This window comes from Stylophora pistillata, chromosome 3 (assembly GCF_964205215.1).
Source record: "Stylophora pistillata chromosome 3, jaStyPist1.2, whole genome shotgun sequence".
Taxonomy (NCBI): domain Eukaryota; kingdom Metazoa; phylum Cnidaria; class Anthozoa; order Scleractinia; family Pocilloporidae; genus Stylophora; species Stylophora pistillata.
The window spans coordinates 26,359,875-26,430,052 of record NC_142521.1 but is presented as its reverse complement, the minus strand read 5'-3'; the positions used below and the strand labels follow the sequence as shown (position 1 = coordinate 26,430,052).

Sequence of the window (70,178 nt, the reverse complement as noted above, 5' to 3'; positions counted from 1 at the left end):
TACTTAATAAAAAAAATTACGTCGTCTAGTTCTTTCCAAATAACCGAGCACTTTGTCTTGGTATCAGTGGATAAATTCTTTACAAAAAGAATAACTTTACCACGTAGGTGTCAATTTAATCACATCGATTGAGTCGCGGATAACAAATTCAACTTATCTCGATGACACTTTTGGACATGGTCTTACTATTGTCAGAACGTAACAATTTTTGTAAAAATTGAATTAAGTTAACACGATCGGCCATGGATCGATCAAAGGACTTTGCTCGACCTTTACCTATGATTATCGCTCCATTCTCAGCCACAAGTTCCATAGCTCCTCCACCAGAAACGCTTCCTGGATTTTCCACGCATGAACCTGAATAAAAAAAAAAAAGAAATTAATCCACTGTCAGATAAAAACAATGCAGCGCTTTTTGGCCGGGATGTATCAGGCAGTCAAGCATCTTCGGCTTCTTAACAGGACTGAAACTTTTCTTTGGTTTGATTCAGTTCAGTGATCGAGATACTCGCTTCTGTTTCCGAGCTTGCCGCATGGAAATCTATGTGACAAGGAGAGTAAATATCTCGACTATTATGTAATAGATATAACAAATAGTGATATCTGCGACAATTTATAGGCTACATGGATGTGCTGTAGTTATTTAAGTATTTTTCTCTATTTGAACAGTTGCCTTCAGATGAAAACAATAATTATCTCACCTGCACTTCCTCCTAACAGAGAGGCTGTGTCGTTTTTGTCATACGGTTTAGGCAAAAACAAACTAAATAAGCTGTTGCTAATCATTGTTCTTCCTCCGTTTCCTCCATGACTTGCGCCTGGTGTACAAAGTCCAGACAGGTCGATTTCCGTGAAAGTTATTTTTAATCCCCCAGGTCCAAGTCCTAGCAATTAGTAAACCACCAATTAAAACTTCATTTGAAAAGAAGTAAATCATCATCACTCGCAAAATGTGAATATAAATAACTCCTAATGTGGGAGCGTGGGCAAAAGGTCACGCCTATTCTTAGACCCTCCTATGGTTATCACGAAATTTCCCAGTTTGAAAAAGCAAGCAGGGAAACTTGTAGACACATAAAAAGATAAAGGGAAATATATCCGTTCATACGTGAATGAATAAAATAGTAATGATAATAGTAATGATCATAAACTTTATACGCCCATGAAAAAAACACACAACTATATACCAGGTGATAAACCAGTGGCCCTCGAAAATAATGAATTGTTCAAACCTTAAAACTACCAATGTTAAAAATATAACATAAATAACATAAACGAACAGCTAAAATATGTAAGAGTGCAACTATTAACAAAAGTAAATTTAAAGCTATAAATATATTGACAAAGAATTGAATTAAAAGATAAAATGGTCTGAGGGCCTACAACCGTTTATTGAAACATTGACTTCTTAGTGTTGGGGGGTTTTTACCATTCGCTTGGCGAATTAACAAGAGCTACCAAGACTCTGTGATTTTCTTCTTTATTCTTTACTCTTCTATTGTTGCTACTACCTTCTACTACCGCAGCTATTTTTTCCCTTTTTTTTAGTAAGGAGTGCCCGCGTATTTAATGCAAAAATCACAGACATGTTTGGGTTAGCTGACCGTGGGAGTTTCCATAGTGCATTCGTTGTTTTGCAAGGGGGGAAATCGGGTGGCTCGCTCGGAAACACTTGGCGAGCACCAAAGAACCAATTAAACGCCAATGATTGAGCTGCGCACGAGAATCACGCGCACAAACAGGATCTTCAGTTTGGGTAAAACTCAAGGTCAGTTTTACCAACCCAAACATGACCACCTATGAAACTAATTATTCTCAACCATAACAAGCGATTAAAATGTCTAGCACGACAAGAAGGAAATCCGCGAACTGAGCCGAGTTCAAGCACACACTAAGAATAAGTGATCAAAACTATAAAGTTATCAAAATAACACGAAGGTGTAAAAAAGGCGAGACTCAATAAAAGAGAGGGTAAACTCCTAAAAATACTCGAAATAGCAATCATTTAAAATACTCTACAACATTAGAGCTAGCTGTTGGGAAAACATCTTTCAGCTCGTGAGGATTTTTTCATTCTCCTTTGTACTCTTCGCCATTTTCCTTCCTCTGATTGCCGAAAAAAGGAAAGTTTTGTTTGCTTTTGTAAAATATAACTTTCGAATTGCTTATATATGGTTCGTCTTTTTGCTCGCTGTTAAAAGATGTTGGTCCAGTAGTCAGTACTTCTTTCCAGCTTTTATATCCGCTGCTACGTATAAGTTTTCCAGTGAATTCGGGAGAGAGGGAAGGAAAACCTTCCCCTTCCTCTTCCCCGTTGCCCATTTTTCCACTTAACACCTACTCCCTCGGCAAATATTTCCTCGCCCCAATCTTCCACAGTTACCAAATCTAAGATGGCGGCCTAATACGAAAATGTGCACTTGTGTGCCCAAAATACGCCGGCACTGCAGGCTATAAGCAAACGGTCGAGTTAATTAAGTGCAAATGTGCCCAAGAATCGAACATTTTCAAAATATGGTGCCAACAGCCAAAAAAATCGATTCGACTTATATTCTCGAGTTACTTTGGCCTAAGATTGAAACAAACCACTGCATACTTCGTTTGGCTGAATATAGATTTATTTTCGAGAAAATCGATAACAACTGAATTCCGCCAAAATGTGGCTTTTGAGGCTCAAAACTTCAGACGCTTCTCGGAGCGTCGCGCTAAAAAATGAAAAAACCTGGATTGATAAAAACCAAATCTTGAAAAATAACATCAAAACATATGTTCATTGCAATTTGAGCAATCCTTAACCATTTATTTACACAATCTAATTGAATTTATCCGACCTACTTCCAACTAGATTAAAAATAGGTCAAGAGTAGCCCGTGATTTAACTATGTGCCATACAAATAATTATCCGAGGGCTGCTAGGGATTAATTCCATGCCTATTGTTAGACCTTCCTATGGTTATCACGAAATTTCCCGGTTCATAAAACTCCCCGCGTTCATCCATAACTCGATAGACGCACGCTAAGCATGAAACAATTCTTAAATGTTTCATGGTACTTGGATGGATGAAGCCTATTTTAGGACAAAAAAGAGCGAAAGATCTGCAAAGGGAATAGCCCATCATGCATCACTGCAGATGTCCAACAGAGATAAGTGTAGTGTTTAAATATTTGTTTACTTAAAAGAAGTTTTATAAGGGTCAAACCTGGAAAACCATGACTGTCACCGAAATGTTTGTACTAGCCAACGTTCAGCAGATTTATATCCGTACTGTTTCTTCCCCAGAGGCTACTGTGCCTTGTTAAGTTACTCGTGCCGGTAGTAAGACTTCGACCCATGTAGCGCACGTTCACATTATTCACACTCATCTTAACCAGGCAGTGGTCAAAAAAAAACAAAAAAACTCACGCCTGGAAATGAAACCATTTCTGCGTATCTCAGAACTCAAGAAACGCTTCGAGTAATCATTGCACCAGCTGATACAGCAGGCTCGAGTGCGAGTCGGTATACCTACATCAGTCAAATACGGTACTTGCATTTTGGAAACAGCGGCTTTGAAAAATTCACTCATCTAGTTAGTTACTTAGTATTCTTTCCCAAGAAGGTAGCCAAGTAAGCAGTGATCTATCGCCCTCAAATATGGTCGGGTCCAAAGCCATCAATGCATTATATGGCGAAATATCATAGAGCGTAGCTGATGCGTAATGACAAATTTAACATAAGCCTGTTGTCTGGTCAGACCAGAATGTTCACGCCCGTTAGAAAAAAGACTGAAATCTAGATTTAACAAGTAAACAAACCCATGTTTTGCCTATCTCCTTAATATTTCCATCTAAGATGATAAATTTAAGACGTGAATGACTACTTCTTATTGAAGTCCAAAGCCAATCAGTGCTTTATATGGCGATATATTATTGAGTATGTTTTGATATATCAAAAGGAACTCGGCACCTCGAACTTAGAGCCTCTCGTCTACCCCAAACCAAGCTTTGCACTAGGCGAGGGACAAATTGTCATGGTATGTATGTTAACAGGAGGAGAGAATATGGTTGCTTGGCTAAGAATTAGGTCAACGTCGTCTTTTGGCCCGGAAAATCGAGACAAGTGGAATGGCTCTCAATCCACCTTAAATAAGCAAGAAGAGGTATAACTACAGTTTCCCGTTTTCTGGATCGTTTGTCGAAGTCACAGTGCACTCTTACTGTAGTTTTGAACGAGCAGCAGATATCCTTCTAAGAAGAAAGACACGCACTGCTTTTGCAGAGTTCACATCTTTTCTCTGCATGCAATTCGTTTTATGCCAGTTTCAAGGTAATTTCTGTAATTAATCAAACAATCTATAGCGATTAAAATAGTAAGGAAGAGAAAACAAATACGATTCAATCTTTCAGCGTCTTAAAAAATACTTATAAGTCATGTTAAATCCTGACCTCTACTCAAGGCAATTGTCATCTCGACCGGATCCTTCTCAGACAAAGCCTCAAGTGTTTATAGATACTCAGTGTGGTATCAGCGATTGACGATCAAAACACCCCTCTGAATTTCATTAAATAGGTTTGACTATAACTCATTTTTAAAACAACATACCGTCCACCGAAGAAAATTAAGTAAGAGTGCAGGGAAGTTGAAATCTTATCAACAGTAAAATACAGTAATATTGTAGCACGCAGTGGTTTTAATCACCGAACTAGGTTTACCTTTCGTTCTTTTTGTCCTTAAAAAATGAACTTTATCAAACGAAACAATAATTCACTAAATAAGAATTTAACTTAATAAGGATCGGAGTTAAATAATTGTTTGCTCCTGTTTCCTATATGTAACACTCGACCATAGTTCCTGTAGCCACGTACTTCACAGTCCAATATTTTTGCGGAGTTGTCGATTTCAGTGGACCTCATTTTGAATTAATTAGCGTTATTCCGCACACGAGTAACACGTTTCTGAACGAGCAACATTAATTCCGCGAACGTTTGGTTCGCGGTTTGGTTGAAGACTATATTTAAACAAAGATCTCTTACGTGAAGTAATTACAGCCTCCTTTTCAACGAAATGGAAATGGAGAAACCCCCTAATACGCTTTGTAAACTCATTATCATTGGGTGTTGACTATCCTGCCAAGTTATATATATATATCGCTATTATGGGAGCGATGCAACAATTTCAGGACTGCAATAACCTTTTGTGATACAGCAATATGAACGGTAAGATGATATGTTAAATAAGCTGTAGACTGGATGTAAAAGCGAAACAATTGAGTTTGCGTGGGAATGTGTACATTTTCGAATAACTGACTGCACCGTCAAATCAGCTCATTTCCTCCAACTTTAAAATTTGATTAAATCGCACAGAGTCATTACCCCAAAAAAATCCTTTGGAGATCGAAAAAAACCACACTTCGCCTTCCAAAAGCCAGATTTTCAGTCGATTATTTTATTTACCACATAGTTAAATAACAAGTTGCTTTTGACCTATTTTTAATCTTGTTAGAGGAGGGTCGGATAAATTTAATTAGATTGTGTAAATAAATGATCAAGAATTGCTCAAATTGCCGTAACACATGTATTGATGTTGCTTTTCAAGATTTGGTACTTTTTATCGGTCCAAGTGTTGTCAATTCGTGGCGCGACGCTCCGAGATTCGTCTGAAATTTTGAGCTTCAAAAGCGGCAATTTGGCGAAATTCAGTTGTTATCGATTTTCTCCAAAATAAATCGATATTCAGCCAAACGAAGTATGCAGTGTTTTGTTTCACCATGAGGCCTACCTAACTTGAGAATATGAGCCGAATCGATTTTTTGGCTGTTGCCACAATATTTTGAAAATGTTCGATTTTTGGCCACATTTGCTCTTAAGCGCTTTTATATCCGCTGCCACGTATAAGTTTCCCAATGAATTATTCGTTGCCTTCAACTTGATCAAGCAGCCGTTATCACAAAAACCTTTCCAGCAAAAATCTCCTGCTGTAAAAAGTCTCCTAGTGCTTTTCGTTGCAGGGGAACTATCAATTATTGATTATCAAGGTTGCCCACACGATTAAGAGAGGATGTACTTTGTCTCAGCCAATCAGAATTCTGCAATTTTTCCTAGTATGTGGTAATTGTTCCAATCATACCCGAAAAATACCCGAGATACAAATGTATGGAAGGCACTATGTGCATATATCCACAGATTTTCCAAAGTTCGCTTATAAAGATGCAGAGTTTTTTAGTTTGAAATTTATACCGCCCTTTGTCATCTATCAACTTTTAAATAATGACGTTGTCAATGTTGCTTGAATAACAAAAGCTTTTTGGTTTCGTCCCTTGATTGGATGTGTGTCCTTTTTCCACTTTGGATCCACTACTTGATGTTTTACTCAGTTTAAGAGCTAGGGATCAAATTGAAATTTTCTCTGCTTGGCGGAGGAAGAGCATCTAGCGCAAATACTTGAGCTAAAGTCAATTTGAAAGTGTGCGGAGTGATTTAATGAACATATCCGTAGTGAAGTTTCTCAGGTGACGTTTGAAATTATAAGAGATATCTACTTTCGAAAACTATACTTAATGTGCTCTTCTTTTCATTCTTTCCGTGCTGTTTCATGCATTACTTTTCCTCGGAAAACACATCTTGGAATTGTTAAGTGAGAAAGATGGAAAAACATTGGAAAGAAAGGGGAGGAATTTTTTCAATCAGATAGAAAAATTTGGAGAAGTGAAACAGTTTTGTGCCTACGAACAAATTGTCCCGACAGGTTTTGTCCCTTAACAGTGCTCGTTTTGTTGAGTGAAAGTTTAGGTATATAACAAAGCGCGTTGTCCAATTAGTCCAATTGGCGAATAGATGACGGATAAACTGTCCCATTAGTGCTCAAATCGAGTTGTTGACAGCCTTCAAAATTGATGATTTTCAAATTTAGATTTGTCATTAGATAAAGTTCTTTGGGCATCTGTATCAAAAGGTTTAAATGCAAAGGTCGACTTAATAATTTCGACGGAGAATTAGACTTTTCCGGCTTTGTCTATTCTCAGAGCAAAAACTTGAGGCATTCAAAGCGCGTCTCACCTGGGTATAATTTTGACCCTCTGACGGACGTCTCTCCAGTAGAATTATGTAATAATTGCCTACTCTCAGAGAAAAACAACAAGGCATCCAAAATGTTTCTCACCTTGATATAATTTTGTTGTTTTTTGACCAGTTCTGACTTCCTCTTCTGTTGAATTCTGTGTAAACCCACCAAGACATGTTGTATCAAATATTTTCTCTCCACAAGTCATGTTCACATCAGTGTGTATCGAGATGTTTCCATTCTGACTCTTTAAACTCAGAGCATGCTTCCCGAACACTTGAACTGTTGACCCGCTCCAGAACTCAATGTTACCACTGAACTCTATGCGAGCAACAAGATGGCTGCCATGTGGAGAGCTTCTTTCCTGAAGTGTTGAGTTGTAATTAGCACCCGAACTGCTGTTAATGGACGGAGCAGTTGTGTTAATTTCAAGAAATTCGCCGCTGTTTATTATAAAGGAACCAGCTGAAAAAGAAAAGTGGTATTTTGCTATGAATAAAAACTATTCAACTGATTTCCCTTGATACGGATGTCCAATTTAAGCTATAAGTAGAGCGGTTGTACACTTGTTCAGTTAAACAGCAATATGGTCTATTTGTCAAGACAAATTCTTGTAGTTTTCTCTTAAAGAAGACTGGTAACAAATCATCAAACCAAGTCATAAGACTTACATTCATTTCCTCAAATCACACATGCGTGGAAGAGTTTCTCTTTCCCTTCTCTAACAACATTTGTCTGAACATGACCATTAATTACCTTTTGCAGTTAGTACATGACTTAAAACCTATTTCGATGGAGCACCTTTGACCCGAAATAGCGCTAAAAATATATAAAATTCAGCGTAGAAACTGTGAGATCTTGCTAAGCTCTGCAAAACGCAAATGCTACCAGTTCGCATTCAGTCAACCGTAAACAGTTGTTATTAGATCATAACTGTAATTAGTGTTAATCTGTAACCGTCACCTGTCACGTTGTGTAGTTGTTATCCACCAGAGCTTTTCGAAAGTGGCTAATTCCTGCCTAGCCAATCGTTTTAGTAGATTGCGTGATTCTTTAGATAATTCACAGCATTACCTAATCCTTTGTACATTAGGCTTAAATAGAGCTGTTTTGAAAAGCTTTCTTTGTTCGAGCCAGTTCTGGCCAGGAGAAACCCAGCCATGTAGCCAGTTCTGGTAAAGCCAGGTCAGGCCAAATTAGGACCACGTCAGTTCAGTAGAGTTTGCAGAATAAATCTACGTTGGAACCAACTTTACTGTTGTTAGTCATTGTCTCAAGGATAGTCAAGAGCCGTAATAGATCCCGGCCCCAGGGAAACCTTTTCCCAGAGGAAGTTTATTGAAATTTCCCCGTACATCCGTTTATTTGTTAAGGCAAAATTCTGTTTTCACATAGTAACGCACATTCTGCTTTTTTTCTTAAACAATATCTACTATTCATACAACTTCGACATTCGGCTTTCTCAGTCGAAGTTGGAGTCAAGCTACCTTCGAATGGTATCCTGCTGGAACAAGCTCAATCTTTTACTATGGCCAAGTCATGATTTCGGAGAATTGCTGAATAAATTTACGAAAGACCGTGCTTCCAATGTTTTGCGGCTCCGGTTCTGGAAAAAAACACTTTTCACTACCGCTGGATAAGTCGTCCACTAAAACTATGTTTGTTGAATAGTTACAAAGTAAAAAAGCCGGTCACAAACAACGATTTCCTTCTTCTATTCCGCTCGCGTGTACAGCGAAAAAGGAATAACCTACTGGAGGACACTTTAAAATCAAACTTGAATTTTAAATATGGCATCAAAAGATTTAAACATAATCGGTGTTCTCAAATTAGAAACTGATCTATTTGTGGTCGACATCTATGAAACAACCTCTAGTCTCTTATCGTTGTGGCCTGTCCAAGATGTTCTAGGCATGATTGCTAGAGAACTTTAATAATAATAATAATAATAATAATAATAATAATAATAATTTACATTTATATAGCGCAGACCTCTATATGAATATATTCAGTCGCGCTTCACAATATCGTAAGATAAAATTATGGCAAAAGTAACTAAGATATAAGAACTTATTGGAACCTACGAGTCTCTGCACTCAAAGAGAACAATAGCCTAGCCAAGTGAATAAGAAACATGAGTAAAAATAAAAATCTATTTGAAAGCTAGTATTAAAAAAATGAGTTTTGATAGCAGTCTTGAAATTGTCCAATGTCTTTATGTTACGAATTGTCGAAGGTAATGCATTCCAAAGACGGATGAGGTACAGCTGATTGGAAGGCACGATCACCAAGGGTTGGACGGGTCCTGGTGCTTGATAATTCGAGTAATAAAGACTCGTTTGACCTAAGAGAATACCTGGATCGCTTTTTGATGCTAATTAAATCAGTCAAATAGTTAGGGGTTAGACCATATAAACAGTTAAATTTCAAAAGAAGAATCTTAAACTTTATACGGTAACTAATCGGGAGCCAATGAAGGTGGAAAAGTAATGGCGTAACATGAAAGTATTTTGGTGATCCAGTGATCAACCGAGCTGCGGCATTCTGTATCCCATGGAGTTTCATGATATGTGAATTCGGGAGGCCATATAGTAGACTGTTACAATAATCTATTCTACTGGTCATAAAAGCATGAACTACTGTTTCGGTAACTGAACGACTTAGATATTTCCTAATTCTACGTATGTTGTAAAGATGATAGAATGCGGATGAGCAAGTTCTTTTAATATGACTAAGCATACTCATCTTCGAATCAAACCAGATTCCTAAGTTTCGAACTTCAAATGATGGAGCAATTTTGGAGTCGCCAACAGATAAGATGCTGATGTTACTGACTTTCTGAAGTTGTTGTCGCGTTCCAATCAGAAGACATTCTGTCTTATCCGCATTCAGTTTTAACTTGTCCGTTTGCATCCACTGACTAATGTCAGCGATACATGATTCCATGGCAGTTAAAGTAATCATTGCATGGGGGGGAGGGGGGGCGGGGTGGGGGTAAATTCGAATTAGCCCAATTTTACTTTGAGAAAGCCGGAACTTTGGCTCTATTTCTGGAGATAACACCACAAATTATGCCAGAGATGCTAACTTGCTAACTTGTCGAGCCCTAAAAAATGAGTCCGTTATGAGATGAGATGAGATGAGATGTCGCAAGTGGCAATTACTGATGACTTGTTTTTAGTAAAATAAAAAGTGTCCTTGTACGTGAATTTATCAGCTCCAAGGGAAGAGTTTGATTAAGATGTGTCCACAAATTTAGATGAGAAAACCATATCTCTTGTGAACAGACAGAGCACTGGTCATCTTTTGCCGCAAATTAAAAAATCCGCTTTCCTCCGGCCTCTTTTTTATCACGTAGTACAAAAAAAAAAAACAGTTTCTGGTGGACAGGATTACAAAATTTTGCCGCGTTCCTGTTTAACCTATAGAGTCTGCGTTGATATTACGAAACAAGTGATTAAGACAATTAAAGACTACCCTTATTTAAAGAAGAATTAAGTTCACGATCGTTACTGACTTCGTCAAACGGTTCTGTAATCTACCCTTCTTCGTTCTCTATTTTCCGCTTAAATGAAATCTATTTTCCGCGAAGGGATGATAACTGAACGAAAAGTCAAAAAACGGAACTGGAGGAAATTTTTCAAAACTCGTTTTTCACTTTTTAGGCCTGTTTTTAGCTCTTATAGAACGTTTTAGAATGATCTCTCTTTTCCGATTAATAACAGCATGATGAATCATACGAGTTCTTTTTATTATTGTATTATATAGATACGACAACGTCCATGCATCGATTAAAATTGGCGAGGAAATTATTCCTCAAACAGGTTTCATATCTTAGAAATGCTTTTGGTTATAAGCTCAATATGATAATGCACATGCATAAAAATTTTCACAAATTAAAAACGAAACAAATGAGTATTTACGATTTACGAGACTTTCAGCAACAACGATGAATTCCTGTTATAAATGAATTGAGACTTAATAATGCCTCGACTAACCTCTTAGAATGTTTAAAGATCATTCACTGACCATCATCCATATATGCATGTTTGCGTTAACAACTCTACTTTGTTGGAGACGTTTCCTTAAAGAGCTCGCGAAGAACATACGTTAAGTGCGATGAAGAGTAACAGAAACTTTGTCACCGTTTTCTTCAAGGTGCCACTTCAGATGAACTCAAAGTTTTGTACATATTTAAACGATTACACTTCTGTCGTCTTTTTTCATTACGCAGACAAAAAGTGGTCCCGTGAGGGCTGCTACTTCAGCGACTAATTTCAGTTTGATATCGTTTTGCATATGTCAATCATTCAAAATCTCAGCTGGCAGATCAGAGATCAAGTAAAATACTGTTGACAGTTGGGAAGATACATTGGAAAATTTATTGCAAAGCTGCTTTAATGTTAAATACAAATTACTCAACCAAATTTTTCTTAGGTATTGGATCTCTCTCACAAACCTGGATGGATCAGTAATACGTAAAATAAAAAAAAAACCATCCATGACCCGAGGCAAAAAGCATTCAAAATTGTCAAGCTGTTACAAGGCTGTGGAACCTATTGTTTGAATTTAAAGAACATTTAGAAAACAACTTTGTCAGTGAAAAAATAACGGTTGGAGTTTGGACAAAGTTTTAAATCAACCGCGGTTTAAAAGTTTTTTCGGAGAACGTTTTGTTGGGAAGCATTCCAGAAGCAATGCTGAATAGAATGTTTAATGTTGACGGTTAAAATGAGCCCTACTGACGTTTGACGGCTAAATTTTAGGTCAATTGACGGTTAATTTTTTGGAATGTCGTCTATTATACGAATTAAACGCGCGAATTTGGCTGTAATTTTTCATAATGACGCATTTGTGAAGGACCGTTCATTTTTAACACCTTTTATAAATAAATGACTTACGTTTTGCGACACCGAAAGTGTTTCTACACCGGAGGTCAGTTCTGTCGCTAAGCAGTTTTACTCGCGAATAGAAATTAAGGACATAAATGTATTTTTGTGATATATCAAAACTTTTATTAATACACAACAGAACTTGACCCCAATTAAGGCAATCGTTTAGTTCTTAATTAAAGATATCTAAGACATTTGACAGCTAACATTTTGCTTGCTTGTTTTGACAGTTGACGGTAAAAATATTGCGTTTATGACGCTTAATGGTTAATATTTTGGCCATTTGACGGTTGACGCTAAACCCCATTGAGACCCTCAATCAAATGACGGAGAGAATTTTCACAAAAATTCCGTTTATTTACATTACTTTCAATTTATTGTGTATTTGCGGGCAAAAATGTATTTTTAGCCGCTTGCACGCTCACCTGTTTAGGCTGTTTTGTTATTTGATTTAGTTCCTATCTCCCAAAAGTCACGAAAAGTGATTATGATAGCAATAATACCGTTTTATGTTGTTAGGTATGATTATGTTTTGTGCCCTCCTCAGAGCGGACATTACATTAGGTATGGTTGATGTGGTTTCAGACAATTTCTTAATTCCCCCATCTATATATGCCTCAGTCGATTAGGTGGATAGATATTAAAGTCAGTTGATTTTTAGATAATTCCCCATCTTATTGAAATTTTTTTTCAAAAAGACAGACGACTGGTCGAGGCTTTCAGCGAAATTGGATCTGCAAGATAATGGTTAGATTCTTGTCCAGTTATTGCCTTCATCAGTGGTCAACCTCACAACTACACAGTACACTATCAATGAAACAATTTATCGTAAATTGATTTAGCAGAATTTCGAACGAATTTAGCTGATTCTAGATAGTTGTGAGTGATGTAGACAACCGAGTAAATCATTTTTATGATATAACGCGAATGAAGGGAGCCTTAAATAGTTCCCCGTGGAACAACAAAGTTAAGAAACCTCTCGGCTGATTTACTGGAGCCGAATTTACAGGTTAGCCTACTGTTACTCAAACAAGAAGAATAACCAGGTATTATGGTCCACAGTATAAAATGCCATTCTCAGATCAAAGGAGACATCGAGCGGATATGCCGATGATTATCGAAACTTCAAGAAAAGTTTTCCTTTTGTTTCTAAGGATATCAAGTAAGTGCTTTGTAAACCGGAGGCGGTTTTCTATTCAAATTTCATAAGGAAGAATAGGGTAATATTCTAAATTAAATACAATGGTAACCTATCAAGCCTGAAGAATTTTGGTTTCCACGTGACCGTACGACCGACCATTTGTACAAGGTGCTACTTATAGCATGCACGAACTGTTCAATTGCGGGCACTAATCTTGGCATAATTATTCAGAGGGGAACCCCAGGTAAAAAAAAAGGGTAAGGTTATATGTGCGACTAATAAATCGGGTGCGCTTGCACTTGCACAGCAGCCTGATGAAGTGCGCAAACTCGTGTGCGGTCTTTAGGTGCGGTCTCCAGGCGCAAAAAGTTTGGCATAACACAAGGGCTTCATGTGGGCTGCCTGACGTGAAGCCCGCGTGGGCGCTTTTTTCAGAGGGAAATCATGCTGATTGAGTCGATTTAAACCATTATTTTCCGGTAATTTGCGTTTTTATATCACCTTACAAAGTAACGGTATCGGTAGAAAGAGCTATGTCAACTGGGGAATTTATTCCAAATCAAAGTTGTGGAAACAGGGTTTAAGTGAACCGAGACGGGAAATAGAGGAAAGAAGCCAAAGCGCAGAGCGAGTCGTGAGCGACGCTAACGAGGGTGAGAAAGGACTCGACCAAGTAGACAGAAACACGGGGAAGAAGAAAGCGAAAGAAAAAAAAAAGAAATAGAGTACGGAGAGTACTGGGAGAGGAAAAGATAACGACCCTAAGGAAATAGACTGAAAAAAATTAACAACACGGAGAAAGTGAACTCCGAAAAAGCCGAGGAAGGACGTGAAAAGGTGGAGAGGTAAGTTGAGTCTTATCTGAGTTTTTTTCCAAGCTGATGCCCCTAAAAATTCGATTTTTTTTCATTTCATACGATTTTCTGTTTATAACTCATAGTTTTGATGCAGACAAAAAATTAAATGACGTTGCAGAAAAATTATCTGGCATTCGTCCTTTCCGTAAAAACCTTCGCGCCGGTTCATCGCTCAAACAACACTTAGAGTGTTTGTATTCGCCAAATTTTGTTTTTTTACTTTCGTTTCTATTTGTGCGAAAGTATTTCTATAATATTCTTATGATCTTCGCACCTTCTTATGTTAGTTCTTCGCGCCTAAAACGCTTTATATGTTGCAATTTGCATGATCGTTCATATTTTCCTTGATAATGAAGTCACGACTACTCCGAAATTAAACGTTGGATTTTATCGTTCGTTTTTACAGTTTTATGTCTTAGGAAATCTCTTTTGATACTTTCGTTTCGTTATTTAATTCAGTCGTGGGTAAAAGGAAGAGAAGCATTTTGCCTAGAAATTTTTTAGATAATAACCAGCGGCGAAATTACAAGCAAGCTTCCATCATTCACTCTTAGGTTGTTCGTTTGAGAGATTCGCTCCTATGTCGAAGATGCGTGTATGGTTTTACCATAGGATTTGAATTCGTGGCCTTTCCGAAGATTAAGATGAAATAGAAGTTTTGCACAACAGCCATGTTGGATGGCAGGAACAATGAAAATATTTTGCATAAGAAAGAATTTTTTTTCCCATGAGTAAAATAATCTATTGTTCCTGCCATCCAACATGGCTGCTGTCGAAAACCTCTATTGAGGTTGAGTCAGCGAGGTTCATGTTTACTAGTGAGTTTGTCGCGGTAATTTGATTTTGACAATATTGTCATGTAAGAACCCGTCAAAGATGTGGTACAAACAAACTCGCTGGTTTCATGGACTTATTTCCGCTGCGAACAGCATTGTTTGGTCGTCATCCTATATCTTGAAGCTTTCTACTCAATTCGAACTGCAGGAAATGGTATGCCTTACAAAACATGGTGCAATTTTCTCCTCGCCCAAAATCTCTAGTAAAACGTAACCGTCGATGCTCGAGTTAGCTTCGAGTTTTCATGAACATGCTTATGACACGTTCATTCTTCTACTAACACTGGAACGTGGAGAATCAGTCTGTAATTGATAATTTGGTTTTATCAACTGAGTTGATAATGTGAATTGGCCACCGTAAAGGGTTTCAAAGCTGACGCTTCGGCCGTTAGCCTTCGCCAAACGCTCCGCTGACGAAGGGCTAACGCTCGAAACGTCAGCTTCGAAATCCTTTGCGCAGGTCAATTCACAGTATCAACCCAGTTAATAAAACCAAATTACCTTGCTACCCCTACCCACGCGCCACAGTTTCTTTAGAAACTTACCCCCTTTATTCATCTGTATTTCACAGTCATTGTAATTTATAAGAAACGCCCGAGCTATGTTCGTGTATATATTGAAACGGAGTCACAAGTTGGTAACCACGAGGTTGGACTATAATAGTTGTTGTTTACAGTTTGCGAATGGGACAAATGTTTTGCCTTTATCTGTATGTTAACCGGCGTGGATATATTCTGTTGAGTTCATTGAGTTACCATCTCCTCGAAGGAACAAATTAAAATGCGAATCACCAACCGAGTCCTCTCTGCGACAGTCTCGCGTGGCAGAGATCAGTCCTACATGAAGAGAGTCCTGCACGCAAAGTCTTACAGAGTCCCTTCTATTTTAGCTACAAACATTCGCAATTTATCGAACAAGGTAGACGAATTGCATCAAGTCGCCATTCGCAACAAAACATATGGCATTTGCATAACTGAGACGTGGCTTTCGCAGCTGATACCGGATTCGGCTGTCTCGCTACCTAGATTCTTTTTATCATTGAGAAATGACGAGAAATACTAATCCGGTGGCTGCTGCGTATACAGCAAGGAGGAAATTCCGAGTAAGCGATCAGTAGAAATGGAACAAGAGAAATTGGAATCTATCTGGGTACAATTAAGATCGCAATCACTCCCGCAAAAAATTTGCATACTTATTCTGGCAGTTGTTTATCATTCAACCGCTAACGGTGAAGAGGAAAATGTTACTCTTCGGGATTATATGCAAAATACAATGGATACGTCGAAACATAAAGAGGAAAACCGGCTTCAACCGGCTTGCGCTCTGACTCTATTTCTAAGTAGCTAGTTCAATTCAACACAAGAGACTCTGGGATACTTGAATGATTTTTCACTGATAGACCCCACACCTTCGATCCTCAGAGGATACCAAAGCTTGGCTCATCGGAACACTACACCGTCCTAGTGTGCTCAACCGTTAAACTTCCACCTTGACATGATTCTGTACAAAAAGTTCACAGAAGGCAGTACCGCGCAAGCAAATGGAGAGAGTTTGTATCCTGGATTACAATTAAGGATTGGACCCAAGTTTACAATGCTACCTCATGTGTTTCTAAGTTTGAGGTATTCTCTCAGGAACTTCGTTCAGCTATTGAAACTTTTTTCCATGGAAAACAGTAAAAACCTAGGTATATGATAAACCTTGGATGAAAATTGAAATCTTGGATTAACAATTGACAAGAAGCATTTATTACATATGGGAAAGATTCGCCAGTCTATAGGCTGTGACGGAATAGAGTCCCTGGCGCTATTAAAACAGCGAAGCGCTCTTATTATAACCCCAAAGTGGACGGTCTGGCTGAAACTAACCCCAAGAAATGGTGGCAAGGCATCAAATCTCTGACTGGACAGGAAACCTCTAGTAAGCAGGAATGGTACCAACAGTTCTTAAGTGACATTATCACTAGTCTTTATCTATTTCTCAAGACAAACACTCACAGTTTTCTCTCAAACAAGACTGGTGACAAAAAAAGAAAACAAATCATCAAACAAAGACACAGGAGTTACATGTATTTCCCTAAATTACACATGCCTGGAAGAGTTTCTCTTTTTTTTTTCTTCATCAATGCTTGTTTGAAGATGAACATTAGTATTTCATTTGCAGTCAGTACATAACTCCAAAGGGATAACAGCGAAAAGTAATAAACACGGAACTGGGGGAAATTTCTCAAGACTCTATTTTTTAGGCCCTTTTTTTAGCACCGATGATACAACGTTTTAGGGAAAACTTTGTTTTGAGTTTCATAACAGCATGATTAATCTTACAAGTTGCTTCACTAATGTGTTACACGGATACGACAACGTCCGTGCCCAGATTAAAATTGGCGAAGTAGCACCACTTCTAACAGGTTTCCTATCCCATTGTATCAGTAGTGCTCAATAAGATAACGCACGCGCAAAAAATAATCACAAAGGAAAACGGAAACATATAAGTACTTACGATTTTCGAAGCTTTCAGTAACAAAGACGAATTCCTGTTAAAAGTGAATTAAGAGCGACTTAAAAATGTCTCGGTTAACCTGTTAGAGAGTTTAAAAGATTATCTTGTGGCCATCATCCATATTTGCTGTAAAAATTCTACATTGTTTAAGACATTTCTGTGAAGCACTAGCGAGGAACATACCTGGAGTGCAATGAAAAGTAACAGAAACTTTGCCATCGTTGTCTTCAAGCTGCCACGATGGATGAACTCAAAGTTTTGTACATATTTACATAATTACACCGCTGTAAACGTTCTCGTTATGCAAGCAGGACATCCGCCCATTGGCTACTACTCGAGATATTAATTTCATTTTGACACCGTTACGTAAACAGTGTGTATGGTCCGACAAATTTTGCATTTATCATTTATCAACAAGTTCATTCGTCAGACTATGAAGTAACGTAGTTTTGGTAGTTTCGTCATGAAAAGACATGGTGGAAAACTGTATTATAACGCCGCTTTGAGAATAAAAGTCAATTATCCACAGATAACTTTCAGATCTTGGATTTCGTTCGCAAACCTAGTTTTATTAATGATCCGATTCAAAAATTTCCAATTTGTCAAGCTGTTTTCAAAGCTGTCGTGCGTATCTACTGAATATGTTGTAAATAGAAGAAGGCACCGGTCAGTACTGGGATAGAGTGGAAGTTTTAAATATCGGCGTTTTAAAACGTATTTTCAGAAAACTTCATGTTAATAGGGGAATCCTTGTTTACAATATTTGCCTCATTAGCATAAGCAATTCGGTTTCTGATGGAGCTAAAAATAAATCGGCTCTGAATATCGAAAGGTTCAAGTACGATTAACTCGGCCAATGAATACGAGCCGGATGCATTGAACACTTTTTGTGCAACATGGGTTTAAAAACTCAAAATTTTACATAGAATGTATGAGCTCATTAGCGCTTTTGCCACCCAGAAATTTTGCAGTTTTTGATGGACTATTTCTCCTTGAATATTACACCCAAAGTGCTAAAAATTTCACTATGTACTAAGGTTTTCTAGCTCTTTAGCTGCCTGAAGTCAATTTGTACCTAACATGCATCCTTCTTTACTCAAAGCCGTATGCAAATGAGCAAAAATGTAAACAATGACGTCAGCATGAATCCGCCTATAGGGAACTTAAGATACGATGACAAAATGAGACGATGACGACGACCGGAGGTTGGATTTGCACAAATGCACGTGCTACGCTTGTCTCTGTTTGTGATTTCGTCGTCCACGGTTCGTCGACGACGAAATTTGTAGAAGAAAGCGGTTCTGGGGAAAACGTAAGTAAAACTTGTGTCCTTGTAGCTCTTTTTAGGGGATTTCAACTGATTTTTCGAAGCTGTGTGCCTCTAAGAGTCTTATATGTCGAATAGATCGTTTTTATGTCGACTAGATCGTTTCAGATTGAATTTCGAAGTTTTTGCTCATTTTACAGGGGCACATTTGGCGAGCAGTGTTTACGTGGCTACCTAGTGCCTGGCAGAAGAATCCGAGAAAACGTAGGCTACTGACAGCCGTGTACTTCGAAAAACTTTTCTGAGAAACTTTTGCACCAAATTAGCACCTATTTCTTTTATTATTTGTTTGCTTCTTTGACATTCAGCTTCGTCGAGGTCAAACGGTGCGTAAACATCGTAAGGAAAATCAAGGTCTTTCGAAGAATGAAAGTCGTAAAGAAGAACAAATTCTTCGTCCGTCATCAATGAAACCATCGTCGTAGCATATTATAAGCGAATTACGTAAGTCTTTAAACGCCATAGCCAAACAAAATTCATAATGACTTACGATGCCGTCGTCTTCCCGCAAGACCGTCCGCTTAACCCTCAAATTTTCCCTCCGAAAACAAAATCCTCGGTCCAGTCTTTCTCGGATGTAAAGCGTCGTCGTCGTCCTTCGTCGTCGTTTCTTAAGTTCCCTAATAGGGACCTTAAGAAACCACGACGGCGACGGCAACGAGGACGTGGAAAAACAAGAGATCTAATTGGCAGAACAATAGCTCAGCACGTGCGTTTTGAAACTTTGTACATTTCTTAGCCGTTCTATGCAAAACAACAACGTGAAATCGTCAAAATTTGCGTCGTCTGCGAACCGAAACCGCGACGGCAAATTATTTTAATTTCCATTTGGAACTCAACGGATACTTTATACGTCATGCTGAAGTTGAGCTGTGGCGCTGTATGACTGACAGTAAGCTCCTGCAGCCATTTTTGAAATTCTAACTAAGAGTAGAAATTCATTTTTTAATCGAAGTCTTCCTTGGCGTCGCTGTCGTGGTTTCTTAAAGTCCCTAATAAGCCAAACGCCACCGAAGATCGACCATCTTGCTAAATTTCAGCTCTTGACTTGTCAGTCATGTAGATAGTTGTCAGCATATCGATAAGCGTTTTAATTGGTTGAAATTAGGCTATGTGACGGAAATATGAAGCACGCTATCCAAACCGTGGATTTGACGAGGAAACAAGCGTTCAAAATTGAGTTCGGTTTCCCATTGCAGAATAATTTTTATTTCGTTGGCAATTAACCCAAATGATTTAACAGAAACAAGTGTCCCTCACTCCAGGAGAGTTTTGGGCTGTCTTCGTACGCTGATTCAAAGGTAGCTAGTCTGAATACAAAATCTTCTTGAGTTGAAAGAAACATTAACAAACAGCAAAATGCCACTCGTGTTTTGTTAAGTCACCCCGGAAAAAAAAATGTGTATGCACTGAAATATATTATCCATGTAGTTAAAGAAGGGAAAGTAATTGTTTTTCTTGTTGTTATCAACAGGTTTATCACCTCGAGAGTCGCAGTGGACCAGCCTAAACAGCATACCGATGACGCCATCCGGATAGCAATCCTCTATAAAAATCAGGATTCTGCAGTGTCTATCAACCGACAGCTGAGTTCATGTTCAAGTTCAAGTTCATTTATTTGTTTAAGCAGGTTGATTAATTGGCAGCTGTAATAGCTGATGTGGACCTGCTGTCCTAACCCACCCATCCCACCCCAGGGGAGGACATCCATCACACAGTAATCTCGTGTGTGGGAAATTAACGTCTCCTGCCCCAACCCTGCAGGAGAAGGGACCTCCATTTATTCGTCCCTATCCGAGAAGACTAGAATATCTAACCATTTCTAGATGTTATAGAAAGGTAGCAAATTCTTCTCAATTATTTTAAGACCTTGAGTGTTGGTCCGGCCGGGGCTCGAACCCTCGACCTCCCGCACTACAGTCCAGCGCTCTATCCACTGAGCTAACCGGGAGGCGGATAGCTCAGTGGATCTCTGAGAGATCTCTGAGAGATCTTAGCAGCAAGGTGCAAAAGACCATTCAACCCATGTTTATTAGCCGCAAGCTTAAACAAGATCTAAGCCTGCGTGAGCCCAAGCCTAACATCGTAACCCAGCAACGCGTTGCTTATCTATTCGAGTGTGACCTGTGCGATCCAGGTTATGTCGGGTACACAAAGGGCCACCTTCACACGCGCGTTGAGGGACACCGTGAAAAGGCGTCTTCTATTTACAGGCATTATTCCAAAGAATATAACACTGCTGTTCCGAACAATTTCTTAGCACGCTTCAATGTAATCATGAAATGCACGAACAAATTTGACTGCCGTGTTAATGAAATGCAGTGTATTCAAGACCTTAAACCAGCATTGAATGTACCTACAGTCGGATTCTCTTCGTGCTTAAATATTCATATTATTAGCTTGGCACTCTTTTATGCAAATTCGCTTCAACTTAGCCTCTTCACAAACCGCATTTTATCATCGACTGCGTAACCTTGATAGTGGCGCAAGATGCACCGAAACGTCGGTTTCTATCCCTTATATTTCTTGTCCCATTTATCAATGTTGCATGCCAAATCCTTTTCACAGGTTTGACGTTTAGGCTCCTATGAGGACTGCAATATCGTCAAGAGCAGGATATTAAGAAGAGGGATTACTTTAACATTCATTATTCATTGTTTGCAAGAATCGACTTTTATTTAATTTTTTTTCGGGACAAAATTGAAAATAAAAATGCTTTTTTGTTACTGCTATGGCATTTTACGATCTTCAACCTTATGAATCCATGTCAATTTCAAAATTCTAAGTAACAATTAGAAATCAAATTTTGAGTGTCTCCAGTTTAATAATCAATGATGTAATTGATCTACACTTTCTTATTCTTTAAACTAAATGACTTGACCATGTAGACAGAATAATTTTTCCATGTTACGTAACATAAAACCAAGGTACCAAATAATAACTTTCCGTCTCTGTAAGTTGCTGAGTTAAGGTTTTCTAGTTTTTTGTATTTTTGTAATATTTTACTTTCAAAAAGTGATTCAAAGTTTTCGTCAACTGATTTCCGAGATAGTTTAACGACTAGCTAACTGGCCGATGCCTTCAACAATCACTTTTCTTCTATTGGACCCAAGCTTGCTAGCCAGATTTATTCTAATAATGGTCCATCACACCTACATTACCTTGAGGGAACTGACAAACGTTTTGAGTTAAAATGTATTAATCCTTCTAAAGTGTTCTCACTTTTGTCTAAGCTTTGTAAATCGAAAGCCACAGGCTTAGATATGATATCTTCGCGACTTCTTAGGGAGTGCGCCGATCTGATAGCTGATCCATTGTGTTCTATTTTTAATCAGTCCATCAGATCAGGTGTTTTCCCTCAGGAATGGAAATGCGCAAAGGTTATCCCACTTTTCAAAGAGGGAGACTTAAACAATTATCGCCCAATTTCTATCGTCCCTATAGTAGCTAAGGTGTTTGAGCGTATCATTTACGACCAGGTTTACGGTTATCTCACTGAAAACAATTTGATTTCCAGCCAGCAATCTGGTTTTCGTTCGCTCCATTCAACTGTTACTGCCTTGTTGGAGGCCACAAACAATTGGGCCTTCAACATTGATAAAGGCAGTATAAATGCAGTTGTTTTTCTCGACCTAAAAAAGGCTTTTGATACTGTTGACCATACAATTCTTATGTCTAAATTATTGGAATATGGTATCCGCGGTATCGCTTATGAATGGTTTAGCTCATACCTAGATAATCGCCATCAACAATGTTTTGTACATGGTTCGCTCTCAATTAGTCAAGTTCTCACTTGTGGAATTCCGCAAGGAACAATTCTAGGACCTTTGCTTTTTGTTCTATACATAAATGATCTTCCTAATTGCCTGTCTAATTCAGTTGCACGTATGTATGCCGACGATACTCACCTGACCTTTGCCAGTAACAACATAGAAATGATCAATGATGTTATGAATCACGACCTATCCAATGTTAACACATGGCTCACTGCAAACAAATTGACTCTTAATTCATCTAAAACTGAATTCATGTTAATTGGATCGAGGCAAAGGATAGGTACCTACGATACTTCCCCTAAACTAATCATAGGTGGTGACATAATTAAACAAGTTAGCTCAGTCAAATCTCTGGGTGTACATATAGACGAAAACCTTTCATGGAATATGCACATTGAAAAAATAGCCAAGAAAATCGCATCGGGCATTGGAGCAATTAAACGTTGTAGGCCTTTTGTTAATCGAACCACGCTTGAGTCCGTTTTCAATGTCTTAGTTCAACCGTACTTTAATTACTGCAGCGAGGTCTGGGCGCATTGTAACAAGGGTCTTTCGAATAAGCTCCAAAAGTTGCAAAACCGGGCTGCCCGTATTCTGACCTTCTCCAGTTATGACACAAGCGCTAATCCTCTTTTTGTGCAACTTAACTGGAGACGGTTAGATACTCAGCGACAAATACAAGTGGCCACCATGGTCTATAAATCTATACATGGTCTTGCGCCCGACAATCTTGGTTCTCTTTTCACTAAATATGATCCTCCATATAATCTAAGGAACTCTGAAAACAAACTAGCTGTTCCATTGCCTCGCACCAATTTCCTGAAAAATAGCTTTCGCTATAACGGTGCGGTTATCTGGAATAGCTTGTCCCCTGAATTGCGGCAAGCAAAATCACTTCAATCCTTCCGGAATGGTTGTCGCAATTTCTTCCTCTGAATCGACAAAACACACGGCATCTATGTAAAGCAGAATTTCTTTATTTTTTTTCTATTTCACTTTTAAATTTTAGATCATGTTTATATAGATTAAAATAGATTGTAACTGTAATAATAGATTGTAATAATATTATTATTTTATCTGATAGATTTACCGTGTCTAAATAAAAATAAAGTTCAAGTTCAAGTTCTAGGCGAAATCTGAAAAAATGTGAAATTAGTTTTGGGGAGATTTTATGTGCCGAGACAACCCATGGCGTTTTTATCAATTATTCAGGTCAATTTAGGCATAGGCCCGTTAAACTAGATTTGCATAGTAGTTTCAATCATGTCCTAACAAACTTTTTCCTGAAACTGAAAACTACACGTTTTACGTATGATGCACGATCCTCGCAGTAGAGAGCGCTATTTATTCAATAGCGAAATCAGACCTGAAAAAAATCAGGCCTGTACGGGATTCGAACCACTGACCTCTGCGATACTAATGCAGCGCTCTACCTTTAGCGCCCTAAACTACACCTTTTGCTGTTCGTAAAGGAGTTATAAAGGAAACTGATCTGAATGGAGTGCAATTTGATCTAAAATCGTACGCTTCATTTCAAAATTAATAGAGTGTACAGCTTAACTTTGATTTCAAATCACAGGTATGATTTCACAACAAAATTGCATGAGTTAAATTACCACTTTTTTGCATCCATTTTGAAAGCACAAAATTTAATCACTCAAATACAGGATTATTAACTCGGTACAAATAATTTATTGATCTAATAATGAGCTGGTTGGTAAGCAGTTGCAAGAGTTGTCTTTCATTTCCTGCCATTTGACTGGTTACTTTAAACAAACCTTTAAATTTGATTGGTTATTGCGTTTAAGTAAAGATATGGTATTGGCTAGGAGAGAGACGCGATTCATAGCAAAAAATGGTGAGATTTGTCGACAAATCCCACCAATAAGAGCCGATGAGATTGCAAGGAACACGTGTGCTTTCAAAGTGAAGCTATAAAGAGATATATATTTAAATGTAGAGAACAGTTCCCTGTTGTTGATCAGCATTTTAAACAGATTTTACTACTCCAATGATCATCGACTTTAACAACTGGAATTTAAGACTATTAGAGTTGAGCTTTTATCTCTTACAATCGGCGTAGCATTTTTGGTATGCACTGAGTATGTTAAGCATATCCTACCGGTTTAAATAACCCATACTTTCCATGCTTTCTTTATCTAACCCCGAACATAGCTAAACATGATAACGATTCAACTGACTTCCGTTTCGCCACCATTAAACTACATATCACTGGTCTTATTTACGCAGGCTCGAAGGTAGATTATCAATTTCACCTAAATCCCTAAAGATGACTTGTCGATACTTCTTGATCCCCCATTAAAGTTAATAAAATCAATAGCAAAACGAGAAACTTCATTTAAGCTTCATTCCTAGATACTTATGAAAGCAATACAAAGTTACAAAGCGATACTACTTGTCACTTTCGTTTTTGATTATTCTAGCTCTTAGTGGAGGGTCTCATTAGGGTGATGCCTTTTACGACTAACGGTTAATTTCTTCCTTTAACTGTTAACAGAAATGTTACAAAATAGTTTAAATCATTATGAAAACTTAATGACTATTTTTCGGTGTTTTAAAACACAGTTATCCGCTTGCTTTTGTTGAGAAGGTTTTTACCACTCGCATGGCGAATTAACAAGAGGTACCACGACTCTATACTTTTCTTCTTTTATTCTCTTTTCTTCTATTGTTGCTACTACCTTCTACTACCACAGCTAATTCTCTTCTAACTTCAGCAAGGAGTGCCCTCGCATTTAATGTAAAAATCACAGAAATGTTTGGGTTGGCTGACCGTGGGAATTTCCAAAACAGGATATTCAGTGTGGGTAAAACTCAAGGTCAGTTTAACCAACCTAAACATGACCACCCAGCAGACTAATTATCCTCAACCATAACAAGTGATCAAAATGTCAAGCACGGTAAGAACTGAGCCAAGCTCAAGCACACACTAAAAAGAAATGATTAAAACTATAGATCTACCAAAATAACAACGTAGACGCAAAAAGGAGACTCGTCAAAACAAAAGATAAACCTAAAAATACTCGAAATAGCAATCCTTTAAAATACTCTACAACACTTTTACCACAAGACTCAGGCAACCAGGACGATTTGAGATCGTGCTGCTCTTCGGCTGATATTAAGTAATTTCTGTCGGCCACAAGACAAGACTTGTAACGATCTAAGATTTTGACACTTTCTAAACGACGCATCGTAGATAGGAAAACATTTTACAATCAACTTTTTTTTGACTATTGGTTACAATATGCCAGTTTTTACGCCTAAGAGCTAAACTTTTTGGCAGTTTTACGGCTAACGGTTAACCCCATTGAGACCCTCCTGGTGAATCATAAGCAAAGCAACACAGCTTCATCCGCGGCATGACGGCACGGATGGGTGTTAGTATTCAAGTTGTTATGCAGTTTACACCCTTCACTCTCAAGGTTGATCAATAAGTGATTGTACTTGTTAAATTGCCTCTTCTTTCACCCGCTCATCTAGGACGACCTCTGTTGACGAATTAAAAATGGTCATTATCATGTAGGATCTCTGTAAAGGGTGTGTACAATCCGCTTGTATGAAATTCACAAAATAGATGTTCTTCTTTTAAAAGATGTTGTTGTTGAGTATTTATTCGGTCGGTGTAGGCGGGCATTTAATCGTTTATTGAACTGAACAATACAGAGTCAGATAATTGAAAGAAAGCGAAAGGCCCAAGTTAATAAGCCTAGTGACTTATTTTACTTCCGTCAACGCATTTAGGCTAATTTTACAAAAATCGAAATTTTGTTACCGCAGTCCTTCTTTTCGTCGCCCTGCGACTTCCTGCCCGTTCTCATTCTGCCATCAGAAGTCATAGCTATCGATGTTTCCGTTTGCGAACCCAGTGACTGTTTCTTACAAAGCTTGCGAATGGCTTCTCGGACCTTGTGAAAAACAGTTGTAACATGCAATTAGCTCCACACACAGTAAGATACCAGTGACTGAGAACATGAAAGGATCTGACGAGTCTCTAGATTTGACTTTTTATGACTGAGTTAGGAATGATGAATTAAAACTGAAAGAAGCTGCTCCATGAAGAGAAAGGTTGTGCTGCAGCTACAAGACCCCCTGGGCCTCACTTCAGCAAGAATAGGGCTATATTGCATTTCAAGTATTGTTTGCAATGAGAACTTGAAACTGTAACCTGACGATTAATCTTATGGTTCATTTTTTTAAACAATTTGTGATCTTAAACAATCATATTTGCTACATCTGCAACAACAACAACAATAATAATAATAATAATAATAATAATAATAATAAACAGTTTAACGTGGAGAAACACTTAGCTAGTAGCTAGTTTACAGGTTTTCCACGAAACAACTTAAACAAATGATTCAAATTGAAAATAACGTTGTTAAGAATCCCAACTGGCCGAAGGCAAACCAGTTGGCTATATTAGAAGCATGGCCGAGGATTTGTAACTCGGGGCTACCGTGAAACAAATCAAAGTAGTGACCAGGGCGGGACTTGAACCCGGGAGCGGCGGATTGCAAGTCCGACACGCTGACCACTCGACCATGCTGCCTCCTGCAAGACCCTTTTCCCCTTTCTCCTCTTTCCTCTCCTTTTCCTCCTTCCCTATTACAATGCAAAATTGCACTTGCTGTTTTCTGTTTCATGACATAAATGTATTCTCCTAAAAGGTGCGTGGTGTCTTCACTTAATTAAACGTCAGCCTCTACAGCAGAGGTCTCTAAGCCCCTCTTGAAATGCATTAAAACATTAGCGATATACTTAACTATCATTATTCATCTACTTTACTGGAGCAGACATACCCCCTTCAAAGCTTTGAATGATAATTTTCTCCGAGGTGAAATAAAAAAATGTGGTCACGTACAGTTTAGCGATGTGAGGGGGGGGGGGGGGGGGGACGATCAAAGAGTATTATGGAAGAAAATGTGGAAATTCCAAAAAACATCATCATGCATCATTTAACACTAAATCAAATGATCTATGGACTAGGACTGCCTTTTGTGCATTCAAGCCTCTATGAAGCAATTTTTTGTCAATAGTCTCAATGTACCTGATCATCAAGTATGCAGTGAAAGACACAAAACACGACTCCCTAAGGAAAGATTCAAAGGAATATCGATTAGAAAGCAATTTATCTCTGTACATTTTCCCCACTTAGTATCAAACATGATTTAATTCTTAATAAATCAAGCACAATTTTTCATGATAGGATTAATAAGTTAAGAAACTGACATCCATTCATAATCAGGATCTCCTTAGCTTACCTGAGTTGAGTTGAGCACAATGAAGAGATAACGCAAAGCTTCATTGAACTGTATGAATCCAAACAAATACGTAACACCAAGTAAAGGAAGTAAAGAAAGAATACTCTTTAGGCCTTTCCTGAGATAAGTAGATCAACATGCATTAGTTAGTAAATAAAGAAAACGGAAAAAGCGAAAGAACATTTTAAAAGCGATATCGACGAAACAGTGCGCGTATTTAAAGCGAATCTTTATTGTTCTATTATCTGGTGTATATCACAAAGCTTTGTAGAGAGGTGAGGTACGATGCGCAAAAATCATCATTTTCTGTTAACAAAAAATGTCTCTCCCTTTGAAGCTTCCAAGCTGTTTTTACTATATTTGGAGGCCAGCTTCCCAAAGACAACTCGCAGAAGAATTGCAAAAATGACAACATTTGCCTGGGGAAAAAAGAAAACTAGGAACATAAAAGAGGCAAAACAAAAAGCATTTCATTTGATTAAAGTCTCTAAAAATAAAAAGAGGACTCAAGTGACACTTCCAAGAATGCCTAAGATGTTCTAACGACATTTAGAGGTTACTTCAGAAAGACTAAAATCGGACTTTAAAAGAGGGACCTTGCTCAACAACGAAGCATTATATCCCTGTTTCCAATCTATTTTCCGATTATGTAGTATTAACTTATCAAGTAGTAAGAACAAATAACACGAATTTACCAGTCATTTGTGTGACATTTGCGTAAAGGGTTAAATTGGCCTCGATATCGTTGGCATGGGACTAAAATATTTTCCCAAGGCTTTTAAGCTCACAGCAAGTGTCAAGGATATAGATTTGATTCCATACATCTGGTAGTTAATGACAATTAATTACGAAGAAAACGTCAAAACCACTCTCTCACTACTTATTACAAAAAAGTCTGGGACGTTGCGTGTAGGTGTATCAATGCGCAAAACTAATTCTACTATAGCATGCTCACAAACTGAAAAAAAAAGTTGCAAATGTGAAAAAAGATTTTCAACTTGCAAATACATCGGCGAATAGATCGCAGATCTCTAACAACAAGAGAAGGGAAAGGAATACTCGCTCTGGGAAAGGAACGAATGCAAAATCGGTGTTATTTGAGGGATTAATGGTATTTCCCGAGAATAAACACACAAAAAAACCTAAAAAATACCAGACGAATGGCCAAAACTGGTCTTTTGAAAATCCACTGGTTTCCGTTGAGCCAGCATCTAATCAAGTGTTTTATGATGAGAGAGAGTTAGCAAATAGACATACAATTTGTCTCATTTTTGAGACATGAAAGGTGCACTCATTCTTCCTTCTATTTTAACTATTCCTGCCTGACGTAACCCATACTGGTCCAAAACCCGCTTCTTTCAGGCCGACGAGACCTGACTAAAATTCAATGTCGCCTAAGATAAATCGCAACTACGATCACTGTCACACAAAAACACCCTGCGCATGTGCCCTAAACAACTTCTATGACAACTGGACACTGGAGCAACGTCATGCTAAATGGTCTGAAATTCCCAATGTTCAAAATTGTCGTTCGATTAATTATCGTCAATCAGAACGCAAATTTCAAAAGATTTTTTTCTGTAATTGATGATCAGTAAATTTTATCGAGGGAATGGTGATGCACACAGAATAACCAGCTGTCTCAATTAAGAAGTATCAAGACAATGTGACTTTAAACATTTCAAATTGTGATGTCCAGTGTTGAGTGCTGGCGAAATAATGACAAACCTGTCCCGCTTTATTCCCATTCGTATAACCAAGGAGCCACAAGTGATGTCGGTAAATGTGACTTTCCCCATATCATAGCTTGACGGTTCAATGGCTGCCACCAAACTCACAATCACCAGAAGGATTCCTGCAAGATATACATATATTCACCAAGTCAAAACAGAGATGGTGCATTGTGAGGGCGGATCAAGAGGGTCTGTCACAAAAGATAGCTTTAGCCTCTCCAAGCAAAAATGTTTCTATTTTCTTATGTTAATCTTAAGACCACAGGGTTAGCTGATTGTATGAAAATTGAGTGCTCTTATAAAGTGGCCGTGGAATTTTCCAGCCCTTCTAATTGAGATGCTGAAGTGGTTGTGGTATGGACCCTTTCAAGGAGCATACACGTTTTTATCTACACTCGTCATATATTAGTTTTCCAGGAGGGTCTGTCCTTGAAAAGCTCGTGAAAGTTAATGGGGAACTTGCACCATGGTTTCGCAGAGATAGATGCAGCATTTTGCTATTGGCAGTGAAGGCGTTGAAGATAAACCACGTCCAGAGGTCCTGAAAATAAGTTTTCATTCAAGAAAGAGGATGTTCACTAATTTCTTCAATTCGCAGGGGGTCCTTACAAAGCTACAATCACAGCTACATGTGACATTACTTCACTTTTGCCAAAAGTTGTTCTGCATATGCAGTCAATAGCACGGATTCGAAGTCGGTCTCGATACTAGTTGCATCATGACAGTGCAGTACTCCAAAAAGCTCGCCTCACACAGATGTACCTTGATGACAATGGTACTCGTTTAACCATTTCCACCGGCTGAAAACGGACTCAGATTTCCGAAAATGTTTCAAACAGTTGGGAAATAGTGGTGCGACATCCAAAATTTTCTTATTAACTGTTCTTACAAGCCGGTTGATAGGAACATGTGCGCAAATAGTGTCTCCGCAACTTACAGGATATTTCTCTCTAGTTTTGAAGAATGTCACACCTAGAACACCTACAAGGTTACCGAGGCCCATGGTCAGCAGAAGATTTTTATGCACAAACAACTTTTCACTCTTTATCCTAAGATATAAAATGTAAATTAGTGTGGTAAAATTGAAGCGAACGAAAGATTTTACGCTTTAAAACAACAACTCGCATGTGCATGTACCAATATTATCGCATGAATATCAATGAATTTAAGTATATCTGCGATCTCTTTTGTCAGATATCACAGTTTAACTGGGCCATAACAATGATACCGCTCCCACTTGTAGAGACTTTACCTTATGATTGTAAGGAGTACAAGTGACACGAACACTGCTGCTACTGAAATACACATGAGAACCAACTCCAATGTGTCCTGGATTTCTCTTTGCTTGATTGACTCGGGCGTGAGCTCAGGGTTGAGGATCACTTGATCTCCGCTTTACTACCACACAAAGAAAGCAATACTATAATGACGTATTTCCTTTTCACTGACCTCAAGCTTTTGACGGCAACAGAGAAATCGTCTGCTTCTATTTTTTAAGGGTAACGATTTTGACGAAAGCTCGTTTCTATAAAAGGATTACCAGTGATGCTGGATAAAAAACACACATGGAAGGTGGGAATTTGGTTTAATAATATGTGCCGACAAAAGCTTAAACGGAAGAACTCATGATAAACTTAAGGACTTCCGTTGAGGGTGTAGCTGATATTTATTAGAATGCACACTGGTTTAGTGGGGAACTGGAAAAAGTAACGGTGTAAATGTATGAGTACACATAAGTACTCCAGCTGATTCACAGGCTTGTTTTTCAAATGCAACTTTTAATCACCAGTCGTTTATCCTAAAGTCCGTCAAACAGAGTCTAATAGTCATTAAAACCACCTGAAGTATTCATTGTACTGATCAGATTTTCAATACAACGTCGTCATTACTCAAGCCGAACGCGAAACCGGCGACAAGGATCTTAGAACCGTCCAATTTACTGAAGAACGAGACATTACTATTGCTGCATTATTATTGATTAACAAGATTATGATAAAGTTCACCCCATCAATTGTACAGCCATTTACTTCCATTGTTTATTTTTCTTTGTGGCTGGACGGGACCTTAGCCTAAACAACAACAGAACGTCATTCTAATTATTGACTTTGCTCTTTCAATAATGTTCAGTTTTAGACAGTTCAGAATAAGACAATTCAGTTAGGGAAGATTCTTAAGATTTGGCTTTGTTTTTTAAGGGGTTGAAAAAACTTGACTTCCCAACTCGATTTCTGCGGGATTGATTGTAAAACTTATAACTTGATTGCATTATCAGTAGTTTACATTAAAGTAATGGTTCACTCTATCAAAACAAGTCAAAGCGAAGCTACTCCCTCAAGACTCTCATTCTTGGTGTTCTCTCTCGCTCCACACTTGTCCTTCACGGCATAGTTTATTCTCGTTCCTTAGTTTGCATTCAGAAAAATCAAATAAATGATAAATTTAAGATTTATAAACGAAACCGAGCGTTTTCTATTGCTTCTCAGTAATGATTCTACAGCCCAAATCTTTTGCCACCAGTTTGCCTTCAGATACGCTAATGTAACATTTACTTGGTAGTGCAAGACGTACCTTGTCTAAAATATTAGAACTATTTTTGGTGTTTACGACAGATGTTAGGTTGAGAAGAACTTCTTTCGATGAAAGAGCTGGTAGCCATCGAAGTGATTTGACGTTTAAACTGATATCTAACTGGCGTTTTGTGTCTTGCCGTTGCGGATGCTGCATGAATCGGTTGAATCCTCCGGTCGTAAACATCATTTTTCTGGGGGGAGGTTGCGAAAATAACCCAGAGAACACAGAAACCCCAGCCACTCTAAGATAATGAAAAGAAAAAGGAAATAAATGAAAAAGAAAACAGTTATTAGAGGTGATGGGAGCTTCACTCAGCGGAACCTCAATGCTGTTCACAAGAGTTGTCTTCTGGCACAGCGCGAGATTAAGAAAGTATATCCTCTTTCCGAGACATGTATCTGCCATTCTAAATCTTAAAAATTAGAAGGAGAGCTTTATTCCAGTCCTGATACCACTTCTAAAGCGATAGATATCGGTATTTTATTTTTGTAGAATCAGTTCTCGTTTTCCTTTGGCCTTTGTTGGGATCATTATTTCTTGGTACTTCTGTCCGATGTGGTACTCCTGCTGAGTCAGCCCCTGTTTGATACATATTATTTTGCATGGAGTTCAGCAAATGGTGCACTATTACTTGCAATAGGAGGGGTACAAACGACAAAGACTTGTTTGAGGAGTTTTTCACTTACATAGATCCGAACAAAATATTTCGACCCCACAACTACCTTAAGTGCTTAAGTGTTTACTCAACCTTTCAATGGCTCTCCATCACACTTCCATCCTATTTACCAACTTACTTGAGAGGTTCATGACATGTGTTGTTAGAGCCTGCGAGTGACGCAGCTTCCCTAAAGAGATGGCACACTGCAGTTATCAAATCTATTCGCTCTTCCTGTGTAAGAAAAATGTATGAAATCAGTAATTGGCCTTGATTGAAATGAAAAATTAGTACAGTGATATCATCTTCACGCAGTTGGCTCACCAAATTAAAGGAGCTTTTAGTCTTACAGAAGTCTGAGGTGGATGTGGGAGGCGCGTGCTCGTCAGCCACGAGAATATCCTGCATTGAAAGAAAGGAAATTAAAATGACTGAAGGGGAAAACACCCCCCCCCAAAAAAAAACTGACGGTGTGTTTAGGGTAAATATAAGTGAGAAGGGCATGTAAAAGTTAACATTTCGGCCAAAGAATATTATCATATAGGTAAGTTTGACTAAATGTCACAACATAAATCGGAAAGAACCCTTATTTTCCGTTTTCTGATGAATGACTCGCCTTATCAGGAGCGTGGGACACACAGAGTCCGAAACGTTATGGAGAGTGTCACATGGGGACCTAGTTAAGGCTTAATTCATTAGAGAGTGTTATTCCATTGCCAAGCTCAAAATCTACCTCCAATGCCATTTAATTGGAGTTGACTTTTTAAGATTCAACCGTTGTGTAAAAGAGAGGTTTCTGTACCTGACAGAAGATAATCGTGATATTAGCGTTCTTCGAAGTGATGGGTGTTAATAACGTTTTTACGGCTTGGACGAGATTGTTGTAGATCTAAAAAAAAACTCTGTTGTTTTGAAAACGCCCTATTGGAGCAGAAAGCTCTCGTGAAATGCCGAGAAAGTTTGTGATGCTAACCTCCTTAATCTGAAAACCAAACAGCATAGTGACAACTTTTAATAAAACAAAGAAAAGATCTTAAGATATAGTCTATTCCTACCATCTTCTTCCTACTTTGTAAAGTTAAATCGCGTGAAAGATCATATTAACTGCAGAAATACAGTCGTTCTGCTCGTTTGTTTGTTTCTAATTACTTGTTAGTTACGCAGTGCGAGTGGACCATAAATTCCAAAAACACCAGTTAGAGATTCTGCGAGAAGCTTAACTGTCAGTCAAAAAAAGATAACAGCAGCAACTTGATTGTAAATAAGAAGGGGTGTGGTCGTCCTATATTAACAAAAAGTAAAAAGACCAGTGAGCCAATGATATGAAATAAATTACAATACTGGTAAGATACGCAACGCCCACAAAGAAATAGTTCGCAAAAAATCACAAACCAGATTACCAGGAAAGAGGAAAGAGAAAAGAAATGAAATTTTTTAAGCGTTTTTACCAACTTTGCAAGAGGGCATAAAAAGGCAGGTTACCTTTTGATTGAAGTAATCAAGAAGACCTTTATTTTCACATTTACATGTCTCGTATAAGAGTCTCCACATGGTTGTATATGTGCCATAAACACACTCAAACTGAAGCGTTCCTGAAAAGACAGTTACATGTGCAATATCAGGAACGACCTAATTTTCTTCTTTGAATGAAACAGCCACCTTTCACAAATTCTGCAAGAAAAGGTTAGATCCGAAATAGCAATCTTTCATGGACCCTCCGAAAAACTGTCCAGTGTCCCATTTAAAGCCACAAAACATGTTCAGTGAAACCAGGTTTAACTGAATGAAAATCAGTAACAGAAAACGACAAACATCAGTTCCAGAAACTCCTACGAAAAAGAAATTTAAACAATGTTTAATAAAACAGGTTTGAAACGTGTTTTCTCTTAGGTGTAAAGGTGATAGAAAAGTTAAGTGTAGCCTTTGTTTACAAAATATCACTTTCGTAAAACGCTACCGAAAAGTCTTAAGGATTAATCCGTGTATGTGTACAGGTCAGAAACATTTCATATAGCTCTCTTTGAGACGTTTAATAGAAAATATAATAACATTTTCTACAATAGCACTATCCGACATATTTCATTGAACTTCTTTCATACTTTTAGAAAGGCATATAAACTGCAATATATTTTTTGTACAGCAAAGAAATTATTAAATTGGTCAATTTTTCAGTGCAATCGTAGTCTTTGCTATTCTTTTCTTTTACCAATAAAAGATAGGCTGATAGAAGGGAAATCCCCTTTGCTCTTTTTCTGGTAACGAAATGGGGAAGTTATAATCAAAGAATGAAACATGGGAGAGAAAAAAGTGCCTTCCAAAGGATATTTGGAATGATCGGGGTGCGGAAGAAATACACCTAAGATTGAAGTGATTAGACTTGGTTACCGCAGAAATAATGAAAATCACTGATACTCCACATGGATCCATTGCAGAACACCGTCGTATTTCCTTTGCAGAATAAGCTGATCTTGGTAACTTAAGAGACATCATATTTTTCGAGGCACAGTAACCTAAAAACAGAGTTACAGCGTTAAGAAAAACTCAATAAAATATTAAATCAGCTCTCCGACAAGCCTCCTGAAAACATTATTTTTACGTCTTTTTACAGCACTAACTAAGGTTGCCACAGCTCTTCCTTTCCTTAGGATCTCATCACGATCTTCCACACAAATTATGCGGTTACACGACAAAACTTTCCGGATTCAAAAGTTATCGGATTCAAAGTTCCCTCTTTAAATTCCGGATTCAAAATCTCCGGAGACACGACCAAACCGGGGAGTTTTTGTTTCGGATTCGTCCACTTTCGTGTAAACGACAACATCAATCCAGTACTAAAACGTTTCGGATTCATTATGAATCCGGAACAATTTCCTCTAGTGTAAACCTAGTCTAAATGGGAAACAACATAACTACCCAGTACTACTTGGAGTTTCTCTTTAGGGTACAGAAAGTGGAGAGAGGTTTAATAAAGAGTAGGGAGGAAGCTTACTGGATATTTGTGGTTCTACATGGCGCGCTCACTGGAGGAGTTGACTTACGGAGACGGGGCTACACTTGTATAAACAGTTGCAGTAAGACAAAAACAACAGAACGAATCAGGCAACTTTTCGGCCTCTGAGACGGCGAAGTCTTTTATTTCTTTCGTCCACCACGTTCTTTGAGTTGTAGTTGCACTACACTGGCTGGAGTGACATCGTAATATGCCAACGAGTTGGAATCTTTGATGAAAATTCCCTAAAAGAGGCAGGAAGACATATTTGAGGATTTACAGAAAATGAGAGATGAATTGCCACATTGAAGTTCGTCCTGTGCCAAAACTTTGGATAGATGTGGTCGAAAATAGAAGGAAATTATTGAAAGGTTGACAAAAACCTCGCTGCTTTAAACTGTCTGATCTGCTTTCATCCTTAGTTCTATTCTACTCTGCCACTAGGAAAATTGAAAGATAGACTAACAAACACTTCTTTTTCCCGTCAAAATTGCTAAATTATAACGCTGATACGACCTGTCAGATGTATGCAACACAAAAAAATCGTGTTTAAATTTCTCCCGTGCTTCACAAAAACGAATGTACAAAGAATGAAACAAAAAAAAAACAAAAAAGCCTCAGTAAGCACTTGACCTCAGAAAAAGAAAGAAAAGAAAACGAGCGAAAACAGTGGATCTTTCCGGCCGCATTCTCAGCAAAAGTAAACAATTAACTCTTCGGCGACTTGTTTCTGACACGAGTTTCAGAATAAGGAATTGAATGAGAAATTGAACGAGTAAAACAGTTTAAGGGAAGTGAAAGCAGCCATCTTAAACCAATTCGCTTTTAGTCCCGGCCATGAACTGTTACGCAAGTGTTTGCTCTTTTCTCTTAAGTCAATATTTGTACTTGAGCAGACGTTAATAAATGTATGTCTAGTCGTAGGCAGATTGTCAACGCGGTGAATAAGCTTCATCACCGGATCAGTTTAAAGAGATAAACCTGCTAATCTATCGCCTACTAAAACTATTTGGGAGGTCGCACGAGACTTCGTGACTTTCACGTTACAGTTGTCAGTTGTAAGGGCGTGCATGGCGTATATGGTCAGAACGTGGAGTTTAATAATTCTACTGTAATTTATCCATGAAGATTTTTAAGAGAGGTCAACAGTTCGCACAAAAAAACAAGATGGAAATTTTTCTTGACTTTTGCTTGAATCTACTTTAAAGCTGTGACCCACGAGAGCACCGTGCACATTAGCTAAGTAATCTACTAAAAAAACACTCTAGGAAAACCTGATGCAGCATAATTTCACTAAAAACCCTGTCATATCCTTGGTAACGGTTACCTTATTGAGTTATCTACTCTAGCAAATTTCCTTGTTATCACTTCTTATTCTTGAAAGGTCTCCTCGTCGAAAACCTGGTATTAGACGAGCCAACTTACCCAAGAGAAACTTGATTTTCCATCTATGCAGTCAAGAAAAAACTTGCTCGTGTATAAAGGAAGATCATTCAACTAATAACTGTTTTCCCACTGTATCTAGCTATACAGGGAGATTGAAAAAACTCTCACCCCAAGCTGTAGTTTCTGCTTTCCAGCTGGCATACCAGTAATCTCGTGCAGTTTAGCCTTGATGACAGAAATCTAGCGAGAAATAAACAAAACAAAATAGCACTGAAAAATTGTAAAGAAAAATAGCAAGGTGTAAGAAATTAAAGCGGTCAGGAAAAAAAAGATGAAGCTAGCACTGGGAGAGCTGAGGTTTAAATTTACAGGGTCTGCTTCCCGAAATAGTCCTTTTGATGAAAGCTAAGTTTTCGAATTATTCTGAGTTAATTTGCCAGCTTTCTCGCGCGGACATGCACTTCTCTCGGTACCAGACCCACACTTAACGGCAAAGTAAGACGAACTGTGCTGCCGTCCAATTTCCACTCGGACTTATCGGGCATGTTAGGGATCTGGACACCAAAGGTGACCGGGTTAGGGTTGGAGGAAAGGAATTGATCCTCAGGAACAAGATTCGCTTCAGCCGGCTCAGTTCTGGACTTCTTACCAGCTGCGTCATCTCCGTCCATATCTCGCTTATTGAGCGGGGGAGGTGCAACAGGCTGACTGGGATTAACAAACGGCGGGGGCGGCATGCGCGGGAGACCGCCCGGGGGTGGCGGGGGCGGTATACCTAAAGATAAAAAATGAAAGTAAGAAGTTGTTGGAAGGTCTTTAAGAGTAGACGGAAAACAAAGGCTGGAAAAAAGAAGAAATCAATGCACACTGTACAAGACAGACACCTAGAGGTGCTTCCATATAGCAGTCTCACAAAGGTAGGGAAAAGGAAAGAATAGTGAGCAAGCTTTCATTAGCGTTCCTGTGAGAACATCTCGTGAAGCCTGGAAGAGTCAGGTTGGCCCGTCTTGCTTGATAGCAGGAGGTTTAAACCTTCCATGGGTTTCGCGAGTGCGATATTCTAGTGTAGCAGCGCTAATGCGAGTCCGCGAGCACGCTATCACAAAGAGGTATCACTGAAAATGTGTCAATTACTGACTGGTGGTTTTAATAAATGCGTAATGGAATCGAGTAATGGCTTTCTTTCACCAGATCGATCAAATAAAGCTCAGTCGCTAAAAATATTTAAAAAAGGATCAAAAATAGTTGTAGATACCGAACATTTTCACGCGTCATGAACAACAAACCAGAAAAACGTAGATTGCAATTCCTAAACATCTCATTTCTGGAAAATCGCCCCTGGACAGACGACTTGGTTCCTTTTTTTGGATGCTCTGCTCATTAAAATTTACTTCAGTAATCAATGGTGCTTACCCATAAACTGTGGGGATGCACCAGGGGGAAGCATGGGTGGAGGTGGCGGTAGATTCATCATCGCGGACATAGGGGGCGGAGGTGGCGCTCGTGATGCGGTCATCGTACCCAGGGAGGGAGGGGGTGGGATAGCTGTGGTCGGTAGTAGCGGGGCATCGGGAGGTTTATCTTGCTCTGGTACCTTTGGTCCGATTCGTTCTCGTTCTTCTGAGGGCCTGAGGGGCAACATAAGAACTAGGAATAAGTACTTACATGTATGGCCACTGTCGCTTCGAAGAACACGATATCAGCAAGGATCCATGTGACCATGGCTGAACCGTTTAGTTAAAGCTGTGACCCAGACTTGAAAATGTTCCTTAGGGTTTTTTTCCTTGACGGTCCTCTTGGCCGACCAAATTAACAATAGCTCGGATATTAAATAAAAGTTGTTATTATTATTATTATTATTATTATTATTATTATTATTATTATTATTATTATTTGTCCGCGGACATTATCTTTTACGAGATGAGGATAGTTTTCTGAGAGCGAAGTTAGAAGAAAACTGTGAGCTTAGAGGAACAGATAATGTCCAAGGACAAAGATATGACCATATGTTCGCGCCAACTGGAGGCTACTGTGTTTAACATCCTTTCAAATATTTTTCGATGCGCGGGAAAAATGTCTACCAAAACTCCACATTTTGCTGAGTGGGATGTTTATTTTTCAGTGTTACCTGGTACGCCTTTCATAAACAAACAAACATGTCCAATCTCCTGTAACGATGGCTAAACACTGTCTCTTCCTGAATTAAAAGTTTGCTAACGAACGCTTTTATCGTGTTAGAGGTAAGGTGTGAAAATTGGGAATATCACTTGACGTATATCCTCACCTTTTCACCAGATTTAACTTAGGAATATTCGGTCTCGCAAAGACCAATCGCACGCGAGCAAAAATATTCGATGGATTATTATATGTAATCATTAGATGAGGTTGAGCAAGATTTCATGAATTATCAAAACTGAGGTCTGAGGTATCTGCCGAAGCCAAAGGCTTCGGCAGATAACACAGAAACGAGGTTTGATTCGCACTCGCAAACTGTTGCTTCTTGAAACAACTTATATGTCCGCTGACGGAAATCTTGCGCAACACGGAGCATAGAGCTAAGTTCATACTCACGTGAGTCCCTTCGATTTGTGATTGGCCTCGATCTGTTGTTCAATTGTCACGCCTTGTTGAGCCAAGCGTGAGGTGGCCGCCATGGAAGCAGTGTGACCATCCCATGTGACCTTCTCTGGTTTTCGGATGTCTTCTTCCCCGATCTTCTTACCGATGACAGTTTCTTCGTCACCAGCTACAAAGATGTCGGTGCGGCGCTCGGCCAGCTGCTTCAGACTGCTTCCAATTGACATACCTGGCAGACAAATGGAAGTATGCTTTAGGCATCCAAAGAAATTCAAAATGGCCAGAATTTAGGCAAGACTTTGTCTAGGCTTTGTCATGGTCAATAAAACACACAGAGAAAGAGAGAAGACGGAGAGGTTGAAAAAGGAAACAAACAAAAAAAGACTAGCTAACAACTTGGACGGATCAAGCTTGATAAACTTCCAGACGCCAAAGATCAAACGAACGTCGACTCTACTGAAATTGTTTTGGGCTTTGGAATTTCACCGAGACGTCTGCTCCGCGAGATCTCGCGAGATCTTGAGATTACCTACTTTCCAAACTCGTTTTCGACTCTATGCTCTTCGTAATCATATTGTTTTCAGGCACAATAATTAATCTGAGATGGCCTCACAGTGCCTTCACACAGGCGTCTCAGAAAACAGACTTCCAGTCAATAGTCTTTTCCAAAAATAGCTTTAGTAAAACGACCCTCCCCCCTCCCCTTCTATTTTTCTTGTTTTAACCTCATAGCGTATTCACACCGGGCAGACTGAATGACCAATAGCAATTCTTTTACCTTCGGCAAACACTTGTTCCTGCTCTTTCTTCTCCTGCATCACCCTATCTCTCTGCTCCCTCCAGCGTGGATCCAACAGACTAATCTTCATTTGCTCAGCCATGTTCTCTGCAGGGACCCGCTCGCCTGTGATTGGTGAGATCAGGAACTTGTCCGTCTGTGCCAGGGGTGCAAATTCATAATTCATAATTTCTCCGGATTTGGATGTTCGATCCAGGGGCCGTGGGAGGTAGGGGCAGTTTGGGGCCGGGCTCCAAGGGGATCGGTGGAAGAGGTACCTCATTGATGTCTGTGCTTTTCAAGAAGATTAAAATAACATGGCCGTCACGGTCTTTGCAAAAGAGTCATAAACACTAAAACAAACACACTAAACGCTTTTGCGTACAACCTCGTATGTAAACAACTCTTCTCCCATTCTCCTTCACAAAGTCTTGTTTCAATCCCCGTCCAAAATTTGATATTTGAACTTTCTCATAAGTGGATGCCGACGAGGGTGTAGGTACTATGTAGGTTGATGAAAAGGTACAAGCACTGTAGGTAGTAACTTAAGATAGGATTGTCTTACCCCAGTTGGCTCCTTCATTGGAGGGGGACGTGGAGGAACTTGTAACAATGGCGGCTCTGGTTCATTGACTTCCATCTCCACATCCATGTTGACTTCCATATCATCTGGCTAGGACCATCATCCTACAAACAGTAATGATAAACTCTTCAGTTTCGGCCTCGAAAAGAACATGAAACATTAAAGCAACTATCAAATTTAAATTTATCACAACCTACACACCTGAACTTGTTCATAGCGCTCCTGCGCCAATATCCTGGCTCCAAGCTGTTCTCTACTTACTGGTGGAGGCAGGTTGGCTAAAGTAACACAACACAAGGATCTTAATAAATAGAAACAAATGTTTTGACAGAGTAATGCTTAATTGCAGGTGTAAATGGTGCTTTTCTGTGAAGGTTTTCGACAGCTTTCCCCTTCAGCAGCTGTGAAACTAGGACAACTGCAAATTGTAGCTGTCTCTACTGATAACCTAAAATCAGCATTTTTTCAAAAACATCACTCACTTCCTGTGTTTCTTACATCAAACCATGAACACTATAGCTCTCAAAATCTGAATGTTAAATCTCCCTTCCACATGTTTCCCTGTAAATTAGTAAAACAATTTGGTAGTACACCTGTACATGTAGATCAAGATAACAAATTCGAACAGATGAGTTGGGGTAATGGCTCCCAACCTGTTTACTGGATAATGTATGAATACCAAAGGGAGAAGTTCTATGTTTGACACTTCTGAGAGTTAAAGGGTTCAACCCTCATAGAATTGTAAAGTGAGTATATTGGCTCATATACCATAATGGCTAACCCAACAAAAAGTATTGAATTGCATTATCCAATGATCAAGTTTTTAATAATGTATGAATACCACAGGGAGAAGTGGTGGATGTTAGACACCTCTGGGGGTTAAAGGGTTCAACCCTGGTAGAATTGTAAAGTGAGCAACCAACCTGTTTCGTTGTCTCTGAAGTCCACTGTTTCCACCACAACAAAGTCATGCCTGTCCACTGATGCAAATGCAACTAAATTTGAAGGAAAATAATCAGTTTAGGAATAGTTCATTCCCATACAATTGAGCACTGCATATCAACTTTAAGCCCGCGGAGATATTTTAAGGAACACACACACATAGTAATTAGCCTGGCCTGCAGTTCACCAAGAGTAAGAAAAGATTTCATAAACAAGAGAGGCTTTAAGAGGCCGTGACTGTAAATATCGAGAATTGCTGGCCAGGCTAAAAAAATCGAAAATTCTGACAATTTGCCTGGAAAACTCCTTTAGCGAGATGTATTCAAAAAAAATATTTCAAAGTTTGAAAAACAAAATGTGTCCGAGGAAATGGAAAAAAACGAAAATTCGGGTTTTTATCTTATTAGTTATGCAAAAAATGCAGTAAAATTGAGCAACTTTAGCGTGCTAGTACTGAGGATGCTTCGTAAGAAATCGGGAGTGTTTTTACTTCAAATTATAATTAATGTGACTTTTATATGTGGCATTTTAAGGAGCTCTGGTTTAATTTTAAAATTTACATGATCTTTCAACTAAGTGCTGTCAAATGCTTGTTGCAAAAAGCGAAAAATCGACCAGCTTCAAACCTTCAAAACGTGTCTCGGTATGTGTGGCATCATGTCAAACTACATGCTGGCACAAAGTTTGGTCCTTATACTAAAATAATTTGTAATAAAAAATTTGGGTAATTCAGAAACATGCCGGCAAAACATAAAGCTTTGCGACACACTGTGGCCAGAGGTCACGAATTTGCATGATGCAAATCATTTGTAGAAATCGTACCGCCTAACGGTTCTGGTGTAGGAAGGGCTCTTTTGACGGCTTCAACATAAAATGTACAAGAATAATGACCAGTATTTAATAGCGTTTGATTCTTTTCAAGCCAATGAGGTTTTTGTTTTTTGTCTCGATACTGTCTTGAGGAAAAGCAAAATGTTTCAATTGCGTGACAATTGTCACGTTGGATCAAAGGTGAAGTTGCCGAGTAAAGCGGACACGATCCTTTATTTCGTCAAAACTCCATTCTAAAGCATCCACTCCTATATATCTCGTTTTAAATCATTTGTATAAACTCTTTAATGAGTCTTTATCGAACAACATCTCGCCGGCCTTATCCTGTTTGACTTCAGGCTGACTGCCAAGTGCGGTTCGAAGGGGACCTTTTCATTTCCGGTTTGCGCCTTTAACGCGGGGACCGCGGAGCTATGGGGTTGAGTGGGCTGGAGCCCCACCAAGAACAATTTATTATTATCATTATTATTTATTTTAATCTTTGTAATTAAAAAAATTGACATATTTTTCCTAGGACTGAACCACTTTTCCGGTGATTTCAGAAGCTCTAGATTTCAAAAATTGCGGGGGTAGCATATCCCAGGACACCTTATCTAGCAGTCTTTCTGAACCAAGAAAGGCGTACTAAGAAACAGACAAAAGGAGGCTCTCCTGGGAGGGGAGGCCCCAGGACCCTCATTGATAAGTTGGTGTCAATGAGCTCACACTACGCGTGAACTAAAATAGCTCCTCCGATCTAAAATATGCTCCATGGCCCCCATTTTATATCAACGTTCATATAAAACTCGATTTTTTTGATGCAGCCTTCTGCCATTTGCCTGTTAAACTGCACTGCATGAGCAGCATTTAACAAGGTCTTCGAGCAGAGCGATGTAAGATGTCTTTTTTCTCTGATCAACCCCAGGTTACATTTTAATGTAACTGCTCAAAAATAGACTCCTTAGCATTTGACAAATTAAACTCTTCTTTCATAGCAACCAGATCTTCCCCAGTTACAGCTTGTGCGCAGATGGCTGTCTGCTGTTTCACTTTTGGTGCCATTCTGGAAAAAATTAAACTACTTTTTGAGTCGCCAAAAACTCGGAGAGACTGAACAAGCGCTTCACTTTCGAACCCTTTGCTCTTCTCATTTCTGTTGCAACCATTTCCGCCTCGAACTTTTTGCCACTTTCTTGTTTGATGGTAAATCTAGCAGTCAGATGTTCTCGTTGCTTTTCGTTAAACCGGTAAGCTTTCTTAACTTGTTTGAAAGCGAAGCCTTCAGTCCTACGAGGACAGGTTTCAGGAGGTTGAGGAATAGTTGGCACGGAACTTGAACCTTCCCCTGGCGAGCCTTGCGGCATATTTAACTTTCGCTTTATCAAGAAATGTCTCCCTTTCAACCGTCTTTGTGCATGTTCCGAACGCGAGATGCTTTTCCAGAGAAGAATGCCTTTGGAAACTACGCGTGTCGCCCTCTTTTGGACATGGAAACACTTGAACATCGCCTTTCGCTTCACGGCCAGTAGGCTTCATTTAGTAGGCTCTTTAAGTTTTCTCCTTGGGGCGATCTCTTTAAATTCGCCGAGGGAATATTTTGGTAATGGTGTTCTGTTGAAAATAATAACATGAAAGATGATTAAGGACAAAATCAAACACACCTAGAAATTGTCCAGAGCGAGATTTGGTACGTTTCCCACTGCGAAAATAGCATTAGGTGCAGCTTGTGCACTGCTACCTAAATGAAGTAAAAGTTTCTTTTTTCCAGTATAGCGTTCGAAATAAAAAAACTTGACATAAATTTTTATAACAAAAACTGGCGCCAGGTTTGATGTTTTCAAGTGATCTTGATTTCAAGCTTTCCCTCGCTGAATTTTTCAGTCTCAAAACTAAAGAGAGATCATGCTACATTATAGCTAGAAACTGGAAAGAGAATATAACGTAAACTTTACCATTTGTTCCTTCCAAAGAGATGCATTTGCTGGGGTCTTTATCAAATGTCTGTCACACCCTCATTCCACCAGGATAAAATCTGAAGTTGTTCAGTAAACTGATGTCATTAATTTTCTTTTGCGTGAGGGAACAGTTTCGCGTTCCCCGAGACTGTCTAACACTAGTCACTACACGAATCCCAGAAATTGCACCACAAGCCCTCCCCCCCCCCCCAAGAAGAGAAGCAAAGCTACAGAATGACATCGTTTTCTTTTTAAGCTCTGTGAAAAACCTCGCACGAGTTTACCTTAAAGAAAAAGACCGTGATTACATCATAGAGAATTATCGTCCAGACTGCAACACGGTATAACTGTTACCGTGACATAACTCCTTTTTATCAATTTTTGTGACAGAAGTGTGGCCCTTTTTCCGAAAAAGATAAGAGTAAATAGCATAGAAAAATAGTTGGGCTGTTATCTTAGGTGAAAAACTACACAGCAGAAGCTTGCGGTGTTGCGTGACTTTGTTTACTCGCACAACATTTTTCAAGATATGCAAGATATTTCAAAAGAAATATTATCGCAGTTGCAGAAAACGTAGCTATTCAACTAAGAATAATGATGATAATAAACACCTAGTCAACAAAAATAGTGAAATATACAGCGGCCCTTATCTATAGTTAGGTGTAGGTCAGTAGTGCTGTTGAAATAGCGAGTCAACAATAACAGTCTTCTTATATGAGAACGATCCTTCGCAGTAAAGCACTATTTGAGCAATAGTGAAAATCAGACCTGAAAAAAATTTCAGGCCTGTACGGGATTCGAACCACTGACCTCTGCGATACTAGTGCAGCGCTCTACCAATTGAGCTAACAAGCCAACTGGGAGCAGGCCATCAAATTAATTCGATATAAACCCGTGGATGATAAATCAAACAACAACAAACATATGAAAACATATGTGTGAACTGCGGTTATGAGACGTATATGAGAACGATCCTTCGCAGTAAAGCACTATTTGAGCAATAGTGAAAATCAGACCTACATTGGCTACATTGCGTCGTAAACTCTTGCATTTTGCCCGCAATTTTTTGAATTACCCAAATTTTTTATTTCATATTATGTTAGTATAAGGACCAAACTTTGTGCCAGCATGCATTTTGACATGATTTCTCGCATACCAAGACGCGTTCTGAAGGCTTGAAGTTGCTCGAATTTTCGCTTTTTGCAACAAGTGTTTGAGAGTACATTGTTAAAAAATCTTGTAATTTTTAAAATTAAACCAAAGCTCCTAAAAGTGCCATAAATAAAAATCAAATGAATTATGTTTTCAAGTAAAAACATCCCCTTCAGTACTAGCACACTAAAGTTTCTCAATTTTAATGTATTTTTTGCATAATTAATTACAGGTAAAAACCCGAATTTTCGTTTTTCCCCATTTTCTCGGAAACATTTGATTTTTCAGACTTCAAAATATTTTTTTCTAATAGATCTCCCTAAAAGGATTTTCCAGGAAAATTATCAGAATTTTCGATTTTTCAGCTTGGCCAGCGATTCTCGATATTTACAGTCATGGGCTCTTAATAACTACCACACTCAGAACAAATTACAAGTACTTCGCATAAAAATGCAACAAAAATGTAAAATTCTTTGAAAAAAGAACTTCATTACCACAGTTGGATCTAGAACAGAAACCAAATGCTCAAAGAGAACCACACCCTCTTGGCTGTCTGTCCTTCAAACGACATGCACATGCACATGTACACAAATATATCTTTCAAAGAGTCACATAATATGAGTGACTTGCACTGACCTGCAACTTTCAAGGTGCATCAGAATTGTGATCAATCTTGCAAAACGTATGATGCATGATCCTCGCAGTAGAGAGCGCTATTTATGCAATAGCGAAAATCAGACCTGAAAAAAAATCAGGCCTGTACAGGATTCGAACCACTGACCTCTGCAATACTAGTGCAGAGCTCTAAAATAGGGCGCTGCACTAGTATCGCAGAGGTCAGTGGTTCGAATCCCGTACAGGCCTGATTTTTTTCAGGTCTGATTTTTGCTATTGCATAAATAGCGCTCTCTACTGCGAGGATCATGCTTTATACGTATCTATAACGGCAGTTCAAAATATATGAACTTCATATATTCATTGTATCATTCTTGCAAAAGTTTACAAAAATGTTTCCGTATAACAAGCTATTCCTGTCATTTCCAAATTTTCAAAGATTTTGAGTTTCATGGTGCTTTCTAAAATATACTGCTATTGTATATCACAAAGATGCCAACCTCTTTCTTTTTCTTTTTCATCCTCCAATTTCTTTTTTTCTCTCTCTTGCTGCTTAATCCACTCCACACGATACATGGCACGATCCAGAATCTAAGAAGATGCAAAGTATGTCAGCTACTCTGACTGATAACTGAAATACAAAAAAACCTTGTCCACAGACAGACTGACAGTTTTCTATTAATTACACCAAGACAGCCCACTGATGTATTGAATATGCTAGTGAATATAACTGATTTTATATGAGGGGAGCCTGTCTCCTTTCCGGTTTTTATGTGGTACATAGAAATGTAGTGTATCGTAAAAATATACCCACCCCCCTCCCCCCCCCAAAAAGTACAATATGGAAGAAAGTTAACTTTCAGACATTTGAACTACATATTTCTGGGTGGAAGATTAATATGCTGACTACTAATTTTCCCAAATGAAAGAGGATTACAATTCACTTAGCAACAAATCATTGTTAAAAAATTGATACTAACTCTATTTAAGTGTAGAAGACTTTTGTGATACATCTTTGGGTTTGTAGGCATCCTTTTGCAACTTCTCTTTGATATCACTTGGGGGAATTAAGACCTGATGAGATGAAAGATTTATTGAACCTGGTTACAACACCTACTGCAGTACATGAGTGTGTTTGTGCGAAAATAGTTTGAAACAAAACATCTCTAAACAAGTCTCACCTTCGTATACTGTTCCACAAGCTTGGTGAAGTAGTTGAACAAACTGTGCTGTGGCCGTAAGAAGTCAAACTGATAGTTTCTCTGTAATAAAAATGATGATTGTGATTGCAAGTCACAATGGCTGTTTCAAAAAGCAATCTGCATGTACAACTGTTAGATATATCATTATTTTTCATTCTAGTAAGAGAGGTGATTCTCTTATTATCATTCACAGTGTATTTATACTGATCACTGGTTTACACCAGCCTTTTCCCTATGGATCTGCTGATTGGTCTCGATTGATCAACTATAATTCACTTACACTCTACTAAATAAAAAATATAACAATTTTAGCTAGTGCATATACATCTGAATTGTCTCATGATAGTAAAGTGTCTTATGGCAAACATACTTGCTCTCGGTTCATGAGATTGGTTAGGAAATGACACCCAATCCTTGCCACAAACTGAGCAGTTAGTTTTACAATATTCCTGTGTGTTTAAAAGGGATAAAAAATGATGACTTGAAATTACCATGAAAGACCTACATCATTCTATATCAATTCTCTACACTGTCTTCCTGTGTTTTTCCTCATTTTTGCTTTTAGAATATGGCGTTGAATCAAAAAGTATTCCCAGGTTGATATTATCATAGAATTCAATAATTTCCAATACTGTAACAGTACCTTAAGGAGAACATTTCAGAAGGCTAGGCTACAAGCATATGTATCTTGCATCAATACAAACTGAACAGAAATATTTAACATGCCATCAGGTTTTCAGTATAAACAGATTATAGTTTAATTCAACTTTACCAATACATGTAAATAACAATTTATGGTAAAATATACCCAAGGTTACTGATTTTACCCCAGAGAATTCTGAAAATAAAAGAAAAGCATATATGAAGGTATTTTATTACTCACAGATCTAATGCAGATATGGAAGGTGGATCAGCCATAAATTCAAACTCAGGGGGAGGTTCTTTGGATACAGGTGGCTCTGAAATTGCCACTGGTATCTGCATCAATGGTTTTGGCTGAAACCAAACACAAACAGAGTTCAAATGAGGTCAATGTGAACAGTGATGTATTCCTTGAGCATGCTTCAAAATTGACAATGGATATAACCATCTAACGTTTTACCAGGCTGCAACCATTTTGGTCATCTAGCCTGCGAAGCAAGCCCTGGGGAAGAGGAGGGGGGATTGGGAAGCAAGCCCTGGAGGAGAGGAGGGGAATTGGGGCGAGGGGAGAGGGAGGGCTTGCCGCAGACCCCCACTAACCAACGAAATGCCCACTATTTTCATTTTCATATCGTCTTGCATCTGTTAATCAGCGCCTATTAAAATTAACCAATAAGAACGCCCCGTTAACGAGAGTTCAGTGAACCATGCAAACTGTCAAAACAACAACCAAAACTTGCTCCACGCGAGTGAGAAATGTCGGACGACAAGGAGAATCTGGTATCAAAATCAAAGAGAGGGAGAAAGCTAAAAGTTAATCCAGAAGACGTAGTTTGCCGGATTTGTGGAGTAAATTTAAGATTAAAATTTGGAAGTGGCTTCAAGAGTTTTGTAAATATATTTCATGAGAGTCAAAGGGAAGAATTCCAGTGTGTCTTCGCCGATCGCCTTCGAACGGTCGGTTTTCACTTCGAAAATAAGTCGCACATGTCTCAAATTATATGCCTCCCTTGTGCAAGAAAAGCTAACAGTTTTTGTCAGTTTTATGAACTGTTGAATAAGGCCGCTTCTCAATGTCCGGATTCGTCGAAACGAAAGTTCTCAACACCGACAGGAAAAAGTCCGTGTAGAAAAAGCTTGCGTCTCCGCTCCCCGGCGCATGCAAAACCTACATCCAGCAGGAAAGCGTTGTTTGACTCGCCGACGAAAGGACAACCCTCAACTTCAACGATGGATACAAATTTAAACATTGAAGATTTGGATCCAACATCCATCGGCTTTGCTATTAAACTGTGTATTGCCTACAAAAGTGGTAATGTTGTGGTTAATGGCAAGTTCGAGAATGAAGACGCTATGCTTATCAAGGCCCTGAGCTTGAACAAGTGGATGGCTGCCACAAATATTCTTCTTCGACATCGATTCTTGAGGGCAGAACTTCTCGATGCAATAGAGAAAGAAATCACGAAGGAAGTGAGAGAGTACTCTAAAACAGACAACTGCTTAAAGAGTTCAGACCCAGAACATTTAACTGTTTTTTCAAACTCGACACTATGCCAAGAGCTTTCGGAATATTGTCCTATACTTCATATGATTTTCAGTGCTGTATGTGGTTTGTCTGATGGGGAAAAGAACACAAGAAAATCCAATGCATTGGCATTAGCTGCCTCTACCCTCCTTAGATGTAGTAATCCTACCATGTCTGCACTTGCATACAGGGTGTCTCTCATTTTGTATAACAGTGGTGTGAGTTATGAGAATTTTACAAGATTAAACAATCTTGGTATATGTATGTCATCAGCAAGCACTATAGCATTGCATAAGAAAATCAATGAGAACTTTGACTATAAAGTTCAACTCTGGAAAAGGCAGATCGAAGAGAACAGATCAATTGTAGCATTGTTGGAGGAGGTAAACAAAAAGCAAATGGCTTCATTTGGTGAGGATGATATGGTTCTTGAGCTTCCACTGAATGTAAACGAAGATAATCTGGTCTCCTACCATTATTACACTCCATCTATCTATAAAGCAATGGTACATGTTTTGGAAACTGTGGTTGGGAAAAAGGTTGATTTGTCTGTCACAGAAGATGATATAACACTTGCTATTGAAAAAATGAAAGCTGAAAGATTGCCATTTTACAAGTAAGTTTAAATTTGATAGATTACTGGTATCAGGGTATCATTGTGTACAAGGACTTATCTTCCAATTGGAAAAGCTTGTCTTTGATTGCTAAGTTTTAAAATTTATCTATTTTTGCAGGATTGTTGCAGACAATATAGACCACAACATCCAGGCTCGTGTGCAAACTAAGTCATGCCACAATCGTTCAGTGCATTGGACGCACCAGTTTGCCTTGAAAGAACAGGCTATTGAATTGGGGTTGGAAAGCGAGTTACCACAGAAATCAGTTGATGACCTAAACCTCATTGAGTTATTACCTAACCAATGTGTTCAAGACCACTTGGTACAACAGTGGGCAGTTCTTGTCAGTAGAGTGATTACCAAGTACATTCCTGCCTTTAATCAGTACAAATCATCTGTGATTTACCATATACCTCACAAATACTCGAAAGAAATGTCAATGAAATCAGAATTGGTAAGTGGGCAGTCTTTTAACTGATGGCAACAAGTACAAAAATCAACACCTGCTACTATTAAATACTAATTATTTGTTGTTCATTTTAGTGTTCACTCTCAATGGAGTTCCACAACCCAAATGTTGCAGGAGACATGGCACAGATTTTAAAGAATTACCAAGACAAATATGTCCCAACAAGTGTAGTTGATAAGAAGGATGTTTTGACAAAGGTGCCAATTCATGGTGATCAACTATTTGAGGAACGCTCTCGTAATGTAAAATGGACATACCAAGTTGCTGATTCAAAATATGATAAATTCTCCAATCTTCTTCCAGAACATGCAGACTGGCACGCTAAAGTAACTCTATATAAGGTATAAAATTATAATCAATTTTTGTATGTTTCTTTCAAATGTCAAACAATTAATATTAATGATTACTTCTAGATTCTATGTGACTTGTTCGTGGATGATAATTCTGTTGCTGAGATTGGAACTTCCAAGGCCAGCATGGTCAGAACAGGTAAAACTAATGCTGCCAAAGGAGTCCACAATCATTATAATGAATACAAAGAATTCCACTCAAGGGAACTTGAAGCACACATCTGTGCCTCTTTCATGACATTTTGTGAAATGTCCAGCATTGATGGTAAGCATGTCAACATTTTTGTTACAGAATTTTAATTATCACACCTAGGTGTTTATTTGTTGTACTTGCAGATAAACCAACTTTAAACTTTCCTGAGCCACATTGTTCAAGACAAACTAAGATGGAATGGCTACTTCAAGTATGTAAAGATTATGTCATGAAGTTTGTATTGGCAGCTGGTGTCAATGTACTTGTGAACAAGACGACTGAACTTGAAAGAAGTACGAATGAGGGGTTTGCATGTCGATTTCAAGGCTGCATGGCAACATTCACATACCATTCAAGAAGAGTTAGGTAAATCATGAAAGAGTAGTAAATAGACAAAATCTAAATAAACAAAATTTATTTTTTTTCTAATTTTATTAATATTCACAGGCATGAGCTTGAAAAACACAACCTTCATCTATTGCCCCCATTTGAAGGTGATGAAAGAGATGAATTTGGCTACTATATTTGCCGAAGTAACTGTGGCTTGTGCTTTAAAACCAAATCAACTAGAAATAGGTCAGTATGATTGAAACAATGAGTGTTTTTCAAAAACTTGTGCAATACTTTGTAGCATTTAACATATCACAGGTTTGTTTAATATTCAATGGGTTTGCCTACTTTATTGCTTTGCAGGATATATATTTCACCACTTTATGCTAAGTGCTATATTGAGTAACCAAATTATTAAAGTTCGTTTGGTATTTTCCTGCCATGCTTAACTGAGTGCTAACACTGATATGGGTTCTTCAAATGTTAAGAAAGTTTGATTAAAAAATTGTAATTTTCATTCCACATTTTATACCATAATTGGTTAATAGTATTCCTTAGAAAAGCATTCAAAACCAGTGATTATTATTTATAGGCATGAGAAACAGTTTCATCCTGGGTCTTCATATTCATTTGCAAGTTCAAGTTCAATTGCTGACACTAAAGAAAAGCCAAAGGAAGACTACTTATACAATTATCATCAAAGTAGACTGGCCTTTGGTCTGTTAATAATGGCATTCGAAGATGCAGTGAAGGAAGGAGATGGCCAGCGTTTATGTGACATTTACAGAGTTGCACTTTTACTCTATAAATTACACAATCACTACAAATATTCCTATGTTGTTCTCCTTTTCTTGGTAAAATTAAATGCCTTGCTCCCAAAATTTGAGGCTGAGCGACTCAAATGGAACCGATTTTATAACAACAATGGTGGAAAAGGCTGCAACATTTCCCTTGATTTAAAGAAAGAGCACCAGAATTGTCTACTGAAGAAGATGTGGCGTGCTCTTGGACCAAATCTTGATGAAACAAATGCAGCCCGGCTGGCTGGAACACTTGATGCGGTTGAAACTATCATTAGAAATGTTGACAGTGATTGTTCATTGAAGAAGAGAAGTTCTTATAGGTCAGAAGCAATGAAGAGTGAAGCTGTTTCTCAGATTCTGGATGATCTATTACAAATAAAGGCCTTCACATATACACCTGGAAGGGAAGGTCACCCCTCCTTCCCACAAATGAGTTCAAATTTAGTCAAGGGCTTGGACTTTAGAGACCTTCATTGTTGGATGAAAGAACATTTGAAATCATGGAAAACCGCATGCACTTTGGAATGAATTTTGCACATATGCACATTTATATTTTAGATGGATATTACCTGGTGTTATGAGACTCGATCATTATGATATGTCAGAGAAAAACATTCAAATAAACATTCAAATAATATTTACATTAACTATGGGTATTAGATATCAAACATATTCACAATATTTACATAGATGTTTATCAAACTGTCACATTTGTAGCTAAAAGATGTCTGGACATAATATGATCAATAAATGATTCATACGAAAGTTTTAAAATTGGAATATAACCATTTCAAAAAAAATTTAAAGAGGGTATATTGTGGTGAATGAGTGATATAATATTTTCTCAGAATGCTGACTGAAAAAAACAAAAATACCCCAGAGAACATATTTGAATTGTTCAAAATATCAATTGGAATTATTGGATATTCTGAAGTATTATTGTTGTTTGGTGAGCATTCTAAGAAATTGTTTTAACACACCCTCAGGTATTCGCAGCACCTGGTTTTGTTGGCCCCTTCAGCAAAATATTTTAGTTTTTTTTTAAGGTAAATAGTTAGGTTTTGTAGCCATATTTCACCAACCTTAGCATGGCACCTTTCATGACATGGTAATCATATCAGATAGTGGAAATACCTGCTAAATGAACTAAGACCTACCAAATAAAAGCTCAGTCTATATTTCCTCAATTGGTTCATTATCTGACCATTCATCACCACTTGAATCACCAACATCATCAAATTCTTGTAACACATCAAAATCGAGGGTGTCAAATGTCAAGAAGTGTTCATGCTTTAACATAGCCATTGTCTCATCAAAATTGGGAATATCGAGAAATATTTCTTGGATGATTTCGAGGATTGCAACAGCATGACCCACAGAGTACACTGCACATTTATTCCAAATGTCATCTACAGTGAATAGCAAAGCACAAGATTCCACAACATCATCAGTGAGCTCTTCAGAAAAACCATGTGCTATGATAGGATCAAACAACGACTTGCTTGCTGACATTTCACATCGTAACTCTTCCAGGCTTGAACGCAGATCCTTTTTGTCATCTTCACAGACTGACCTTGTCAGAAAAGGTGGGGGAGTAGTGTTCTCTACCACTGTTGTGTAAATGGGTGAATAATTACATGATTCACCCTCGCATTTACATGATGTAGCACAGTGTGAGCAGCATATATGACCAGGCTCAAGCGATTTAATACTTGGATCAAAAAGTGTGTATGCCAATATACGGTGACAATTTTCAGCTCTGACAAACTCTTTAACATCCTTGCTGCAGTGGATAAGTTGTTGCCCATGATAAATAATGATGTTATGGCTCTGTATTCCATCACGTCCAGCTCGACCAGCTTCCTGGAGTTGGTCTAGCAAGTTCCTGGCCGGGCCCCAATTAATAACATACCTGACATCAGGAAAGTTAACCCCCATACTTAGGGCAGATGATGCTACTACCACTCTGATTCTACCATCTCCCTTCAGTGACTCCATTATCTGCTCCTTCTGGTGTGACCAGGTATTGGAATGGAAAATTCCAATCAAACAATTTTTCCCTTGGCATGAGCTGGTTGGGAAATAGGCCTTTCCACCAAGTTTCATGAGCAGGTAATTGACAACTCGTGCTATATCATTCATGGTGTTGCAAAATATGATGCTTTTATCTGTTGCAACATTCTTTAACATCAGTTCTTCTATCAGCCAATCAAGCCTTGAAAAGGCATCATCCTTTTTTTGGTGGAAGACATGAAATCTTACATTTGTGCGATTGGGACTGATAGATATAATCAGGGGGTCTTTCATTGCCAGTGATGAACAGATGATATTTTTTGTGTCGTCATCAGCTGTGCCTGTCAAAGCTGCAATGGGGATTTCTATAAAAAAAAAAATAACACTTGTTCCTTTTTTAAAATCTTGTACATAAAAACAGTACGAATGGATATTTTCAGTTATCTAAGTTATTCAGTATGAGGAAAACGAAGGCACAAACCTAGCCCAAAGAACGATCTCAAAGAAGACAGTTCGCCATAGGCGGAACGGAACGCTGTAGTCATTTCACTATTCTTGTCCTTTCTGAAAAAAATACGGCAAATCAGTCTTAAAGAAAGAAGGAAAGTGCAAAACCAACTGCCAAACTATAAGCTTGTTTTCACGGCTTTTTTTGGCGACGCAAATATCGGCAATTCAACTTTACCTACCTCAATCCCGTCCAGGTTTCTATAGTGTGCGATTCATCGACGATAACTGCAATAGTTCTTGCAATAAATCCCTTGTCTTGTTTTAAAAAGTTTGTGAACTTTTTGTCCAGCGAGCTTTCGGCAGATGCATAAACAACATCTACAAGTGATAGCTTTTCGAAATTGTCGAGTGCATCGACGAGATTACATCCAGTGAGACCAAAAGATTCTATTTCAAGAATCTGATCCTTAATAATACTCACTAAAGGAGTAATTACGATTACTAACGGCCGATGTTCGTCAAGGTTCTGGTCACATCGAGCAAGTAAAACCAACAGTTGAAAAATAAGACTCTTTCCAAAACCAGTCGGCAAAACTGCCACAAGATCCCTCCTTTTAACGAATAACTGTTCCAATGCTTGGCGCTGCTCTTCTTTTAAAGTAATTTTGTCGTTTAGGCACTCTTTTAAAACATATTTAAGCTTGATGTCGAAATCACAATCGTCCGCCATTTTCTGAAAGGTAGTCACCCTGACGACTGTTTACTTTGAGGGTTGATTGACAACGTGTTGCTCCCAGCCAATGGGAATTTTTCGTCCATACGAGATCGGAAATTTCCTTGGTTAGTGGGGGTCTGCGGCAAGCCCTCTTTCTCCCCTCGCCCCAATTCCCCTTCTCTCCTCCAGGGCTTGCTTCCCAATCCCCCCTCCTCTCCCCCAGGGCTTGCTTCGCAGGCTATGGTCATCTGGAGGCTGGAAAGATTTAGTTGACACAACTTTATCTACAAATCAACAACTTGAGCCTCAAAACTTTGTAATTGAAACTTTGGAGAATTGAGTATTAAGTTTCACTCCAAGACTGTCCACTTACTGTACAAGTGACTAACACAGTAGGCTGTAACAATGAATTCTCAAGATTAATCCACAACAGATCTACACTATGTAGCTTTCATTTGGAGAATTTGCTCTCAGATCTCAGAAGTGAAAGAGTCAATACGGATCATAAAGATCCTTTAAAAATGTTCCTACCTTTTGTGGAACAGGAGCTGCTGGGATGACCTCCGGTTCTGATAAATAGTTTATGATCAATTTAATGCATTAAAGTATCACAAAATTTATTACTTATATTATAGCTGACCAAACTACATGTACATGTAGGACAAATCAAGTTCCAAAGCAATTACAGGTCCAAATCTAGTTTTCTATGCTGTTTTTAAAATATAATTACTGTATATCGATCTACACTGTATCATTGGGAGGGTAATAATTATTTTTCACCGATTGCGTGTTTAAAAATGCAAAAACAATTATTTTTTATCAACTGTATGTATACATAGAATATCCAATACCCAATAAAGGAAATTCCACTTAGTGTGGTTTGAAATGAAGGAAGAAGATAACTACACATTACGGCAACAATCCAAAGATAAAACCTCATGAACTAGTTTGAAGTACAGATAAACACAAGACATAGATACACTGTACAAAAAAAAAAGAAAGAAAGAAAATGTAAAAACAGTGGGACCAATGTGTAGAAAAAAAATGATCCCAATAATTCCAGGTAAAAATAAGTGTAGGCAGAGTTGGCTCTTCTGGAAGGAAAAAACTAAAGGATCCACAGAAAAACCCTTGGCAACAAAGATACATGCAGGGACCGAAAAAACTCAATCAATGTGAGACCCTTGCTCCAAAAATCAGACCTGGATCAGACCTGGGTCATGTCAATGGAATGTTACAGCTCTTCTTACTACATCATCCAAGCTCTCTTCCAAAGACAAGTTCAGACTGTAATAATATAATAATAATAAGACTTTATTTATTGAGGATAGCACGTGATAGTGCACAAACACTAATAAACTTGTGGTCCTCTTAATTACAATAAATATATAAATGCAAATACAATAGAATCATTAATATATTGAAAAAAAAAAAAAAAAAAAAAAAGATTACAAATATAAATAGAAATTTAGCTAATTACAAATAATATTTAATTGATAAAATACAAGATAATATAAACAAGTAAGAATATATAAAACTACTATCAATAAAATTTACCGATTAAAATGAGCTAAGCATGATTTGTCATCATAATAATATTTAAATACGTTGTCTTTAAAGGCCTTAAGTGTATTAGACTTTTTTAATTCAGGCTTTAACTGATTCCATAATTTTATGGCAGAAACTAGAAAAGTTTTCCCTCCTTCTCTAGCCCTTTTAAACTTAGGTAATAAAAAGTTGTATTTACAAAATCTAGTGTTGCGTGAATGTACTGAACTTAACAATCTTAAGCTATCATTAAGATAATTAGGTACACAATAATTAATCCTTTTAAATAGTATTGAACATTTAGCTATCTTAGTAGAGTTATAAAATGGTATCCACTTTAAACGATTGAATAGCATAACTGATGAACTACGTGGTTCAGCATCTAATAAAACCCTGGCAGCTCTCTTTTGTAGCCTAAGTATTCTTAAAAGAGATTCATTAGAGCAAAGTGACTGCCATGCAACATTGGCATAATCAAATAATGGCTTAATCAAACTATTATAAAATAAAAGTCTTTGGTTAAATGGTAAACAAAGTTTGATCTTATTCAAAATTCCAATTCTTTGTGAAATTTTTTTGCACAGTCTGTCAACATAAGTGTTCATTGATAAATCGTGGTCAATGTCAATACCAAGAAGTTTAGCTGAGGGTACTTGTTCCAATGATACACAATTCATAGTTTTAAGAGATAAGTTATAACCATCTGGAAGTTTCTTCCCAAGGCGTTTGCCTGTGACCAGTAGTGTTTTAGTCTTTTTTTCATTGAGAGGAAGTTTATTGGTGTGCGTCCAGCATTCAATTTCCTTCAAAGAAGCAGCTAGTGAATCTTGTAGAGAATCAACCGCTGAGATATCTGCCGATAATGTCAGTGTGGTGTCATCAGCATAGAGATCCAGGTCAGCACCATTAACATGTAGAGGCAAATCATTGATATAAATGACAAAAAGTAAAGGGCCAAGGATACTACCCTGTGGAACACCATGCCTCACAAGAGCAGAGTCAGATGTCACATTATCAAGAGCAATAAATTGATGTCTATCAGTCAAGTATGAACTAAACCATTTACGTGCAACTGGAGTTAAACCATAGGCATTCAGCTTTTGCAAAAGAATTTCACGGTCAACCATATCAAAAGCTTTCCTGTAATCAACTAAAAGAAGACCGCTGACTTGATCATTGTCTAGATTAAATAACAAATTGTCTATGACTCGTATAAGAGCAGTGTCTGTTCCATGGTGTTTCCGAAAACCTGACTGTAAAGGGTACAATAGATTGTTTTCACATAAGTAATTATAGAGATGATCGTGTATATGACGTTCCAGAATCTTTGACAAAACTGGTAATATCGAAATGGGTCGATAATTGTCCGGATCCTCACGGTCCCCAGATTTAAACAACGGAATGACTTTCGCTATCTTCCAACAATCAGGGAATACACCAGAATTAATTGAAATATTCAAGATTTGAGTAATTGAATAAGCAATAGCTGGTCCTGCTATTTTCAGATATCTTGCACTTATCTTGTCAATACCCATAGCTTTGTTAGTTTTGAGTCCTAACAGAGCACCCAGCACAAAATCTTTAGTAACAGGAGGAATATTGAAAAGAACATCCGGATCTTTTCTTGAACAAACAAAGTTTTCAACCTTTGAATTGCAATAAGGTACATTAGGTAGTAGATTCCTCAGTGAATCAGCAATTGAAGTGAAGTGATCATTAAACTTTTCAGCCAAAACAACATTTGGCGTCTCAACTGATTTTGATACATCGCCCATTAGCGATTTTATGGTTTTCCAGATCTTTTTAGAGTTTCCCTTGTTGTTGTTAAAACAGGTGTTATAGTATTTATATTTCGCACTGCGAATCATGTTTACAACTTTATTCCTCGCAATTTTGAAGCAGTTCCAATCCGTGACACAACGACTTTGCCTTGCTTTACATAGTAAAGAATCCCTTCTGCGAAGCGCTTGTAAAATATTCACAGTCATCCATGGAGCTTGATTTTGTTTGGCTACTTTTTTTGCTCGCCACGGACAGTGGGCATCCAAGATGTTATTGAACAGACCCATCCATGCATTTAAGATATCAGTTAAATCGTCAAAAACAAATGCAGTATTCCAAGGAACTTCTTGGAGGTCGGAAACGAAGGCGGATTTGTCAAAATGCTTTGTATTACGATATTGAATCGTTAGAGATTTATTTTGACGCTTGGCGTTATCCTCATATAAACGAACTCCAAATACAGGCAAATGATCTGACAGCCCATTGTTTTTGACGACAATAGACTTAATTCTTTCAGGAAAATTTGACAATACAAAGTCAAGACAGGTTCCGCTTGATGGTCGAGTAACTTCAGTAATGAGCTGTTTGAAATTCATGTTAGAAAAGGCACGTCCCAAGGGATGTTTCTTGTACGCCGGAGAAATAAAATTAATGTTGATATCGCCAGTAATGATGGTTTCTAAATTTAATAGATAAACTGATTCCAACATATTCTCGATGGCCTCATCCTCTGATAAATTAGTTGAAGGAGGTCTGTAAATGCTGGCGAATAAAATGGGACGGTTAGATTTGAATGGAAAGACTTCCAACCACAATGCTTCTATATTATTATGCTCAATGTCGACTCTCCTTCGATGTTTCAGATCGTCATTCACATAAATTAGAACCCCACCACCATATTTCAGGCCCATCCGATCCTTTCGGTGCACTGTAAAACCAGGGACTGAGTATAGACAATCTGAGAGGAGCGGTTTCAAAAACGTCTCATTGATTGATAAAATATCCAAACGTGGTCGACCATCTTCATTAAGAAGGAACAATTTTATTTGATCTAGTTTTGTAGTCGTAAGCCTGTTGACATTCCAAGAACCAAAACGTATGCCTTTATGACCAAGATGTAGGTTAAAGTAGTCAAAGTCATCAGATGATGTTGATTTAGGCCCAGGATGGGTCTCAATATCCCCACAGCAAACCAACAAAAATGAGATTATAACAGGATTAAAGGAAGCATGACAGTTAGACGAGTACGTAATTCTCCTGCGTAGAAATCTAATCCTCTTGATTCTTATAAATGACCAGGAATTAGTACGATGTTTGTAAGTATATGCTGGATTTATACGATGTTTGTAGGTATATGCAGGATCGCGATCGTAATGAAGAATTTCATGGTCGTAAAATGGTGGTTTCTTTCCAGATAACGGGAGTATATCGTCACAGAATACACCGATTTCAAAATAGCGTTCTTTTCCCAAGTTAGAAGCAAAAGGTGCTGATTGTTTTAGAGCCAAGGCCAGCATATGGTCTCCAAGGATAGCCTGTGATAGAATGAAAATTTCCAAGGAGTCAGTGGAACAATAGTCTCCAAGTGGAAAGGTGTTGTAAGAAGCAAAACGTGCTGATTGTTCTTGAGCCAGAGCCAACATAGGGTCTCCAGGGACAGTCGGTGATGAAATGCAAATTTCCAAGGAGTCGGTGAAGCAATAATCTCCAAGTGGAAAGGTCAGGTTTTTATGACAAAAAATGAGTGGTCCCAGCATCCAAGATGGCAAAATTTTTCCTCTTGTGTTCACACAATCCTCGAGTTGGTCCGCTTGAAGAATTAGACCATTAAACAGCATGAAAATGGCCAAGACTGCGGATCCGAAAAGCGCGTGACCGCCCATAATTAAGCCTCGTAACCATCATCAACTGTAAATGGCTACTTCTGCATTACTGCATATCATAATATACCTGTAACACATACTGTTCATTCTTATGATCCTCTTTTTCTTTTCAAACTATAAAAGTGGACCTGATGTATCATGTTCCTATCTCTCACCTTTGTCATCCTGCTCTTTAATTTCTGTAATTTTTGGTTGGAAGTATGCATGGTAGGGGTCTCCGGGATTCAGGAAATGAAACTTTGGATTGTTTATTTCATTCTGTCTGATTCGCGATTCAAATTCAGGTCCTGCAACAAATAGATAACAGTGACACAATAATTACTTACACAATCCACTTTTCTCAAAGCAGTAAAATCATCAAATGCAATGGTTTTACAACGGTGAAAAGTGACTGGAGGATGTTCTCCATAATGCAGAACAAAATAACTCAGTGCATCAAAATTTAGCAATATAATAAGCTAAAGGATACATGCATTTTAATTGGTTCTTATCTATGATATGTTGCTAAACTACTGCATAGATGATGTCACCATCGACAAAATTTTACTTTTTTAAATAAAACAAATGGATTCCATGTTTCCATGTGCATGTATCTGTTCAGCAATGGATCAATGATGACACCACAAGCAACTGTGGTAAGAACCACTTTCTTGTTCTGGCCACATTTCAAAATCCTCAATGATCTACTACTAAACAGATACATGCCAACACAGAATTGATCTGTTAAACAGAGAATTCTGCATGACCACCGTAGAATCCTACCATCTACAATCCCTGATCACCACAAAGGATACCAGTTTCATTTTAGAATCATGTTTTTCCCTGAACACTGTTACTGAACAGACAGAGCTCTGTGCTGTAAAATATCTCTTTGTTGGGATGCATTTAAATCACACAGAGACAAATGCTGTTCCATTGAGTGTCAAAAATAACTTGGTATTACATTGTTTTTTACTTTACTTTGTTCTGTGACTACTCAAGAAAACTTGTTCTCCCTCCCGACTGATCTAGTCCAAAACTAAAACCAAATGCCAGCTGATCACCACATTTCCTTGAAGTAGAGCAGGTCAGTGTGGTGACTGTATGGTTCTTACTTAGAGTTCTTCTCTTCTCTTCTCTCCTTGAGATTCTTTCCTTTAGTGTCATATGACACCAAATCAAAAGTTGCTCTATTTAGGGAGTTTTTTTGTCAAACTTGTAATAACAAAGTTATTTATGGTCATCTAGCTAATCAAATACCTATGGACCAAACAAGACTCCACTCTTATCTGTCACAGATTTACAACTACAGTATACACACGTGTATGATCCACACATGCAAATATAGTAATTTGAATTCTCACGTCTACTGTTACCGTAGTGTCGATATACTGATCAATACTTGTTATTTTACATATGTGTTGCTACTCACCGTTCCTGGCAACAAAGCTCGCAGTCTTGTCAACGATATCTGAACCTTAAGTTAAGGTTTACGTGTATTTTATATAACTACTTTGAATAATGCTCTCATTACCGACCAGTTACGAAAAAGCTTTGCTTCGTTCTGAAATATATTTACATGTAGTCATGCACGTCAACTTGAAGTTCTGCACCACACTATATAGCAGCATTGAAACTATCATCTGTCACAGGATTTTTTCTGAAAGGACATAATTTTCATTTCGTTTGATCTTTCCAAAATGAAAGCAACGAGACAATAATTATGATCAGTCTTCCTACAACGTGACGTCTAATTAGGGAAAGACGAAGTTGGAAATGCCTCACAGTATTCTCGCCACCAAGTGACCACAAAACGTTGTCTACACAAGGAAAGATACTTCTCACCTCCGTTGGAGGGTAAATAACTCCGATGGCCGGCATCCCGTGAGTAGAAGATTACTGCAACAACTCAGAACGCTATTCCTTCACGCGGCGGCCATCTTTCTGCATGACAACGAGGTCAGCAAATTCTACCCATGCATGATGTCGAGGCTACAAATAGCTGTCTTGCTCCAGACTTCTTACGAGCGAATTTCCGCTATAAATATAAATAAGGAAAATTTTAAAAAATATGTGATCCGACGTTCGATTCAGAGAAAGAGGGAAAATTATAGGAAATAAGGGAGAAAGGTAGTCACTGTATTTTCATTTATACTAAATACATTCTTGTTAAATTCAATCAGAATACAGCGAGGTCCAGCTGAGAATGTAACAGTTTTGAATCAAGAAAAGGATTCAGTGACATTTAAGCGTTGAAAGCTTTATGTAAAAAAAGAGAAACAAAGTACTGTACCCTACCCGAGTTTTTAATGCAACATAAGGGTCAGTTAACGCACTTGACACGTTTCTGTTGTCCAAGGAAGCACAAACGAAAAATGCGCGGCTGGTTCAAAATAAATTCAATGTTTTCAGGAACCACAGTGTTCATTTCGACCGACTTCCCATCTGGCTAAAGTTATCGAAGGTTGAATTATAGGAATATACTTTTCGAGAGCTGAAGATCCAAACTATGGAGAATTCAAGTCAATGGAGGTTATTAAATTAAATTTCAGCGCACGTGGTTGAAGAACTGTATCTGGCAACTTTACCGCGCTTTTAAGAAACGCAGGCATCAACATGGGCAGCTTATAACAAACAGTAGAGCCACTGATGAATCAAAATAAATACATGTTTACCGCCAAGTCGGGAAAAAGTGCCGACAAACAAGTCGCAAGTGTGATATCACTCTCCGTTCTAATTGGATGAGTAGGTTGCTGGTAATTTTTTTTTTTTAAAGATAAATCACGACGAGCTTTTCACTACATCAAAAGTATCCAACCCCGAGATATTTTAGACACTCGACTAAAAAATTCCTTATCTTCGGGCTTTATCAGATTATTTCGAGTGTACTTCAGACAAAGTTCTCTAACCATCACTTCCATTTTTATGTTTTCTAGTAAACACAATGTCGTAGAGATAATTTCGAATTAGCCACAAACGGAAAACATCACGCTAACTAAGGCTTGCAAAATTTGCAACTCTGATGTTGGTAAATGTCTAGCATGTATGTACAGAATCATGCACAAGTTGCATTTTACACTTGACGATATATTCGTTGTGCTTGATATACATTTGCTATCGGTATTGCGAAGTCAACGCCTTTGAATGAAAACCATCGAATACACAGCACGACTAATTTTGCATTCCTGCTTTTCACAAAGATTTCTTTAATTGGAGGCAAAAACGGCGGGTGTTCACCAATCTGTATAACAGATACTTGTTCCTGTTTAGAAAGTGGTAAAGTGAATTAACTTTCATTGTTCGTGCCCTAATCCTCCTTTGCCGTATGCTGCCTGTGTTTTGCAACATGTCTTTGCTTCCACTCATAATAACAAGAGAGATGGAGATTCATAGTATTATTTCCTGTGGAAAAAACTTCTTTGAACTACAAATGACGACGATTTCGTCGTAATTCGCCGTTATCTCGTGCCAAAGTCCGTGTTCATTCTCTGTTTGGTTACATGTTATAGAGTATCACACCCTTATCAAATGAGTTTTATCTTAAGATCTTATCTTCTGATATACCTAACATGCACACTTGTCATTAAGGCTCAATAATCTAAATGCTAGAATTAATCAAATGCTTAGTTCTGTATATAGACATGATTTCTCCTCAAAAAAATTTGGAACTGAAAAGAAATGCAATAAGACAACGCAAAGTATCCAGACAAGTTTGTTTTGTAACTTTACATCTTTCTTAGTACAATGAACTTTAAACTTTAAATGGTTGGAACTGGTTAAAATACTATTTGACTTTCACTTTGTTACATTTGAATACTTTTAGATACACACTGAAAGACAGAACTTTCAAGTTCCAAGGGGGTTCCTCTTGTATGGGCTGTATAGGTATGTGCGGCCCCAAGGGGTATGGTTTTTCAGTCGTTTTGGTTGTAAATAGGGTATTGGTTTTGGCCACTTTCGTCAGAAATAGGGTATGGTTTTTATACTTTGGTCTTGATTTAAGTATGTTTTTTTTTAAAAAAACTACTTTTTCATATTATCAACAAGACCATCAACTATAGTTCTTCATAAGTAATGTTTAGATCAACTGCTTTAAATAGGGTATCGAATTTTAGGTAAGGTCCTAAATAGGGTGGTGAAAGTCATAGATTTTGGTCATAAATAGGGTAAGGGTTTTGTGGGGTGGGCTGCACACCCCCACCCAATATTTCTGGGAGTATTTCCCCACCTGGGCTTCAGGTAGAGTTACCATTTTGCCATGCCATTATATCTGAAATGATGTCCACCCTTTTTTTCTTTAAAGGAGGTTTTCCTAATTTAATTTGAAAAATAGCAGCTAGTTCTCTTTTTTGCAATTTCTTGAGGTCACTTAGGGTGTAACATTCACTGTTCTGGTGGCAGCTGTTGTTTGCGATTGAAGTAGATGTACAGGAATTTTGACAACCTGAGGGCAACAGGGATGGCTGTGTGGAAAGAGCTTGTGAAGCTTCAGCAATAAAATTTTTAACAGCGTTCTTAGCCACTAGACTCTTTCCCTGTTCCCAGTAGGAGATATCCCTTTTTGGTATTTTCTATGTTCACGCGCTCATCCCTCATGCTCCAAAACCTCGATCCTTTTTTCTACCAGCAAAATCTGGCGACAACTATCCCATCGATTACATTTTCTTTGAAAGTATTTTCGCATGTCATCATTTTTCTTCTCCACACCTGCAAAATGACAACAAAAAAAAAAAAAGAGGAAAGATTTAAAAAATATTGATTACCAGTGGATTAAAAGTGTGGCACTTACATTGTACACGTTAATGAAACTTGAAATCCTTAAATACAGGTATTTTGCATGTTGTATGATGTAGTAGAGATATAGCTATACTATAATATGCATACCCTGGCCAGTAAATGACTTGACAGATCCCATTTCTTGCAGTAAACTAGGAAGGTGGCATAACATAATGTGTATGTAGGGTGTTATGGGGTTTGCTTTGGCATATCCAGGCCCTTTCAAACTGCAAAGCAGAAGAACCCATTCCTTTACCTACAGTGAAAAGGATAAACATATAGTAATGTTATAGAAATAAATATTTCAGTCAGAGTGTATAGTGGCAGCTGACATAGACTGTCTCAATATATTGACGGCCTTATTATTAGCTTAATTGGGAAATCCTGCACATCTTTCTCAGATGGACTCCAACTTCCAAACACATCATAAAGTTCTTTGAAATCCTGTATATAAGACATGCAATATTAAAAAAAAAACAAAACAAATAACTAAATGAAAAAGCAGGTGACAAGTTAAAATTCTGCAAGATTTAGAAGGAAATCAACTCCAAATATTATATTTGTACTTACTTTCCACAGTTTGGTCACCTTTTCACAGACCTCAGGAGGTAGAAAGGAAGAGAATCTAGAGGGGAGGCTTGTTAACAGTTTCTTCTTTTCATTTCCCATAAGAGATGTCCAGTCTAAATTTCCTTGTTTGTCTGTCCAAATTGACAGGGATACACCACCTTCTCTGACAGCTTCAAGGAATGTTTTCAGATGTATTCCTCTCTGCTCTTTACTTGATTTCTTGAAATCATCTCTCTAAGTATCAATAAAATCTATTCTTTATGTTCACGATAAATGTACAAGAAATTAAAACAGATTGCTGTTGTTCAAATTTGCTTTAATTTACACTGTAGACTTTACACTAAAGGCAAGTCTTTATTTCAGTTACCTCATCCCAGTTAATAACATCATAGATAATTCCCTTCTCTAGAATATCTGTAATCCGTAGAAACATGTGGAGCTCATCAATCATGACCCTTTCAAGTGGTATGTCGAAAAGAGGCTGTGCACGGCAGCCGGGATCCTTATACCATCCAGGGTTTAAATTTCGTTTCATTTTCAAGAAAAAAGTCAATGGCTTGGTGAGGTCATTCCTGTAAAATAATAGAAATTAAATATTAATGAGAGTTGCAATTGTTGAGGCCTGTTTGGTAATTGCATGAATGGCTACATCCAGTGATTGAGAATTTATTGTGTAAGTATTTATGTATATCACCTTTTAAAGTAAATTATGTATTGTCACTGAAAGCCCCACTAGGGAAGTGTCAATAAAGTTATAGTATTTGACTCACAGATATTACCTTTCTTCATTACTACATGTGCACCAAATACATGAATTTTTGCATGTGGCAGCCTTCATACCCATACAGAGCAGAAGGAACTGGAAGAAAAAAAAAGATATATACAACAGTGAATAATTAGTTTTTCCTGAGAATGCCTTATATTGAACTTGAAAAACTTGTATTGCAATATTAATGACATTATTTTTATTCAAAGAATTTTTTACCTTTTTTTCTATGCTTGAATTAATGATGAAGGGATTGATAATTTATTATGAAAAGTGAAACTGTAATTATAATTACTAGCTTTTTAAGAAAGTACAGGTTAAAAAAGCATAAACCACATACATGTATGTGCTCTTCTCAAAAGGTGGTTACTGGATTTGCTTACCTTGTAGTCACCACCAAGATAGAGCTGTATTTTCAGTTGTTTTCCATCTACTTCTAGGACTTTTTCTTTTGAGAGAGAGTTAACTTCTTTAATGACATTTTGGAGACTGGTTTTTAAAGTATCATAGTCCTCCTTACATTTAACCACTGAGATTGTATGATTTCCTGGACAAATTAAAGGTAAACAATGTTTATTTAGTAATAAATGGCATTCCCTTCACTAGAGATGCTGCCAAATGTGCACATAAATATATTACCTGAACTGGACATGACAGCCTGCCCATCATCCAACAGTGAGAACAAAAAAACAACAAGGCCACTGTTGTGGGTTAAAGCAGCTCCGTCCCCACTGAGCTTGACCTTGTGAAAGAACATTAAACTAGCCTTCTAGTAACATAGTCCTTGGATTAACAGTGGAAATATGAAATGAATTTTTTAATGGAAATAAAATCAAAAGATATGGTAATATTGAAAGTACCTTGAAGACTTTATCCTCGGGAGCTTCAATGTTATTAACTTCAATCTAGAGACAATATATTCATATTTATATGTAAAAAGAGAGAAAGAGAGAGAGGGATCAAGTATTGAAATTTGTATAACATCCTAAGACAGAACTGACTGCATAAAAAGTACCTCCTATAAAAATTTATGCACTACTAAACAAGCCATAATACACACATTTATTGGTGACTGTCTCCATGCAGGCAGAAATTAATGGTTCTGATTAAAGATATATTTTGTCCAAAAGTGAAGTGCCCTAGGCACCACATCATTATATGGCCACCCTGTTAGCTAAAACCTAGAATTTATGCAGGCAATGAATTTTTTGGTTATGAAGGAAAAGTATTGAAATCCTCTATGGTCTCCTTTGCCAACAATCTCATTGCCTGGAACAGTTTATGTATGACTGTTAACATCTTACATGTCTCTGAAGTTGCAGCTTCAATAGCTGTTTGAAAGACAACTCTGCTCCTGGTGCTTTCCCTGGTGACCTCTGAATGTCCCACAAACTGTCTAGGGATGCCTGGCACCCTTCAACTATGTATGATCTGGAAAGATCCTTTCCACCAACCACTTGGGACATTTCATGATAACCCTCAAGTGAGATACAAAACCTGGCAAAATATGAATAGTTTATTTCATAGGGGAAAATTGATGTTACAGAAAAAAAAAACAAAAAACTGATATGATTTGGAGTCAAGTATAACTCTTAATTGGTATTAAATTACCTGTTCAGTATATAAACCAGGTGTTTGACCTTAGTTTTTTCATCATCTGGCAGTGATTCATACTTCCTCTGTTTTAGGGGAACCTGTTCATTCTGAGGAGTGGTTCCTGATAGAGATGGTTTATCTTTGTTGCTTTCTATACGATCTGTGGAGGCTGTATGACCAAAACAATGACTTGCTTCAATTGTTGTTCATGCAAAACTTATTTTTAACTCATACAGAACACTAGTACCTTCTCCCTTGAAATGAATGGTTATTGCCTCTCCAGTTTCTACATCGTGCAAGTTTAGACTACCAGGAATTAGTCCATAGGTTTCTGCAAACCAGAGTACTGCTTCACCTTTGGTTCTGGGCAATGTTAATAAGTTAGGATAGCAAAATTAATAACGTACAACTATATTTCCACATTGTTAATCAGTTTAGGTTAAGAAGCTGAATATTTCATAAGTTATTTCAACTCTTTTTAAAAGTCAATTTTTTGGTCAATTACAGAATTTATTTTTCAAAAGATTGTATGCCATGTTTTACAGTGTAACTTTCCCAGTTATACCTGGGCCTTTCTTTCTGGACATCCTATGGGTGAATGTCTCTTGTAGGTTAGAGTCTTAGGGGGTTCTTGCATATATGGCCTTTGATGTGCTGCTGTGATGGGTATGGTTTTCAAGCAGGTTACTCTAGGATAGGGTACATAAATCAGAGTGTTTGGGTCTAGAATAGGGTATCATTTTTCACGAAACTGACTGTTGAAGACTTTATCTAGATTTAGGAAACCAGGAATTGCCATTATATTGTGGTATAAGGTTTTGTTTTGGCTAGACTGTGCTAGTGACCTCAGTAGTTTCTGGAAAACAGCTATTCTAGGATAGGGGGGATTTGGGGAGTTTACTCAAGTATAGGGTAGCAAAATTCAGCCTAACTAGCTCTCGTATAACCTCAGGGTTCCAGGATCCCAGCAGTATATCCCCACCCAGAGATTCCTAAAGTACACACCCGGGTTAAGGTAGTGAGTTTGTGATGGATTCTTGTTATTTCATGGGTTAACAGACCATCTCATACTTTTAAAAACGAAAATATTTTTACCTTATTTCTGTCAACTTTCTTCGTGCTTGCCTCTCTGATACATTTTGAATTTTTTGCCCCTTGTTCCCCAACCTATCTATTAGCGCCGACCTCCTCTCTAACTCGACTTGCTGTACCAAGACCTCGTACACTTTTCTGCTTTGTTCCTCTAACTGCCTGTTAAGTTCAACGATTTCTGTCTCCAGTTCTTCTCGTTTTTGCTTCAAATCATCAATTACATTCTTTGGCATACTTCCAATTTCGGCTTCTTGTATGAAAAGTTCATACACTTTGTCGCTCTTAAGGTGATCTCTGGCTGCTTTCCCAATAAGCCTTGAACTCATTTTCTTTGCAAATTCTTGAATGCTTTGATAAAGACATTTCGCTATTCTACATTTCGATGCTGGCAACAGAGAATAACCCAGAGTTTGTAAAGTGCCATTAAGGGCAGCAAAAGCGTCCGATTTAGAGGAAATTTTTCTCCACTGCCAAAGCCCTTC

The 70,178-nt window shown here is 38.0% G+C and overlaps 7 protein-coding genes and 1 pseudogene across 11 annotated transcripts in view; 1 reads left to right on the top strand and 7 right to left on the bottom strand.

Moving 5' to 3' along the window:
* Positions 1-8,201, bottom strand: part of LOC148735339 (uncharacterized) — an 11,191-nt gene extending 2,990 nt beyond the window's left edge. Inside the window, exons 1-4 of the mRNA XM_088752941.1 lie at positions 8,114-8,201; positions 7,139-7,504; positions 702-884; positions 277-357 (exon numbers count right to left, since the gene is read on the bottom strand). Of these exons, the coding sequence (XP_088609067.1) occupies positions 277-357; positions 702-884; positions 7,139-7,504; positions 8,114-8,201 (718 nt within the window). The remainder of the gene's footprint in view (positions 1-276; positions 358-701; positions 885-7,138; positions 7,505-8,113) is intronic.
* A 15,123-nt stretch (positions 8,202-23,324) lies between these two features.
* Positions 23,325-30,780, bottom strand: LOC148735338 (adhesion G protein-coupled receptor D1-like). 3 transcript variants are annotated; one of them, XM_088753482.1, is made up of 8 exons: positions 30,635-30,780; positions 30,320-30,431; positions 29,846-29,923; positions 29,378-29,504; positions 27,650-27,767; positions 27,436-27,477; positions 26,161-26,293; positions 23,325-25,876 (listed from the first exon to the last, which is right to left on the bottom strand). In XM_088753482.1, the coding sequence occupies exons 4-8, from the start codon at positions 29,446-29,448 to the stop codon at positions 25,836-25,838; spliced, it is 405 nt and encodes a 134-aa protein (XP_088609608.1). In that variant the 5' UTR covers positions 29,449-29,504; positions 29,846-29,923; positions 30,320-30,431; positions 30,635-30,780; the 3' UTR covers positions 23,325-25,835. The 3 variants fall into 3 exon arrangements, with proteins under 3 accessions (XP_088609608.1, XP_088609607.1, XP_088609609.1); XM_088753481.1 differs by lacking the exon at positions 29,846-29,923; XM_088753483.1 differs by lacking the exons at positions 29,846-29,923; positions 30,320-30,431.
* Positions 30,781-31,140: 360 nt separating this feature from the next.
* On the bottom strand, positions 31,141-34,159 carry LOC148735337 (uncharacterized). The gene is made up of 6 exons (XM_088752940.1): positions 34,091-34,159; positions 33,582-33,590; positions 33,411-33,497; positions 32,933-33,010; positions 32,748-32,842; positions 31,141-32,194 (listed from the first exon to the last, which is right to left on the bottom strand). Exons 1-6 carry the CDS (start codon positions 34,157-34,159, stop codon positions 31,852-31,854), a joined length of 681 nt encoding a protein of 226 aa, XP_088609066.1. The 3' UTR covers positions 31,141-31,851.
* Positions 33,603-62,853, bottom strand: LOC148735335 (splicing factor 3A subunit 1-like; annotated as a pseudogene). The gene is made up of 20 exons (XR_015998782.1): positions 62,735-62,853; positions 62,329-62,367; positions 61,073-61,204; positions 56,236-56,273; positions 48,481-48,593; positions 47,968-48,046; positions 47,577-47,657; positions 47,407-47,469; positions 46,896-46,986; positions 41,845-41,916; positions 41,123-41,199; positions 40,884-41,025; positions 40,339-40,632; positions 39,555-39,789; positions 38,397-38,611; positions 37,468-37,758; positions 37,353-37,360; positions 37,152-37,223; positions 35,598-35,842; positions 33,603-35,118 (listed from the first exon to the last, which is right to left on the bottom strand). The product of XR_015998782.1 is annotated as a splicing factor 3A subunit 1-like (transcript).
* On the top strand, positions 48,855-53,707 carry LOC111327585 (uncharacterized). Of its 2 annotated transcripts, none has more exons than XM_088753475.1 (7): positions 48,855-50,380; positions 50,499-50,835; positions 50,925-51,191; positions 51,264-51,339; positions 51,537-51,759; positions 51,841-51,969; positions 52,316-53,707. In XM_088753475.1, the coding sequence occupies exons 1-7, from the start codon at positions 48,996-48,998 to the stop codon at positions 53,052-53,054; spliced, it is 3,156 nt and encodes a 1,051-aa protein (XP_088609601.1). In that variant the 5' UTR covers positions 48,855-48,995; the 3' UTR covers positions 53,055-53,707. The 2 variants fall into 2 exon arrangements, with proteins under 2 accessions (XP_088609601.1, XP_088609600.1); XM_088753474.1 differs by having other exon boundaries at positions 51,264-51,465.
* LOC148735336 (uncharacterized) lies at positions 51,792-56,226 on the bottom strand. Its single transcript, XM_088753476.1, has 3 exons — positions 55,229-56,226; positions 55,021-55,103; positions 51,792-54,904 (listed from the first exon to the last, which is right to left on the bottom strand). The coding sequence occupies exons 1-3, from the start codon at positions 55,717-55,719 to the stop codon at positions 53,700-53,702; spliced, it is 1,779 nt and encodes a 592-aa protein (XP_088609602.1). The 5' UTR covers positions 55,720-56,226; the 3' UTR covers positions 51,792-53,699.
* Positions 62,854-66,053: 3,200 nt separating the features above from the next.
* Positions 66,054-67,765, bottom strand: LOC148735334 (uncharacterized; the record flags this gene model as incomplete). The annotated part of the gene is made up of 6 exons (XM_088752939.1): positions 67,648-67,765; positions 67,392-67,555; positions 67,022-67,101; positions 66,610-66,814; positions 66,243-66,476; positions 66,054-66,116 (listed from the first exon to the last, which is right to left on the bottom strand). Coding segments are annotated over exons 1-6 (864 nt in total), but the record flags the coding sequence as incomplete, so codon positions are not given.
* On the bottom strand, positions 67,619-68,961 carry LOC148735333 (uncharacterized). The gene is made up of 3 exons (XM_088753484.1): positions 68,620-68,961; positions 68,313-68,505; positions 67,619-67,913 (listed from the first exon to the last, which is right to left on the bottom strand). Exons 2-3 carry the CDS (start codon positions 68,472-68,474, stop codon positions 67,770-67,772), a joined length of 306 nt encoding a protein of 101 aa, XP_088609610.1. The 5' UTR covers positions 68,475-68,505; positions 68,620-68,961; the 3' UTR covers positions 67,619-67,769.
* Between the last annotated feature and the right edge of the window lie 1,217 nt (positions 68,962-70,178).

What these genes read in the sequence shown, in the direction of transcription:
- LOC148735338 (XM_088753482.1), bottom strand. Translation starts at nt 29,448, where the DNA reads ATGGGGAAAGTCACATTTACCGACATCACTTGTGGCTCCTTGGTTATA. An exon ending in ATGGGAATAAAGCGGGACAG is followed by an intron (nt 27,768 to 29,377) that starts GTTTGTCATTAT and finishes TACTTATCTCAG; the next exon opens with GAAAGGCCTAAAGAGTATTC. An exon ending in ACTGCATACTTGATGATCAG is followed by an intron (nt 26,294 to 27,435) that starts GTACATTGAGAC and finishes GTTTTTCACAAG; the next exon opens with GTCCGAGAAGCCATTCGCAA.
- LOC148735337 (XM_088752940.1), bottom strand. Translation starts at nt 34,159, where the DNA reads ATGTGGAGACTCTTATACGAGACATGTAAATGTGAAAATAAAGGTCTT. An exon ending in TCACGATTATCTTCTGTCAG is followed by an intron (nt 33,011 to 33,410) that starts GTACAGAAACCT and finishes CTTTCAATGCAG; the next exon opens with GATATTCTCGTGGCTGACGA. An exon ending in ACATGTCATGAACCTCTCAA is followed by an intron (nt 32,195 to 32,747) that starts GTAAGTTGGTAA and finishes TCATTATCTTAG; the next exon opens with AGTGGCTGGGGTTTCTGTGT.
- LOC111327585 (XM_088753474.1), top strand. Translation starts at nt 48,996, where the DNA reads ATGTCGGACGACAAGGAGAATCTGGTATCAAAATCAAAGAGAGGGAGA. An exon ending in GAAAGATTGCCATTTTACAA is followed by an intron (nt 50,381 to 50,498) that starts GTAAGTTTAAAT and finishes CTATTTTTGCAG; the next exon opens with GATTGTTGCAGACAATATAG. An exon ending in TACCATTCAAGAAGAGTTAG is followed by an intron (nt 51,760 to 51,840) that starts GTAAATCATGAA and finishes TAATATTCACAG; the next exon opens with GCATGAGCTTGAAAAACACA.
- LOC148735336 (XM_088753476.1), bottom strand. Translation starts at nt 55,719, where the DNA reads ATGGCGGACGATTGTGATTTCGACATCAAGCTTAAATATGTTTTAAAA. An exon ending in GAAACCTGGACGGGATTGAG is followed by an intron (nt 55,104 to 55,228) that starts GTAGGTAAAGTT and finishes TATTTTTTTCAG; the next exon opens with AAAGGACAAGAATAGTGAAA. An exon ending in GAGATCGTTCTTTGGGCTAG is followed by an intron (nt 54,905 to 55,020) that starts GTTTGTGCCTTC and finishes TTTTTTTTATAG; the next exon opens with AAATCCCCATTGCAGCTTTG.
- LOC148735333 (XM_088753484.1), bottom strand. Translation starts at nt 68,474, where the DNA reads ATGTCCCAAGTGGTTGGTGGAAAGGATCTTTCCAGATCATACATAGTT. An exon ending in AGCTGCAACTTCAGAGACAT is followed by an intron (nt 67,914 to 68,312) that starts GTAAGATGTTAA and finishes TATTGTCTCTAG; the next exon opens with ATTGAAGTTAATAACATTGA.